Consider the following 72,089-nt stretch of genomic DNA (forward strand, 5'->3'; position numbering starts at 1 on the left):
TTTTTTAAATTTTTTTTTCCTAAAAAGGCAAGAAAAAAAATTAAACAAAACCTCCCCCTTCATTTATTAAAACTTAATTTCCTCTAAAAGATTATTTCCTCTGCTTCAGGAAGTTGGCAGGCAGCAAACCATTTCTAAATCAGGCTACAAGCTGGTACTGCAAAAAGCAGAGTTTATTGGTACCAGACATTTGTAAATAAGTAATTGACACTCATGCTATAACAATAAGCAATTCCAAAAAAAACCAGGGAGCTGCCAGAACAAACAAATTTGCAGCCAGCCCTATCCCATGCTATATATCCATCTGGGTCAGTCCCATCAGTGGTGGTCAAAATAACAGCTCCAGGACCAGCTGGAGCTCTGTAAAGAGCAGTTGTCTCCTGCTTTTGCCTCTTCCTTCTGCATGACTTTCAGTGGGATCCCTAGGCAGGGGCAGGCTCTGAGCTATAGCAATGTTATCCAAATAATGTGCCTGAATCCAAAGCCTCTGGAATTACCAGGATTTGGATACACAGAGGACCAAGGTGAAAGGCACACTACTTCCAGGGAAGTAGGCTCAGCACTTCAGCTTTTGAGGGACCTGAGTCACTAAAACACACCTCCCCTCTTTGGCTCAGTACTGGGGGGTCGTGGCTCAGGAACAAAGGGAGGGCATCTGCCCTTCCCCTGCTCTTAATTATTGTGTGGGATACCAGGAATGTTCACAGTGTCTGCAATAGCATCTAGCTACATTTTGAGGTAGCTTGCCCCCTGTACCCACCGTTTCAAGCCTTGGGCTGGCTCTCACCCTTGCCACCTCCAGCTTTTTCAGTGCTTCCCCTTACCTCCTGCAACAGCAGTGGCAGAGCAGTGAGAGGGACCTGGAGCAACATCTGGGGCTTCTCAGTAACTCAGAGAAGCCACGTAAAGTTGAACCTAAACAAATGGTAAGAATGGATACAGGGTCTGTCTTGTATTGTAAGCATTCTTTGGTAGTGGTATGTTTTTTTTTTAAAAAGAACATTGTGAAAAACTGTATTAGCTGATAAGGCACTTGAGCTGAAAGCCTGTTTATCTCAGCAAAACACTATGATTTAAATGAGGGAGCACAGATCTTGAAACTGAGTCTGCTTCTTTGCTCCTGTGTAATGCAGCAAAAGAGAAATATACCTCAGACCAGGGAGCTAGGTAAGAAACCATAACTTTATTATTAGAGTGATTTAAAAACAAAATAATTATTCCTTTGTGTACACTGTGCCCAGAGCAAAAGAAATTGAAAACAACTGCTTTCCCTTTTTCAGGGACTACAGGTATGGTTGCCTGGGTGAGGAGGAAGTGGTTTTTTTTCTCCCCCACTGTAGACAGTTATTTTCAGAACATGTGACAGACAATCCAAAGAACAAGGTTTCTTTATTTTTTATAAACGTTGTCTTAGCGTTATATTATTCTCCTAGCAATTAAGTTTTTGAAAGTTAGAGTATAGATCTCAAAACTCCTAAAAGCCTGAGCTTAGAGCCTGTGTTAAATGAGTTTCTGCTGGTTTACACCTTCAGGATCTCTTTCTTAAATGGCTTTCCTAGAACGAAAGCAAACTGTAAGGGATGAAAAATACAAATTTTCTTTGACAGCACTTACTTTTGCTAGTGGGGGTGATGATGCAGAGCTCTAAAATGAAAGCAGAGAGGGCTGGTGACAAGGAATAGTTTAGGAATGTTTCTTCTCAGCCTCTGCCCATGATCTTTTATGGTGCTTGGTGAGGGCTTTTTTGCTGTTGCTGAAACAATGAGCTGGAAAGTCATAACATGCAGAAGATGGCTTGAATTTCAGTGAATTCTGGCTTAGGTGTCAGATGCTGGATGTATGCTGTTGGAAGTGTTGTTTTAGAAGCAGGTAAATCTATTGTAATTGTTTTCATTTTAAAAGTGTTTAAAATCATAAATACTATAGGTTACAAACAACATGAGACAAAGCAAATAGTACAGTAATAGATACACACCCACATTTATACTGTAAATCAAATATATGTAGTTACAGAGTAGAAATCCATTATTTTTAGGAAAGTTAATAAGTATTTCGAAAGAGATGTTGCATTGCTGAGGCTATTCTAGGCTAATAGGAAAATTATTTGAATTGTTCAGCAATAACATCTTGTGTACTTGTGTCATGACAGCAGATTTCTGAAATGTTACTGAACCAAACTCATTCTTAATTCCCGTGATGAGTGACACAGTGAGTGAGAGCAATTATCCCCAAATTTAGCTGTTCTTTTAGTCTCAGACTGATGTATATTTCCACAAAACATTGACTGACTGTCTTCTAAGCAACCAAAGTTCACTCTTACGAAACTGCTTGCATGCTACTCTGTGGCTCAGCATTTTTGGTGTGCTAGGAACTGCCTGTGCCTATTGTTTTTGTTCCCAGATTAAATCTCTGAAGGCTTTGGCAGTCTCTGTTGAAGTCATTGGGCTCTGAAAATGCTCACAGCTTCATTATGTTGATGTTAAAAATGTTGGAATTTTCAAAGGCCTACCAACCCAATATTGCAAATGACAGTAGCTAAATCTTTTCATTTTACACAATCACTCATGTGACTTGGAGACCATTCCATCCCCCAAATGTACATCTGTTGGAGCAAAGGGTTACCAGAAACAACTAACAGGGATATCAAGACCATTGCTCAATAACCACAGCCATTATTTTGCAATATTTATTGTGCTCTTCAGGAGTTTTCTGGGATCAAAACTTGGCTGGTTTTACTAACAGTATTCTCAGTTGTGCCACATGAATTGTTTCATGTTATTAGAGCTGAATGCTGGAAGTTGCCATTTCAGAATTGCTAGTTATAGATTTTGCAGGAGTTCATTTGCATGCTGTAGCCTCTAACAAAATGCTGTGTAATTTGAATTCCACCTTTATCCATCATTAGTCCCTCTGGTATGTATCACTATCCAGGAAATAGTCTGGATACCTTTCCTACTTACCCTGGTTGATTTTACATTACACAACCAGGTGCACTACTTTCAAAATGTATTCTTGAGTGTTTAGGTGTAAACCAACCTAAGAGAAGCACACAGGTAGTTGTCACCTAAACCAGTTTTGTAGAAATGTTGTAAAGAGATCTTAAGATTACTTTCATGTTTTTTACCAAAACTCAGCCTACACATAGACACAAGTACAATTAGATGTTTTTACTTGCATAGCTAAGATATATGATTTTTTTCTGATTGATTTGCATGTAAAAAATTAATCTTCTTAAGCAGCAGGTAAGAAAAAGAATATGGGTAAAATATTTGGGGAGGAATGTGAAAGGAAATTTAATATATTTAATCTTATTATACATTTTTCTACATTAATGTCAACAGGCTGCAAATATATTTTGCTACAAAGCTTTGTGTAAGAAATATCTCTATAAGAAAATACATCTCATTAAAAATTTCCTGTAAATAAATTATCCCAAATAACTGTGTTTTGCAAGAGCAAAATGGCAGGTAGGCCAATAAGAAGAGCTAAAAAAAGCTGGGACCCTGTTTCTGTAACCCCTCTGCTCATGCTGGGTATCATTTTCTTTTATATGTAGTGACAATGAGAGCAATTGAGTTTTTCTTCTGAGTAAATAAAACTTGCAGAATTGGTTCCTCAACTTTTACAATACTTTGAAATTTCTGAGCCTTATTCCTGTTCTGGTGACTTTGGAAAATGCTGGAGTAAGAAGAGCTGTTTCCAGTAGGGAAAGATGTGTGTGAAATACTCTTCTGCTTTAGACTCTTAAGAAATATAAGGGCATGAAGCTGAGGTCTGTGTTCTAATTAGGGAGACTGAGTCAAGTGTGTAGCTAAGCTAAACTTTAAAGCATCCCACTGGTGGAAAAATGTGTCAGGTAATGGTTGCATGTTAAACTACTTAGTGGCCTACCCACATTATGCAGAACTGAACAAGCAGAAAAGTCACTTGTATTACAGAAAATTAAACTGGGTAATTATAAATGGGTAATTACAACTTAGCAGTAGGTCAATTATAGAATCAGACTTCTTTAAAGTAGTATCAGTCTCTTTACCAAAGTTTATACAAAGGAATATTTGCAAATAAGTAAAATTTTATAAATTTGATAAGACCTGGGAGACAAGTCAAGGGACAGAGGCTGTCCTTTTTGTTTAACCAGTACACAAACAATGTAGGCTTGGCAGCTGTTTCCACAGTCTATATTTCTGTCATTCCTGGCAGAACATTGCAGAGTGAGAGGACATCAGTTTCAGGATGAATGCATGCTGGAGGCTGGTATGCTGTGACATCACAAGATGTTTAACAAGTCATTTGTGGTCATGCCATCTTCTTACATCCTCTTCTGCAGGAGAGGAGGTGCTCACAAGACCAAACTCCTCTTTCTTTGCTGTCTGGAGAACAAATCCATTATCCTGCTGCAGAGTGCCATAAAACGTAAATATTTGAGTTTGTAGCAGTATGCTTGAAACACTTCAACAAATGTTGAGGTGTTATATATATTATATTATAACAGCAACAGAGAAACATCTTCAAAGCTCTTCATGATAAGCACTTCAACCCTCTGATATTTCTTTTGGAAATGTCTATAATGCAAGAATGCCTAGGCAAGGAAAGTATATTTAGAAATAATGAGGAACTGCCTGTATATAATTCTGGATTCAGCATGCACACATATTTGCTTCATCTGTTCAACCCAATGTATATTAGCAGTAAACTGAGGCAAATACAAGTGATTAAGTGCCTTACTATGACATTGAACTACATAAAGCATTTCAATTTACCCATGTATAGGAAACAAAACCCTATTTAAATGCCTCCTCTTAGATAAACTGCTGCTCTCTTGAAATTTTGAGATGGCCAGTTTTTACCTTCTTCACAAGGGCCTGCAAAACATAGCACTCATGTCCTGCAGGAGTGCTTCCATGCTGAAGGGTCAGCCCTGAATAACCAGCGCATGTGAACATTCACAGTAACTTTATTTCCATTTCTCACACCTGCAATGCGGCCAATAATGTGTTGACAGATGAATCTTCCTGGCATGCACTGCTTCCTATAGGAGTACAATGTATACAATTTCTGTAGAAAATCCTTGCCACGCTGGAGACCCCGCTGTAGCCCTAACACTGAACCCTGAAACATTATGGGACAACACAGCAAGGTAAGTGACATTCATTTCCACCCTATTTGTTTGCATACTAGCATTTCCCACAAACTGTAGAATTATTTACAGGAGAACTGCGCAGTAGGTGAACTCCAGCTACACTTGTGTTTGCCACCAGCTCAAAAAGAAATGCATTTGGTGTGACTTATACTCTAACTGTTACTTTAGCCATTCCACTTTCATTTGCAGTCCCCTTTTGCCACCACGCCACAATGCATTAAACACATAAAGCCACAGTCATTGAACACTATCTTCCCAATCCTCATTCAGATCTTCTGGCACACATGAAGTCTTGATTTAGAAGAGGAGGTTGCATCTTTCCATACTTTACAAGACAAACCCTTGGCACAGTCACATCGTTGGAAAATCTCCAGTCCATGGGACCCTTTCTTGCGCTGTTTGGTGCACACCTCCCCCTGATGCAACACAGGCTTGCAAATTTTGGTCCAGAAATGGCGAGCACAGCAGTGTCCCTCAATACAGTCTGAGGACCGTAGGCAGGGATCGCCTTCATGTCCTAAAAAGAGCAACCAAATTATTTTATCTCATGGGAAAATATGAAAGTGCAGATTCAGTGCATACTTAAGCAAATGAAACTGAGAAAAAGGAGAGGTGATATTTCCACCTGTGGCTATTTGAAGGATGTAAACACAAGAGAAGATATTACTTAGGAAGGTTCAAGGGGGTAATGCACGAGACCTGCCATAAGACTTAGTAAGAAGAAATTCTGCTACAGGACTGTAAGCAGAATTACAAGTGTTCAATTACATGGCTGTTACAAGAGGAGGATGTCTGCAGTCTTGCACAACTGATAAAGTGATTGTCAGTCCACATCTGATACAGAGAAGAAAGCAGATGCTGTTTCAATCACAGGAACTGTCAGTTGACATTACATCACTTTCAGAATCATGCTGTGAACTCTCACAATAGACATTCACTCCCTGTGAAATTACTGCCTATTTCTGGTTTCCACTGCTGTATCTTAACAGCAATAACATGACTCATGACATGAAGGAACAGAGCAGTCCAGTCCAAATGTGACCTTACCTTTTATGTGTGACAGTTTGGACCGGGGCCTCCCCAGGTTGTGCCAGCCCAAATCCTTACTTGCATAATGACCGTTCTTCTTGTTGCGTGGCCCTTCTAGAGCAGGGATGTGAGGAGTAAGGATGCTTTCAGTAACAGGGGTGCAAATACCTGCAAGGAAAAACAGACACTCAGAGATTGGAATAAGAGGAAAAGCAGCTGAAAGACATGCACTGACCAAGTCAGGATGAATGCACTGGCATTTGGCTCAGTGATGCTCATCTCCAATCACAGTTCACCTTTGGGTCCTGGCACTTAGCTTCACCACAGCTCTACTTCACTCACTGTCAAACAATTACAGCAAGACAGCTTGGAAAGAACAGGCTGTAAACTGCCTGGGAGTCACTGACTGTGAACAACAAATAACACTGTCTCCTGGGCATTGAGAAGCAAGATAGATAACATCCAGTCAAGCTATGGTGAGAAGTAAAGGAGAAGAAAAGGATTATGGGAAGAACTGGGAGTGGCCATGCAAATGGAGATTACACAATGGTCTGTGATTGGCTGGAAGCTTTCTAGAACATTCCATCATAGTCCATATAAGTGTGTGCTCAAGCCCCCTTTCAGGGTCTTCTAAAGGAGCTCCACAGACCTGCAGACATAGGACTTCTAGGAAGCAAGGACTTTATTTCTTAGAGGTAGGTGTGAGCAGGCATTTTGGGTTATATACACCACTTTTTATTTCTCCTTGTATTAAAGCTTTCAGTTTCTAGCTCTTTAGGCATTCCTGTCCCTTTATTACTTATTTAGCCACTTCATCCACACCACCCCGGGGTCAGGGTGGGCCAGACCCTGCCTCAGTCTCTCTGTCACTCTGGCTTTATGTCTGAGTCCCTGGAGAGCTCCTTAGAGACATCTCTCCAATCTCCATGGGAATGCAAACTGTATGGTTATAACCCTCCCCAGGGAGAGTAGATACAGGATTCATTAAGTCTGCTTCCTTAAAATATTACTTTTGTGCAGTCTACACTGAATGTAGAGCAGCATTTTTTGTTTCTTCACCACAAAACATAAGAAAAGACTGATAGTAGCTGAGCCCTAAACACAGAAATCCTATTAAAGAAAATTAGGCAGAGTGGAACAAAGTAGACAATTAAGTTGATTCTTCTTTTAAAAGAAGAGCTATCACTCAGGAAAGATGTCTGTTGCTGGGCACACTGATAGATACAGATGGTGTTGAAGGGCTGATTGGTGCAGAAGAGGCCAGAGCTGCAGCCGTACCGTTGTTGCAGCGGCTCCCGGGGCAGCACATCCCGTCCCGGTGGCAGCGCTTCTTCTTCCTGCGGCACACCATGCAGGCGGACGTGGCTTGGTGAGGGCTGTGGCAGTACCGCCCAACCTCGCACTCCTTGTCGTTACTGCAAGGGTAGGCCTGGGGGGCAGGACAAAGAGGAATGGATGCACCTCAGTAAAAAAAAATAAAAACCAAAAAACCGAAACAAGCAAACAAACAAAAGAGAACCAACTACCGCTGAAACGTCCAAAATAAAGCAATAGCTGAGGTAACAACTCACGGGGCTAGGAGATGCCACTAGGGATGCTCCACTGCAGCCACACAGCAATCTTTAAGCTCACACAACTGTGGGGCATTAAAGAATAAGAGCTAGAACCTACTTGCCCATGGTTTCACCTTTCCTTACTTCAAACATATGTGGGCACAAGAGATTTCATATTTTTGTGGATTCAGGGATCTGATTCATAGGCTAGAGGTTAAAACTCCACACTGAACAATCAACACAGCCATGAAAACCAGTAAAAATATTGAAACACACCCTCCAATAGGTAAAATTTCATTTTAAACTCTGAGAAGGCATTTTTCCTTTGACAGTTGTCAAACAAGCTCAGTGTCACAGTGAGCTCACACTCATTCAAATGTCTGTGATTGCACCACTCATCTCTGCCCTACACCAGTGGGACTTCTGGAAAGTGAACAGAAATCACTGGTCAGCATTTCAATTCCATAACCTTTTATCCACTTACAACAGTGGACTTTATGGTCTTAGTATACTCCTTAAACCTGTCACCTGCTAAACAACACTGTAGGGTAAGCAGCATGGAATATATTAGAGAGCATAAAATATCTTGCACATATAATGCCCTGCAAACAGATAAATGGGTATACAATTCTTCTATATTCATCAAAACTAGCATTACCTCACAGGAAAATAAACTTAAAAAAAAAAAAAAAAGCAAAAGCACTGCATTCTCCATAAAGATAAGGAAAACTTTGTTCCTACAAAAGGTAAAGAGAGGATTCTTGAGACATAATAACACACACTGCCACATTCCAGGATGCTTTCTGCTGACTCCCACACAGCTACAACTATGCTATCTGTTTGAATCTAGTTTTACTGCCTATTAAATTAATTACAGATTTTTTTTCATTCCTCAAAATTATTCTTGAGGAATCTGTTTATATTTAAAAAAATTATAATAAATTATATATATATATATAAATTATATATATAATAAATTTTGTGCATTGTGTTTACACTTCCTCAAATAATTTTCTCCAGTACTTCAAATAAATATAACTACTACTTTTCAAAATTATTTTGCAATTGTTCACCTCCCCAAAAGAAGCTTAACTGACTAATTTCCAGTGTAGAATGATTACTTTTTGGTAATCATATTTGAAATCAAGACTTATAGTTCTCCCAGAAAATAAAAACTTCAAGGTCTTTGAGAATTCACTTTGAAAGTTCTTTCTTTAGATGGAAACACTTGTTTATCTATCTTCATGCCATTCTGTTGAGAATCACATAAAAAACAAGAGGTCTTCTAACCAAACAAATTTCTTTCATGTCAGTAGTGGGTGGGGACACTATGCCATTTCTTATGTGACCTCATGAGTTGTTTTCTTTGTCAAAATTTACATTACAGTACCGAAGGTGCTGGCTGGATATTTCTCATGTGCTGTTGCCTCATTACTTCTGCCCTCTGAATATGTGCCTTTGAGAATTTTTCCAGGGTGCAGCTGTTTGGACTAATCCAAAGTACTGTGGGAGCATTTTAGCCTTAAGAATGAACATTTCCTCAAGAGGATGAAATCAAAGGCCAGACCTTCTAATCTAGAAGTACCAATAAGAGAATACAAACAGAAATACTTTTTTTGGTACTCTCAAGATATAAGCAGATTCTACTTATTCTAGCAAAGTGGAGCTAAAGTGCTCTTTCCTCAACCTCATCACTCCTTTCCCTCAATTTTTTCCAAAAATAATAAAGAAAACTGACTTAAATTTATTATATAGTTACCATAAAAGTAAGACTTCTCTGATTTAAATGATACCTTACTAACCTAAGGATCTTACAATACCAAAAAAAAAAAAAAAAAAGTGATTTTATAGAGACTTGTGCCTGGTTATACTGAGTTTGGAAAATACTAACTCTGCTAGCTGGAGGAAATGCAAATAAAAAACAGATGGACTGACTAAAACCTGGAGATGAAGGCATTTTAGACCCTTGTCTGTCATCAAGACCCTCATAACTGCATCTTTTTTCCAATATGGGCATGTGGCATACACCTGCAACTTGTCAGCAAGAAGCCTACTTGCAGTTTTATTTTGAGTCCTCAAATAGCTTCTTAAAAAAAAGAGTTTCCTGATCCTGAATGGTGCTAATGGGTGCTCTCACATACCATATCTAGTGATTGTTTTACTTCTGGATTTTAAGCTGAGTGACATGGAAAAGATATTTTAAGATACGTATCTAATTGTCAGCTCTAAGCTCTGTCCTTGTGAATGGTAGAAGTAACAAAAGACAACTTCAAAAATTGCTAGGGAAATCAACAGAACCCAGCCTTTCTTCCCAGTCTAGAGTCCACTTCCTAAATAAAAATTATGCTTTTGAATTACAATAAGCCAAAACTTACCTGCCTAAGGCAAATGACTGCAGCACATCAAAAAATAAGTGTATTACATGTAGCTTAGACAACTAACAGGTCCACTCAAAAGACCAGCTACCAGCCAGCCATGCAAGTGACGCTCTTGCAAATGCCTGCTGCCATCAACTGTTTTGATCTGCCAAAATCACTACCCATTTATAGCTCGGCTGTCTATCTCAGGGACCTTGAAACAAAAATGCCTATATAGCCTTGTGTCTGTTTTCCAGTCACTAGACATTCATTAGAATAGGCATAACTCCTGCTCTCAGCAGATAAATTTCTATTGCTGTGTAGCATTCATTATAGAAACATAAAAATAAAACAAAGTAATATATTGTGTACTTAGCCTTGGCTAGCAGGAGAGAAATGGATCCTTTGTTGTCAGATGAGTCAATCTAGGTATACTTCTTCTTTAAAATACAGGGTAAAGAAAACATCTAAAAATGTGCATGTTAACTATAATCTATGCATAAGTCAAGGTTTTCGGAATCTCCTACACCACAGTGCCTGGAACAGTCTTTACATTCAGAGAATTGTAGAGAACATTTCCTATATGCAACACAAAGACACAGATCAGTCCCAGATGGAGAGGGAAGAAGCAAGTTGTAAACCAGCTCTACTTCCCAAGAAATGATAACTAATTCTACAAGGCACATCATCCATTCACATTCTTCAGCTATATGTATCATTTTCTGGTTGTAAATCTCCATCCATACTAAACACAGCTTTGATATCATGAGAAACCAGATGAAACTGAGATAAAATATGTAGCACTCCCTGAAGCTGCATTTAAACAATCTTATTTTTTATCCCACTTACAGGCAATCAAGCCACTCGTAGCATGACACAAACTAGATTTGCCTGTGATAATGAGTCACATTTTCAGAATGCATTGTCTGATTAAGAGCATTGTTTACTGACATGGTTTTTCCTCAGCCATTCCAATTAGTTTTGTACCCTTGTATAAAATATACTATTGATTATTTGTCAAAAAATGTATAGCAATGGGATTTTTGCAATGTTTGAAATGGGTGTTGCTTGTGCTGTGCCAGAATGTCACCTGTATCAGTCCACCAAGGGTAACCTTTACCAGTCAGGTCACAGAACACAGAAATGTTAAACATTTCACTTGGAGAGAGAGAATATTTCTTTCCTTCCTAACTTTTAATTCAAAATTCCATGAATGCATGATAGAAATACTCAAGGAAATTTGTACAGATGATAGATGATAAAAGTTGGGGATTTTTATAGTTGAACAAGTCCTTCCAAGTCCTGAAGATGTTCCTTCTTTTTGCTGACTTCCCAAGAAGGTTGAGTAAGGAACTGTCTATCTACAGTCCAAGTGGGTAATGTCATTCCCCTGATTTGAGAATCAAGCAGCAGTGAGGTTTATGTTTACTTTAGTCTTCTCCTTTTGACAGAGGAGCACTTAGCCTCTTTTCTCAGTGCAATGGCATTTTCTTGATATTTTTGCTGGAGTCATTTGCTACCATACATATTTTATAGGCACCACAGAGTTTCACTGCAGGCTGTAGCAATATTAAGTGGTGAGACTGTTGTGCTAAGAAGTCACACAGTTTGAGTCTCTGTGTCTGAAGCTATAAAATGTAATGGATAAGCACTCCAGGGGGAGAGTAAGACAGACACCATAATGTGCTGAAGGGTGAGGAGACTGATGGCAAGCATACTTTATTGAGCTTGGGAGATAAGGTCTTGAATTTCAGCAGGGCCTCCAGCAAATATTTGAAGAAAATATTCCCAGCCAGTGTCTCAGTCACCAGGCTCTCATCAGTTCTTATTATGATGTCTCATTTGTTTTTATGCTGAAGTACTGCACGCTGTACTAGTGAACCAAGTCAGTGAAAGGCAGGAAGAGCCACTGGCATTTGTACCTAGACTGTGTCATCACTTCTCCAGTACAAGCAATCGAGACACTGCTGGCTTCAGACCCACCTTCAATGCTGAGAAGAGCCGTGCCTAAATAGGTATTCTGATGGAACAGATATCAGCAGGGATTCCCCCAGAAACAATTAACCTTTTTTTAAACACATCATAAAGTCCAAGTGCAGAGTCAGTCCTGGCAGAAAATCATGGCTACTACCACTCCCAGCAGAAGAAACAGCATGGAGGTTGTCCATTTGCCTTTCACTGCAGATGCCAAGCAGCACTCAGTAAGACAGATGAAGTTTCATGTACCACAGAAATGACAGTACCACTGCACTTATTGTTCTGCACACTCTGCCAGATCTGGTCTGTACAATCATCCCCTGATGACAGTGAGGACTGAAGAAGAGGAGAAAAGACACAACCAGAAAGTGAGAGCTCTCCAGAGCTACCAGGTCAGTCCTTCATCATCCTCTCTCACTTGGCAAAGAGGCAGTAGCTATACTGCAAAGGTGAGACAAGGGACTCAAGGAAATGGACATACACAGTATCCCAGGAATAGCCTTGCTTCCTAGGTACCCAAATGTTAGAAAAGAAATTTAGGCTCTTACTCAGTCTTGTACATACTATCGCTGTTTATTAATATCCTGTGCAAATACCTGTGCCACTAGGCTGTGCTACCACATGCTACAGACAACTTCTGCTGTCAGAGTCTTTTCTGTATCACATCTACACAGCCTTTTATATTCATACAATGTCTGTGAGACTGGTTGCCACAAATAAATTGGTACTGCAACTCAGTTTATTACTCACTAATTAAGCAAAAAAGTTTTTCTTCTCTGTTTCAATTAATCATACTTCAGTAAATTTTAAAATAATGACTGTGAATGAGGTGGAAGCTGACTTCTCTATAGCCAATATGCTGGCTAGAGGATCAAAAGTGTCCTGAACCATAGGCAAGAGGACAGTTTCCAACCTCCACTTGAGAGATGAACAAAAGAGTTTGTTTGCCTTTAGTCTTGGGCATATTGCTTAATATTCCAAAGCCATCAGGCACAATGAAGCAACCAACTGGCTCAATCATGGTGAGAGTCTCTCCTTTCTATCCTGCTTTGGACAGGACAGAACTATCTTTCAGAGCAAGAACTTGATCCCCATGGAGCAAACATATGAAATAGCCACAGGGGTGCCATGTTTTCTTTTTCTTTTCTCTTTCTCTGAAGAATTAGTAATCTAAATTAAAAGCATGCCAATAAATTAGGAAATGCAAACATATGCTTTAACCAAATAGCCTGCTGTCAAGACTAACTACAAAGAATGCAAGTCATTGTTTGGCTCCCCAGTTGGGCCTGATTCTGAGCTGGGATCTCAGATTTGTTTTGGCTTTTAACAGATCAACATTGGTGGGACAGTTGCATGCAACATGTGGCCTGTAGAGCTAAATGAATACATCACACGTGGGATTCGTCCCACTCGCCGCTTTGGAGACAGAGCGGAGATCCTCTCTGTGAAGTCTGAGAGAAATACTAACATGATCTCACAGGATGCAAACCTTAGCAACAATGGAAATACCAACTCTTTATTCAGCACCACATGAATGTGATAAAGCAGAATGGAGGGCGTAGAGAAGGGAATTCAAAGCTTTTTAATAACCAGCTAACAAAGCAAACTCTCAGCTCTTTGTGGGTTGTCTTTTTTCCTGCAAGGCAACTAAACTGCTTTCTGGGTGTATCCAGAAAAATCCACCTTTGACAGACTTCAGCCTAACTTTCTCCTAGCTGCTAATCAGACATATAGGTTAAGATGTGGATGAGAAATTACCATTATTTTCTATTTTATTATTAATCCCAAACAAGAAAAGAGTTTGTCAGCAGCCATCTGGCTTGATGTAGTTTTCCCACAGCACTGCTGATGTTGCTTTTTTCTATTCTTAGCTCAACACAGGCATAGATGATAGTGAGGGATCTCACTGTGTGCAAGCACAAAGCCATGGTTAATTTATCCCACAGAGGAAATCATGCTGTGCTCTCAGACAGCTCCAGACATGGATCCTGTCTCAGACTGAGAAACCAGAAACTCTCAACTCTCAGTGACTGCTGTGGCACAGATCCTTCCTAAAAGAAAAACTTTCAGTAGTTGTAATGAAACAGATTTACTTCTTTCAGTTGCCATAGCAAGTTTAATGATTCAATTTTTCTCACCAAACCTCCTTGTTAAAATAATACAACTCTGACCCATTTCTCTGCCAGACCTAAAGAGGAAAGATCCATCTTCAGCTTCTAGATTAAGTACAAGCACTTTCTTCTAAGATAATTTATTTTTAACTCTTCAATTTAACACAGCGTTGCTGTTAACATGAGGTCTGATTCACAGAGTGCTACATCATGGATACATATACTGCAGCTTCCAAAGATCATTCCTTCAAACTGTGTGGATAATGGTCCCAGAAGCCTGCATTATTAAACAATAAATATTCATGTTTCAAAGGAATTCTCAATCCACTGCTAGACCACCAGGAAAAGAACATTTCTACGACCTGCAGTAGTCCAACTCTCATGATTTGCTAGAGCCAAAGAAAACTCGGATCTTAACAACCAGAAAACAAACCTCACTGAGGTCCCTCTGAACCAAGTGAGGCAAGACTCACAGGGGTCCTCTCGTAAGTTTTCCTTGTCCAAACAATAATGCCATGGAAAACAACATCCTGTTCTGCAAGCACTAGGCAGTTATGCAGGGGGCTGTGCTCAGGGGGAGTGTGCAGCTGCACCTGGTGGAAATAGAGTCAAACACCTCCAAATAAACAGGGAGCTGTGTTGCCCTGTTTCACAAAGCACTAGTCAGTGTGAGCAGTGACTCTCCCAGTGCAGACAGAAAAAAACTCCAAAGACTTTTCCTGAATAAGATCTCACTCACACTGTCACCCTATGGGTCTCTCAGCCCACATAATGAATTTCAACAAGCATTTTAGGTCTAGATCATTCCAACCTGTTATTCTACACCTTATAAATCTACACATTCTCTACAGAACTACCTACATTTTGTGTCCTACTGGGAGAAGGTAGCATCTGTTTAAAGATGGCCTTGGCTTCAGAAGGACATATGGAAGAAGGTAACCTGAAAGACTGCAAGTGGATCAGCAAAATTTCTGGGAGGATACTATTATCTCTGTTAATTTAGTGCATTTTGCATGTATCATGAAAGTATAAACCCAAATGTTTAACACAGAATAATCCACCTTAAAATTTTATTCAACTTAATTCACCTTCTATTCCTCATGTAGGTCAAACTAGAAATGAGTTACATTTCTAAGTAACTTAAAAGGCAGCACAGTATGCCCAAAATATGCAGGGCTGTACATTGCTTTCCACAGAACAGCATCAAACGTGCTCCAGAATACATCATATACATTGCTGTCCCTGAGGTAGCACAGCTACAAGTCTTCCTATTCTATCCCATCTTTAAGACAAATTATCACCCTTAGGTCCATATTGGCATCACTCTGCTGAATCCTGTCTTCTCAAAGGAAGTGATCTGTGTTTCCTGCCCCATGCACAGTGTACATACAGAGCTGCTGGGGTTTTCCTTGTCTGCCTCTCACTGTGACTGTGATATTTCACAGCATTGTTTTCTCCTCAACATTTGGAGAGATCATGAGCTACCTACTCTGCTTGATTTTGAAGGCAGCTTCCTGCTCTGTAGAACTGGGACCTTACAGAAGACATGATTAAAGAAGGCACAAAAATCTGAGGAACATTCAGTTTGACCCCAAATCTTACAGGCTCTGTCTCAATGTGTCTGATTCATACTGTCTGGTGGGCTACCAGCAGCAGCATCACAACAGAGCATCAAAACAATGTTAGGTAATCTTTGAAGTCAACAGTGCAGTTCTAAATCAACACGACAGGAAAACTCCAGGTCTTGGTTTTACATCATGTACAACTGTATCATAAAGGCTGCTCAAAGAATGAAGGTTTGTTAACATGTCCTTTGTTCTATGTCCAGTCTTTTCAGCAGACTCTTCTTGGCCTTTTATCTCTGCCTTTTCCCCACCTCTTTTCTGATGGTTTTGCTTTCTAGTTTTGTCTCTAATTGCTTATTTATCATCTGTTTCAGCATGAGACTCTTCTGGCTTTTTGATCAACATGTTTACTGTAATGGATGAGCAGTTGGAATACTAAGAATATTATCCAGATGAAAACAGCTAGCAGACCTAAAGTACCAGGCATTAAAACAGAGGGAAATACTCAGATGATGTGGTTGGGTGTAGAATAACACTGCTGGGAACTGGCAGCAAGTTGCTGTTTAACACCTGGGCTTGAACACCCACAAATCATGGCACACTGTCAAGGTGGAGCTTTTATTGGGAGCCATCTCTGCAAGCATGTATACAGAGCAAGAAAAATGAGATGACAGCTTTACCTTCTGTAGTACTTCTGCTAAGTAAGTAAACTGCTTTTCCGTTTAAACATTCTCAAATTCTAGAAAAATGAGGGGGAAAACCTGTGTTACTGAAGTCAGTGCAAAAACTCTCCTTTGTCTGCAACACTGCCTGGAGAGAGAATGTTTTCAGGTTATAAGCATTTGTGCAGCATCTGCAGTCCTTACCCTGGAAATGACTCTGGTATTCCTTACAGAATACACTTTGCATTGCAGAATACAAAGGGTTTAAGACACCATTTTTCAAAATCTGCTTTCTCTGCTTCTCATATTTAAAAGAACATCCCTGAAAACAAGTTTGTGGCAGCTGGAGAGACAGACAGATGTCATATGTCTGAGACTGATGAACTGCAGTCTCCACCTCACCAGACTGCTGACCACAGTCTAACATCATTGCTGAATGTCAGCATTATTGCCTCCTTCCCTGATGGTCATCTCTGTGAGAACACCTGACTCATATGCCTCTTTCAGTCCCCCATTCTTTCTCTATGCATCAGAAACCACCATTGTCATCTGATATTCCAAACATCTTCCCTCTTTTCCTGCTCTACATGAGCTCCTCTGCAACATGATGGCTGTGAGAGCTCCATTGTGGGGGAACTGAGAATGCCAAAGCACCCACAGAGAATTGAAATCAGATATCAAAAATCTCTAAATCCAGCTTTGATGTCAGAACAACCAACCAACTTTGGGGCACCTGCACCAGCTCCCACTTCCCAGTCTCTTGTACCACAGATGATTCAGAGGCATTGCCACAGAAGTCCATGAGTTTTAAGAAAAAAGAAAGAAACAAAAAAAGTATTTGCTCAGTTTTTACAATTTGTCTGCATGAATGAGACTGAGAAATGGGACAAGTCAATAATGCAGCTTGGGGCTTTCCTTTCCATAGCAACAGGAAGAATTACAGTATGAGAGTGCAGCTCCTCATCCTGACTCATTCTAGGAGAAGTGGTGTGTGGATGAGGAGCCAGCAGTGTTTACGCAGTGGCAGACCTGGAAAAAAACACCTGTTCTGGGAAAACACTTGGTCACAGCCCCCTGGGGGCACAGGCAACCTCTGTGATGTGCTTAGACTCATACTGCTGCTCAGCTAACTCCTTAGTAAGAGTAAAATGAAAAATTATAATACTGGGCTATTAAGGCAAATTATCACAGTTTACTCAAAGAAGGCCAAAGATGACAAAGGGAAAGGATCCCTAAAAGCTTCATTAAAAATGCCATTGTACTCTTATTATATGATTAAGTTGGAACTGCCTACCAAACTTCAGCCTGTGGCAAATAACGTAGCAATCAAGGTTTCAACACTATTCACCCTTTCCCCCCCCTTTTCTTTTAAAATGCTCCTGGTTAATTTTGCACAAACAAGAAAACAGGAACAGCACAGCAAGGCAAGAATAGCTTGTGAGTAAAACCAGATGAAGACTAACATATTTACATAGTGTAATGACTTCACTATTAATTCAAACAAACCCAGACCCCAATTCTCAGAAGAGAGAGTATGCACATGCAGTCCAGGAGGAAAGAACAGGGTGGCTTCAGACTACATTTGTGTCTGCAGCCCCTGAGTTAGTAGAGACTGCTCTTAGCTTCAGTCTTCAATAGTCACTGGGGGACCATCTTTCATTCCAGACACTGTGCTCTGACTACACCCTCTTCTCAATCTTATGAGCCCCTTTCCATCCTCAAGCAAGACTTCCCTCAGTGCTAGGGACCATAACACAAAAGAGACAGAATGGTAGGATCTCAGAAAATATCTAATTTGTTGGGAAAAAACCCACACCTAATCTGAGAGAAAAGAAGGAAGAAAAGGAAGGAAAGGAAAGGAAGGAAGAAAGAAGAATAATCCTACCCAATTTCTGAATCAAGCCAAAATGGACACTGTCCTATTCTAGTCATTGTCAGCAAGCAATTACCTAGAATTCTGGCATTTAACATGGAATTAGCTCTAAATCTGTTCTCCACCCTCAAAATAAACTGTTCTGCTGCTGAGACATGCATTTATCCTCTTCCCTGCTACCTTTTATCCTATCTTCTGAACTTATGTTTTCAAGCACTGTTCTCTTGTCTGAAAATAATATTCTTTATGTGGAGTTTTTTTCCTAGATGTCTTGGATGTTAGTCAACAAAAAGTCATTAAAAAGTTTAATCCCTATGTTTGGCACTACATCAGACTAAGAGTAATTTCTTTGTAACAGCCTTTGGAATAAATAAGCATTAAAAGGGTGGGGGGGTACTTTTTCCTTATACTGGTCACCCACACTTTATAGTGGGTGGCCCTTCCATTTATCCCATTACTATATTTCCACTTCTAAAGCTAAGCCAGATGCAGCAACCTGATACTTCTTTTTAGCTCTCACAACTTTATTGTAGTGAAAACTTCCGTGTATATCTGATTCTTGTTAGGAAAGGCAAAGAAGCAGGAACCATGGTAATATTGCACCACCTTCTTGACAACTTCTATTCTGCATGAGCTGCATCCCCCAGGGTACTGCACGCTTCATTAGCAGGATTTTTTCACATTTATATGCCCTGGATTGCAGAGAGTCATCCTGTATCTGAACTTCTCTTGTTGGCATTGCAACCTTGCCCAGAGGCAGTGTCTAGGAGCTATGCTTTCTCAAAATTGTCCATGATCAGTTCTTCACCTGCTAGATAGCCTACACAGCAAAACCAACAGGGGTAGAAAAAATTTCAAGTGTTTTACTTCATTGGTTTTGTTTGCCTTTTCTTTTTTCTTCTTTCTTTTAAGCAGATGGACCCAAGGTAGTGGAGTATAAATGGCTTGCTGTGCCAAGGGCACGTAAGAAGTACACATTACAGAAATCATTCATTTAACTGCAAGATTATTTCTTTTTTTCTGAATTTGTACCCTTCTTTTCAGATATGCTAAATATAAGCGATAGTGACTGTAACAATTATCTCCTTTACAGAGACAGAAACACAAATCAAGGTGGCCACATTTACCAGCCAAGGAGGAAAAAATACATCCTACTTTTGAGTGATCCCCATGGAAGCGTATTTTAGAGAAATAACTTTATTTTTTTAAGCATGTTTTACAGACAAACTTAGTCTATTTAACAACTGGCAAAAAACTTTTAGAGCATGGTTATGTGTAGAGTTTTCCTTAAACTTCATGCTGAAGCCAAACATTGAGCATGGTTATGTGATTATGAGTAAAGAAGATTTCCTTCCTTACTTTTTGCTAGAGTGTTTGCTGGAAGATATGGGAGATATGGAGATAAGACTTGTTTCCCTATACTTCACATGACACTCCAGAGGGGAAAAAAAGAATTCGAATTAGACAGATAAAAATATTTATAACTAAGTCTTGGATAGTTCAACTAGCAGTGGTGAAGTTACTCAAACACTTAATGTTATTTACATGCTTATGCTTCTGATAACATAAGCACATTTGTAATAGTTTACTGTACACAAAGTGTGATTCACCTATTGGGCAACAGATTATTTTCCTGCATGACAAGGAGGCAGAAAAAGACTAGCTTGACATGAATGAAAAGTACTTCATGACAGAAAAGTAATGAACACTAGGTGGTTTTCCTTAGTCATGAGAAGAGTATTTCCCAAGTCAAGCAATTCCCATTCCTTAAATCTCCAGGAGACAGGACTGCTCAGAATACATTGGAATTAAAACAACAAGACAGCACATTTCCCTTTGGGCCATGTCTTTAGCTCTGATGAGCTAAAGGATCTGAGGATCTCTCTCCACCTGCACTGAACCAACTCATAGATCAGTGGTGGTTACACACCTGCTCTGCTGAAAGAGCTGCAAAACCCACTGGGCAGCTCTCTGCATACCCAAGTGACTAAATTCACCTGAGTCTTTGCATGTTTTGTGAAAAAACATGGGGGAAAAAAACCCAAAACACCTTTTCCACAGACCACTCATTCTCAATTCCCATTGTCCTAAGAAGTTTCTCCCAAGTAGAAAAATCAGCCCATAAAGTAACCAAGTACCACTGTTTGAAAGTTAGAGTGTTTTCTAAATCTGGTGGATTTTCCTTGAAACCAGCTCAAAGGTTCATATGAGATAGGAGCAACCAGCACTTTGTCTACTCAGAGGGTCTCTCTAAACTGAGGCACTGGGGCACAGCCTTGCTGCTGATTTCTCCCTGAAAACTCATGACTGGTCATTTTGGTGCACTGTTCTCATTTTAACCAAAGGACTTTACTTAAGCATGTCACTTAAGGTCTTAGCCCAAAGGCAAGTCAGTGCTTATCTTAAAGGGTTAACAGCCAGGAGATACTGTATTTTAGAGAGGTAAACTTTGTCAGTATAAATAAATGATCAGTCAAAATACTTGGTTTAAGGGAGTCAGGCTATTTTCAGCTGCAAGAATAGGGTGCATTAATTACTCAATACTTAGCTCAAGCTTTAAATAGCACATAGTGTGCTTACAAAGATTTAATCTAAGTATATTTATCCAGGTTTATTCAATAAAAAATTATTTTTCCTCAGTTAAACCAATGCAATCAGGCTGAAGCCTAGAGGCAGACTGTGTGAAAGAGTATGAGCATGGATAGTGAGAAGTCCCTCAGAAAAACATGTCATAAGTCCATCAGTTAGGGCCTGATGAAGTATGCATACTTCAAAATATTTCTTGAACAAAAAATACAACTACATTGCTACTTTGATATTTTTCTAATGCATTCTGAGAGAACATAAGCATTCTGCTCCAAACCATCCCTTTCCAAATATTTTCTTATTTTTCCTTATCTTGTATTAACAAACTTACCATGCTTAATCATGAGACCTGGGGAAAAAAAAAAAAAAAACAACAAAAAAACCATCCTAGTGCAATTAGTTTTTCTTTAAACAGAGGATAAAGCTGGTCTACACACACACCCTTGAAATTATTGACCTGTTCCTCTGCTGTAGTTTTAAGTCTTCATCATAAAACTCCATTAAGGGAGATGGAAGGCACTGACAAATATCAGCATTAGCAGGAGGGAAATGATTTGTCACAGCACTAAGACCCAGCCATTTGAAGAGTGATGGCCAGTGGGGAGTGCATGCTAAGAGCAAAATACAAATGCCTGGATCCTCCCCAGCACCTCTTTCAGCTATTTATACAAACATTTGCTGAATTTCTTTCCTCATTTCTTTTCAGTGTCAGCTGCTTTTTACTCATGGCTAAGGCACAGTTGTTTACAATACACCAAAAATCAAAGTTTATGATCTTGGAGTCGCCAAGTCAAAGTACATCTGGTCTGGAAACAAGACTGCCATAGGCCCAGCTTCCATGTAAATACATATCTAAGTGAAAAAACACCCTGTGTGTTACAGATTTGCTGAGGAATGTACAGTAGTACCCTTATCATTCCTATCAAGTATAACTCAAGGAAGACTTTTGAGAGGTTCAAACGAGAAGCAGCAAGCTGTGGTTTAAATGAGACTCCATTAGGCAGAGCCCTGCTCATGACTCTCCCAGATCACTGTTTTTGCTAGCAAGCTCCATGAATAACAGTACAGCTATTTGCACAGCACTCACCAGGCTGGGTGCAGGCACCCATCCTGCCAGAGAGCTTTTACATGTTGAATGCAGCACTGCTATCATCTCCTCTGTGAGAAAAAACCTGATGTAAACAAATGGAAACTTCGTGTCTGGCCAACAAAGGGGGTTTCCCAGCCAAAATCACAATGAAGTTTTAAAGTTATTTGGTAAATCAAAAGGCTAAAAAGCCATCATCTTGTAATTACTCCATAGTGTAAGTGGTCCTCACAGTGATCCCATGGTTTCTCTGACCTTCACAATAGATTTAGTCATTACAGACTTAGCTCATGAGAAAAGATTTGAAGCCCCTGTCATCAATAGGTGACAGAAGAAAAACTATGAAATGTAAATCTTCTGCTGGTTGGAAGCAATCACTTTCAGTTATTTTAAAGCGACCTGGACACACTTGAAAAGAGACCTAGAAATGCTTTGTTTTGATCACAGAAAAGCTAAGACCATGTCTGTCAATTTTTCTGAAACACCACATCCACTCACCTACGTACTGAGTAATGTCATGGTCTGACAATGTCCATCAAAATCCATTTGGAACATCTGAAATGAAACTCTTAAAAGCTTAAATAATCTGATTTTAGACAAACCTAGTCCCTGAACATATGTCATTAGAGCAGTACTTCATTCAGAAAAAACAGCTATAGTGCACTCCATAAATCTACTTTTGCTTCCTCTGTGCAAAAGTTCCAGTTTCAGAGTTAAGAATCCAGTCCAATACTACAGAACAAACATATCTGAGAGAATATACCAGATTAAAGGCTTGATCCTAAGTCTTTCTCCATTGATAATTATGGCTGAGACAGTACTTCCATTTAGGCTGCCTCATACAGTCACCAAACCTACTCCAGAAAATGACTTTAAGTAGCTACAGTGTCCTATACATGTGACCCCATTCATTCAGATGGGATTACTGATTGAAGGGTTTGTCTCCCAAGCAGGAACACAGCAAAGAAACACTGCTAATAACACCTCATCCCCCCAAAGGTGCAAGAAGTGGGTAAAGTCACCTCTAATTTGCTGCCATTCAATTAGCTGCTGAACCTTGCTTGCAAAAATCAGGAAATGTGCTTCAAAAAGTATTATCTCAAAAAACCCACAACTTTTTACTGAAGAGTTTGCAAGAAGCAGGCCTATTGAAAGGCTACCAGCAGTCTGATGTGATTCTCAGAGAAGAATCACCAAGCAACAGAAGCAGGAAAAAACTGTAAAAAAAAATAAAAAGTTGCTTTTTTAGAATGGTCTTGGAATAATATACCAGCAAAAGGAAAAACAGCAACAAGAAGTGCTAAGAAGCAGATATATAGATACAATTTAGAGGATGAAAAATGTACTGCCATTGCACATGCTAATACCTATAAGAAAAGCTGTGATGAGTTCATTGTATACATTTTTTTACTTATCTAGATATATGTCACATGACTATATAGCAGAGATATAACATGGGACCCTGCTGGAGTATGGCAAATGAAAAGAGAATATAAAAAACAACTACTTAATTTGCAAGTATCATTATAACCGTGCTGTATCTGCTTATAATTTTTTCCTACGGAGGGGCAGTAGAGAAACCTTGGTTAGAGATGAGACCTGCATTGTTTTAAGCAAAGCAGAAATAGGAATTCAGTGCAAATGCCAAAAAGGTTCAAATATAGCTCTATTGTGGATTTACAAAGAGATGAATGAAGTCCAAAGCCTTTTAGGATATGACAACAAATCAAATTGAAAACACAGGTATTCCAACAAGCAACCTGTATGTACTTACATATTGGTATACCTGCCATGGAAGAATTTGGTTTAGCTATCCTAGTTAGGAAATGCTTAATTTAAGTTTTATTTGCTTCTCCCTTTTGAAAACTGCATACTATTTTCCTCTTTTTCTTTTATGGACCACCAAATAACATGTGACCAAATGTACCTATTTAGTGAAAATGGGTTCCATTAGTATGTAATCTTATACTTGCATTGTTTTCTTCTGAAGGAAAATAATGGGGAACAGGTGGGGATGCTTAGCATCAGGCTCCTGTTTCTAGAATTACAATCTACTGGGAGCCACCAGCAATCTCTGAAAGCTGTCATAAGTGCTCGGAGCTAGTAAGATCCAGAGCACACTCAATACATTAAAGCTTCTTTTTGAAAATTTAAGTAGGTGTGACAGGAGAAAACTGGCTGAATGGTGCAGGGATTCTAACATGTCCCTGCAAAGGGTCGTGATTTCCTTCTGCATCCCACAATAAATAACTCAAGCTGGCCTCCATTTCCACAGCAGAAATTAGACATTTAAAAAATTCAAATAGGTACCATATGCACCATAAACCTTTCTGGTTTAGCATTCAAATGCAGACTCATTCACATTGTTGGAAAATATGGGATTTAAATTCTCCTAGAACTTCAAACAGCTGCTCCTTTACACTTACTTATTCTTTTCTCAGTGCCACGAAAACAGCAGTGCCAATAAATATTTCCTTGATGTTGTTTGAAAACCTACTGGAGTCACACAGCATAAATAGTTTTACGCAGTGAGTCACAAAACCACACATCAAATGAACGCTTCTTTGTTTTATCAATCCCATCCTTACCTTACCAAATAGGAAGTGGTTTAGAAATAATTCGGTATAACCGAGTTTTTCCAAAGAATTTTCATGACAAGCACAGGACAGAAACACCAGCTTACAGATCCATTCATATAAGCAAACAAGCATTATAGCCATGTTTGAAAGCTGAGGGGTAGGACAAAGACAACACATATTTGTAGGGCCCTTTCAACTGACATACAACTTTATATAAAATTGAAGGCTGGCTGGCATTGCTAACTACTGCTAGATGTCTGATATGCCAAGATGCACACTTACAAGAGGAGAGAATTAATGCAGGTTTGTTTTGTGCCATTGTTGTTCAAAATTATAAAAAAAATTAAAAGAATACAAAGTTATTTGCAGGGCCAGATTTGCTGTTGGTGGAAATTTGTAATTTCCCACTAATTTCCACAGGAATTTGACAAGTAGTACCAAGGAATCAGTAGTATTTAACAATTCAAATTTTTTGCACAGCTCTATGAGATCAGTGTTACATTTATTATTACTGTGGTTATTTTTGGAGAGGAGACCTTAGTCAAAGCAGTCCCTTCAAGGTTGAATTAGTTTATGCTTCTTTAACCCAAGAAATACTAGCCTTGTGCTACAAATGCCTTAATTAGTCTTTCTACCTGAAATCAGGTTGCTGAAGTAAGGGATAACATTAAATTGTGCCATCAGATCAAACTAAAATCAGCTGTTTTCTGAATTTCTGTAACACAGTAAATATTTCCTCTCATTTATCATACCTATTAACCTGAATCAGACAATAATCTTTTCTAAAATGTGCATAAACAGCAAAGTTCTTGACCAAAAGGCAATCACAAAAACATTACTATTGGTAATGAGTGAACCAGAAAAAGTGCACAGCCTGATCTCAGGAAAGGTTTAATCTCCAAGAGATAGAATAATTCTCATCTCGTTTGTGAACTGACTAAATTTAAACTTTGGAAAAAAATACACATGAAACACATTATGCCATTTTTAAAGCAACCTGTGTTATATTAATTTTACTTTACTTCCAAACTCCAACCTTACCTTCAAAACTATTTAGAAAAAATTTGCTATGCTTTGAGCATTGAATAGGACTGAATAATTAATTTTAAAATAGTGAATAATTTAGTTTTCAAAAGACCTAATTTCTTTAATGATTTTTTTCCCCTAACAAGATCTGAATACTTCTTGAATTTCTTTTATGGTGTTTTCCCTTTTCCTGATACTAGAGATTGCAAAAGCAGTTCTAATACAGTACAGTATCAGCAAAAAAAAACAAGAAAATAAATTATAAACTTTCTGCTTAATCCACATATGATAAATGGTCTTAGTATGAATTCACATATGTACAGACATATAAGTAATATATAATAAAAAAAATCAAATTAGCATATGCTATTACTGTAGGAAAATTATAGATATTGTCTTTACTATACCACCCCTAAAATGATATCCTTGGCTAAAATTTTTTAAGTATTTAAAGGTAGAAATCTCTTAAAATCTTTTTCTGACTGGTCACTTGCTAAATCAATTTAAGCACAAATTCAGCTAGCCTGAAGCACAAAGACACTGGATTTAGCTCTTATAAATATCACAAACTTACAATTATTGCATTGTTGAAATTTCCTTTCAATTGAGATGACTCTCAGAGATGGAAAAAAAATCAGTGCAACTCAGGAAAAATGAGGTTTTCCAAGTTATAATAGCTTACAGTGATTTTTCTTTTTAGAAAAGAACTCTTGGATTTCAAATTCACATGGCTGCTTGAAGAGGCAAGTGAGTTATAACACTTCATTTTGACAGGATTACTGGCCCTTAAGTCTTACACTGCTTTCCCTCCTTTCCTCCCTCCATCCTCAATAAGATACCACTACTACTAAAGGTAGCTCCATGGAAGAAGTGAATTATTTTCCTTGCAAAAAGACAAGGCAGCAATGATTAACTTACCAAGAAACTGCAATATTAGAGCAAAAGACAAACATGGAACTATGTGTCTGACCTTCCTAAAAGACTAATTTTTGTTTGCCTTTCAGACATAATGATTTTACCATCTTTCTTCAAAGAACAGAAATCTACATTTTCAAAACAAAGTGCTGAAAGATGAATCTGTCCTGAATTGCATCGTTCTGAACCAGCTGGTGGATGGTCCATAGGCATTAAGTATTTATAATTCCTGAGGGATAACGTTCATGGTACCATGATTTCAACAGTTTGCTGACAAACAAACTGTTTTAATTTTTGCCCAGATTGCATTTCCCCGTAAGCAGAACATCAGTACCTTGTGGCAGCCTACTTTGCAGACAAACTGCATTGCACCACATATGACACAGTTGCTCACCCTTCTCAGTTTGTAGAGTCTGGATCCAATTTTCAAATGAAAGATCACTTTGCTGAACATTTATTTTTCCTGTGGAATTACTGTTTGGTGAATAGGCTGCTTTCAGCCTTGGGGGTTATTTATTTAGATTTTCATTCTCTTCAAAATGTTGGTGGAAAATGTTTGTCTGCTGGAGGGGTACCATATGCTTCTGATCTGAAGATTGACTGACTCCTACTGCGTAAAAAGTGAGTGAGCGAGTAGAAACACAGACAGAAGACTGAATGATCATTAAGTATCTAAATGAACTGGGAATTACAGTCCCAGTTTGAAAAGTCTGTCAGATGAATTGAGTTCCAGTCTAATTCAGAGTCCTGGGAACCTAACTTTCTATACACTCAAGAGTTTAATGTAATATTAGAAAAAGATGGATGAGAGAGCATGAAAGCTGAGAAGGATACAAAATAAATGCAGCATAAGCTGATTCAAGAGCAAATGCAGGTTCTCAAAACAAATATTCTTCCTTTCTGCAATAAATTATGATATTGTTCTGCTCAGAACTGTATCAATTGTGAAAATGCCACCCTTTTTTTCCACATTGAACAATTCAAAAGAAAAAAGCAGATTCTTTTTATTCCAATAATTTTTATGTTAGGTATGCATCTTTAAAAATAAAAATATTCCAAGGCAAGTTTAGAAAAACCGCTGTTTAAAGGCATATTGACTTAGGCAGGATCATATTCAGCCTGTGCACTTCCTATTAAACTTCATGACATTTAATTTCTTCTGTGTTTCACTTCTCTAAAAATACTTCCCATTGTGTAAATGTTTGGATAGGTCATCTATGTTATCACCTTCCCAAAGTTTTTAGTTCCTTAAAATATCATATATTTGTCTCAAAGAGGAGCATTTTACATGATAGGGAAATTCAGATGACACTGACAGGTTTGTTGAATCAATGCCATAAAAATTTAGCATAACTGATGACTGAGCCAACCAAATATTATGCTTAAAGTCCAACCAACAAAGCATTTTTGGCCCTTGTAAATACTATTTCACACAGCCATTGAAAATGCTGTTCTCAGGTAGCTAATATCCCATAGGCACAAAAACAGCAGAACTAACAAATACATACATTACCTGGGATTTTTTTCACCAGCAAAAAAGATTTTAGCAAGCACAATGCTTCAGGATAACAAGTTCCTTTCCATGTCTGCTTTAGAGAAGGAAGCAGACTGGACATGGTCACATCTATCAAAATTCATGTACTGCATTAGCCATAAATGCATCAAGTGTCTTCACATCAACCAACTGGTCACAAGATGTCACACCTTGCTCTCAAGCACAGGGGAGAGGCAGCAGCTCTGCCAAGTTTTTGCTGAACCTGGATGGTTGGAATCCAAGTTTGAATGCCAAAGTATTTAAATGTGTGTTAACCATGGCTTTTAACTCTTCTGGGAGTTTGCAGATGGAAGATCAAAGGAGGGTTTAACAAATTTTTCTTAATACTATCAATACTCATTAAGTGAGAGATGGTGACCAGAGACTCTCACAAGGGGAAAACAACAGAAGGAACAAAATATTTTGTGAACTCCAACTTTTGCCTGATGGAGAGAAGGATCTGGTGAAAGCAGGGAAACAGATGCACACAAACACACATATATACCAGCACTTGCAACACTGTGAATTCCATTTAGTCTCCTAAAATCTCTAGTCAAATTGACTTCAGAGATAAAACAGAAGATTATTAGAGTTTGACTTCATCCTCAGCTTTTTGTATCTATTTGTAGACAGAGTCAACCAACCCTGTACTTTCCCAGCAACAGAGTAGTTTCCATCAAAACTGTAACAATTTTGGAAACACTGGACTTTTCAAAAATTTGAAGATGCTCAGCCCTCTGTATAATGCTAATTTGCAAGGGAAGGACTTACTCATTAGCAAAATTGAGAAAATTAGAAAGAAAAGCAAAAAGACCACCAACCCCAAAAAACCTTCATTCTGAGTAATGAATGACTTGAAAATCTTACCTTTTTTGGGTAGTATTTGCTTCTGTAAATTAAGATTACATTTTAGCAAAAATCTTTGAAAAGTCTCCACTGACTTGTGTATCCTTCATACTTCATAAATCTGTTCTAAGCCTCCTTGCCTCTTTCTTCTTTTTTCCATTTCCTTTTCATTGTAGTCATGTAGTCATGTTTTCCATTTGCTGCAGCAATCTCCTTGGATTATTTAACATTTTGACTAGAAAGTGTGGATAACAAAGCCACACTGGCATTCATGGGAGTGTTAACACTGACATCCATGGACTTTGGTGAGGATATGAAAATCAGTGCTCGCTGTCATAGATCCAAGGATTAGCTTCAGCTCAGTAGTCCAGTTTTTGCATAATATTTGTCTATGCATATTCTAACAGAAGTACACAAAACTCAAATGCTTACATTGAACCAGAAATGCTTAAGTTTCCTGATAAATTGAGGCAACAAGCTGGGCTACTTATGACACTGATAAAAAATGATGGTTTTAGTATTTAATTTTTGTCTCTTTGCTCCTGCTTCACCATGGAAGACAGCTAAATTGACTCTAAATTAGAGGTAATCACTATATGTGTCAAATTGCCACATGTTACCATATATATTGCTTTACACTACTAGAAATGGAATTTTATCCATGGGACTTATCTCTCAGGTGGTCAGTATACTGGCATTTACTGCAACTCTTTGTGGTCAACTTAAGTTCTTACTGTACTGAATAAATTTTTGTAAAAATTTCTGTGTCCATTTTCCAGAACATTTGCCAATATATTGAACAGCATCAGTTCTGAAAGGTTTACATGAAGCTTTGCTCACAGCCTCCCTATATAGTGAAATGTGCAGTTTAGTCCTGCTTCTTTTGGAACAATTACCAGTTATGCTCATCAGTTACAAAATGGGCTATACCTTGGCAATTCCTTTTCTTTAAAGTTTTTGTACTTGAGCTATAGCTTCACTGGCACAAGCATTTGAAGAGCAAAAATGGGGTAATTTGATTTTGATCTGTCACTAGTCTGGTAAAAAATGCAGTTTTGAAATATTAACTTTGATATTATACTCTGAAATATGATTAAGGCTGTGTATTGAGAGAGTGCTTTGTGAGGTAGGCTGGGAGGAAGAAGGAAGCCTTAGCCTCACTCATATTGTCAGGAAAGAAGAGCATTAGAGATTTCTTTGTTCTGAAAATTATACATGTGAAACTTACCGTTAAAATTAACTTTAGAAGAAGAAAATGTTCACAAAATGTCCTCTAGAAGCTACTGAATTCCACTTCAGCTTTTGCTCCTACAGCCCTATAGCCACAGTATCTGGGAAATGATTTAAACACGACTCTGGAGAACAGCATGGGACCAGGGCTTCCAAAATGCCACAGTCAATAGTTCACATATCAGAGAGATGTGCCAGGGTAGCCATCCCAGCTGCACAACACATGATGTGTCAACTGCTTTACATAGGGTGGGTCAGGAAGAGGCTCATTAAAGAGAAGCACTACAGCTCTCCTTGCAACATCTCTGCAACCTTGGCCAGTTTTACAGGAAAAAAAAGAAAAAAACAAAAAGATGATAATTTAAGAAAGAAGTTACTCTGGATGAAGACTGTAACCCAGAGAGAAAAGCCAGTGTAACCATATCTGCTACAGTAGATCCGATCTATAACTGATGTTTTATATAATTATTTTGTCATTGAGGGAGCAGCATAAACTATTTTGATTTAACTTTTCTGTAATAATTTTAACAAATTATTCTGATGACCAAATTCAGGCTACCTTACATAGGTGATGAAAGAGAAGAGAGGCCCTTGTCCCTGAGCATGCCTTGCACTGAGTCTCAGACAGATGACTGCCTCTGAATTTCTCTTGTGCATGGAAAAGACCCTGATCCCACTCCCTAAATGCATGCAAAACCTAATTCCCACTGAAAACATTCAGGGAGTCAGGTACATAAATACATTTCAGACTCATCCTATTGGTAAATAGGGCCAAACCTTTGAGATGGCTTTCTGTGCAGAAATGTGTGGCACTTCTTCTGGATAAGAAGAGCAATAAAGCAGCACATTTTGCAGAGCAAAGAGCTGAAGTGTAGCATTTCTGAGTAGCATGAACTCGTGTCTATGGCCAAATATTTTTGGTGCATCTGCTGGAGGGGACTGAGTCACATCACTTTTGTTTGGGTACTGCATTGTCACCACCATTATGGATGCTACCCTCAGTGTACCTGAAAACTGTTCCAAACAAATTAAGATATCCTCACATGACTGTTAAAAAAGTAATATGTTTTATCTCATTTTAGCCATCCTTGACCCTTCTGACCCAGACTTCAATATCACTAAATTTAAAAGTGCACCCCAGACCTGGAACTCACACCCCTTATCACAGCTATTTGTACCATGTCTCCATTGACTTCTAGTCATCTAAAACCTTTAAAACAGATTTAAGGCAGTGCTATCATACTCACCTGTGTGTGCCTATTGGAAGAGGATTTTGTAGGTAACTCTCCAAGACAAGAGCCTGATATCCCCTCCATTGTCAAATGGCATCTTGGCTAACTGGGACTGTCTGTGGCACAAGCCTGTACAGGAAAATGAGCGATTTTCAGGGTGCTAATCCCTCTTACACAGACAATCTGCAGCCCATTTGCTGTTCTCTTTTGGCTTTATTTTTTAACAGGGCCTTAAAACATATTTTCCTTAAAATGACAACGTTTTTTCCTGCCCTCTTTGTTCATGGGGCTTTGTGCGCTCATAAACAATTTAAGAGCTCTCTTCACACCTGCAGTGCACATGTGTGCCTGAAATAAAGATTCTCTTATCTGTTCTTCACTGATAACTTGAGAGGATAGTGCTTAAGTAAAGGCATCATCCTGGTAACTGTAATGGACAAAACCAAACCCAAGTCCCAAACTTACAGCAGTGACAGTGAGGCCAGCATGTCTGGGGAAGGAGAGATCCTCAAAGGTAGAGCAGAGAGGCTGAGAGGAGGACAAGCAGATCTTCACCTCCTTTCCAGATCCTGCTCAAAGGCACAAGCATGCCTCCTGTACTATCTCAAGGTTTTGATCCATCCTTTATTGACCTTCCTGGGCTCTGTGTTGCTTATGTGAAAAATCGTGCCAAAATTACTTCCCAGTTAGCATAATCTGAGCTATGCTGAAGCTGTGCTGCTACTCAAAACCCTCTTGCTCAGGAAGTGCCCCCCATGGACTTGTTTTCCCAGCAGGAGGAGTTCCAACATGCAATGGTTTGCAGTGCTGTGACTTCTCAGCTCCTCATGCTGTTATAGCTCTGCTTGTGCTGACATCACTGACCAGCCCCAGCACAGGAAAACCCTAAGCCAGCCTAACCACAGAACAGTTGGGACTGGCAGGACTTTCCCATCCTCTTGCAGGACTTTCCCATCCTCTTGCAGCTGATGCATAGGTACAAAGTCTGAGAGAAATCTTTCTCCACAGAGAAAACCTTAATCTTCTGGTTAGACAACATCACATACTACAATTTGATACTTAATAAACTGTTGTGAAGCTATAATACAAGTATTCACTTGGTCACTTATCCTTTTAGCAATAAAAAACAATTGGGATTGAAGTTCAGTGGCAATTTGTTGCAGCTGCTGTGGCCAGGACCCCCTCAGAAAGTAATTTCCAGAGGATTCTTCTTGTTAAAAAGCCATTTTCCTGGCGAAGAGTGGGATGTCTGGAAGATAGCAGTGGGGACAAATCCAAGCACAGAAGTTTACAAGCATTCCTAAAGAGCGTTTAAAAACTCCATATTTATTTAAACAATTACAAAAACATTGTATGCAGCTAAGTAGTTTAGTACAACCACCAAACTATAAAGTAGATTTTAAACCTAGGCAGTTTTCCTCTTTGCCTAGAAGATGACATGAGACACCATCAACATTTGGCTCCACATGGAGAAAGTGTGGAAGAGAGGATAGCAACCTGCTGTTTTCATGGTTCTTCTTTAGTTCCCAAAATTTTCATTCTCCAATTCTGACTTACACCCACTGTCTCACCCTACCACAGGAACTGATTGTGAATAACATACAAATGGAAATTCAGTTTTGTTGGGAGCAACAGCAACTGAACAGGTCTGAAAGAACAACTTTCAGTCCCCATAGTGTTCAGCTCACACAGACTGGTTGGTTATGTGAGCCAGATGGTGTCATTATTGCTACCTGAGTGGATGATAAACTGAAATTTTAAAATGACAGGCCTGGTAAATATGTCCTTCGATATGTCCTGTCCTCCCTCCCTCCTGAAGAATGACAGGGAGATGATGTTTGAAAGAAAGAAAGGAAGTACCCACCCAGTACTCCTACCAAGGGAGAGTAAAAGACTCACAGCTCAGTCTCTGTGTGGGAAACCTAAAACCCCAGAACACAGAGAGAAACATAAATTTTTATTCTTTGAGGTAGAAAGTAACATCTTGAGTCCACAACGAATTGGGTGGGAGGGCTCTACACTCTCATTTTCAAGCCAAAAGAAAAGAAACAAATAAATATGGTAAGTGCACTGCAGTATGTACTAATCCTGATAGGTCAGGCCACAGCAGAATGTTAATCTTTTCAGACTGTCAAGAAGAGGTGCACCATTTTCTGTAGGAACATATAGCAAGAAAAAATCCGGAAAATGAACCAAATTGAGGAATCTACCTTGATCTGTGCAAAAGGAAAAGTAAAGGAGATCTTCCCCCACCCGATGCACTATTTTCCCTGATGCTGTTCCCGCTAAGAATGAGATTCCAAGAATAAAAGATTCCTGCTGCAACATTGATGTATTGTGTTCACAGTTCCTTTAAGAGATCTCCACTGTAGTCATTTCAGATTGCAGAGAAGAGATCATGCTGACAGCAAGTCACTGCTTTACTCAAGGCAAGCTGCCAAAACACGTAGAACTGAACCCTGTCCTCTCATCCACTGGACCGATAAATATGCTTTTAAAAGCATGCACAGCCTGGTTCACACTTACATGATGCACAGAGAATGAGGCAGAGGGCTTGCAGAGTGAAGCAACACCTCATTCCCAAGCATGTGCAGAGCAGTCTGCCTTTGCTTACTGCTAAAAATGCTAAACCAGTGCCATTTGCACTACACATGTGCAACATGCATGTCTCAAAGATTCATTACTATGCATATGAAAATTCAATCATATCAAAGCTTAGCTTTAAGGAAGTCCCAAGGGGCTGAACCCTGTGCTTATGTGCTTTGAGGGAGGAAAAAACCCAACAACTTTTAAGCTTTTTTTTTTTTCCTAGCATTGCTCTGCTCTTTCCGTTAGTAAGAACAAAATAGATTCTGAATGAGTGAACTCCATGTTCCCACTGTGTGTTTATATCCATTTATTTTCCTAACTCAAGTTCTGTTTGTGTGAACACAAATGTATAAATCACAGACGGATTTAAGGCCGATCCGAAAAAAACTGTAACCAAGATGAACAAGTCATTATTTTATTTGAAGATTGCTGTGATTTAGTATTATGCTGTCCTTTAGTATGAACATATGTATCCTTTTAAGCCATCTTGCTCTCTCTCTAACACTACTTTCTGTAGCCCATTCTAGAGCAAAGGATTCTGCAATTAGCTTGGAGGTACCATAAATCATCTATTTCCACATTTCATTACAATTTGAAAATTGCTTGATGTTCATTACAATTTCCATTAGAATACATTTGACCTTCAACCAAAAAGGAAAAAAGTTACACTGAAGAAAAGTGATGTTTTGGGGGCAGACATTGCCAATGCTCATCCTATACTTGGTGAAAAAAAGGTGAGATGAAGTTCATGGTCTCTAATGAAAATGAAAACTTTTGCAGGCAAAATTCAATTTAAAAGAGTAGCAAAGCAAACCTTCTGATCTTCTTGGCTTTTCACATCCATGCATACAAAGCTCATACAAGCTTCCTACAGGTTTCAACCTAGAAGTACCAGAAACACCCCTAGAACACAGCAGTAAAAGACAGAGATTTCAAGAAAATTATCTTCACCAAAAAAGAGAAAAACTATAAAATTCTTAATACAATTAGAATTTTACCAGTGCAGGAAAAGCAGAATGATGGCTTCTAGCTTTCTCCACCATGTCTGTGGTGTCATACAAACTTCAGCTCCTCAAATCAATCATAAAGATTTCATGACTGCAGTGCCAAAACCAACACAAAGCTCCACAGCAGCAGCACAGGACATTGTGACAAGTCCCATGGCAATGATGGGCCAGGCAGGGGCTGCTGGCTCCAGGTGTGTCCCACCCCACCCTGATTCCTGCCAGCCACAACCAGTGTGTGCACACAGGCAGTAGCATGAACTTGGCAGGGACCTTGGCCAGCACACACAGGAGGGGAAGCTCTCTGCTCTGAAGGTGTTCCCCAAATTAACATTTTTACATATATAAAGAACTTGTTTGGATATACTTAAAAAAAAATTAGCAGATATACAAAACCTGGAGATGAAAGCCGTGATGGAAAACCAAACAGAAGCAGAAGCTTCATGGGGCTCCTCCTTTGCAGAGCTAAATTCCTCCTGAATGACATTTCCAGGGTGAGGCATTTGTAAGTACAAGTGTAAAGGGACCAAAGGCTCTACTGACAAGCCATGAGATACAAAGTGCTTGCGAGATACATCCGGCGTTGAGATAATTAAGATCAAAATTAAACTTGTGCTGCATTTGCATCTGCAAAGCATCAGTTAATCAAACATAATGAGTTAATCAGACTCACTTTTCTGAGGGGAAAATGTAATCATGCTTCATCATCTTCTGTGTTGTCATTAAGCTCTGACAGACTTTCCATATAGAAACTGACTCTCCCTAAGTACTTGCACATCCAGCAGCACATCAGAGTTCTAGAGATCTTCTAGGCATTGTTGCAAAGCTAATAGGAAATACTTGTAGTAAAGCTACTTTATAGGAGCTTTTGCTCTATATTATTATGTCAGTTCATAATAACAATTTGAAGGGGACACTGAGCATGACCCAGGGAGGAGATAATACTCTGCACCCCATTTTTTGCAATTAAGAGAGAAACCAGTAGGTTATTTAGCAAGACTGCTGCCAGTAAACCAGTATGTCACCTAGATTTCTAACATCAAGCAGCAAGAGCAAAGAATTAATTCTCTGGTGGCCTCTGCAGATTTGGCAATTCTGTATTTTTTTAAATTAAAAAAAAAAAAAAAAGCAGATATTGCTGGGTGTAATTTCTAGTTATTTTAATTAATTTATTTTTAATCCCATGAAGAAATATTTTTTATTGCCTTGCTTGCTAGCTATTTAAGATATTGTGGTTACATTTTTGGTGTCTTTGGTACATTTTATTGTAGTATTGTCAGGGCACTGCATTCAATTACTACATCTCATGCTGTTTTACTCACTACAAAGCATCTTCCAAACATCTTCTAGCAAGTCCTTGTGGGTGACTGTGTCCTGTCCAAGAAACACATGTATGTCCATGCGTTAATAGGTATGGGATCAGTATCAAATTAGTCATTTGAATAAATGCCTCTTTGGTTTGGCTTCTGTGGTCTCAAATCTCTTAGCTCAAGCTGCAATAGAATTTAGAAAAAAAAATAAACACATCTTTAACATTAAACCGAGTGCATTTGGAATACTAAGGCTTATCTGACAGCTGTCTATTGTGCCTCTGCAGCGTTAAAACTTGTCCCAGCTTTTCACTCCTCTCTCCCTTTTCCAGACCTCATTATCTCTTAGTCAGCCCCACAAATATGCCCGTTCCCTCTACTGGATGTCCCAGTTCTTTTCTTCATTGCTACTGCTCCCATCATGTTGGTGGGGAAGGGACAGTCTTGATGGGAAGCACAAACCCAAACAGCTATGCAGCCGCAAAGGGACAAAGGGAACGAGAGACACATCTTGCTGAAACAACAGCTTGTGGCCAGGAGGTGGGAAGGGGAGAAGATAATAGTACCCACAGCTGGAAATAAAGCTTGGTAGGTCACAGCCTACCAGATCATTAAAGGTGGTTGAGTGGTTTGAAGGGGTGCAAACCCCAGCACTGACACATCTCAGAGGAGAGAAGGGACTAAAACCCAGAGGCAAGAAGTCTAAAGGATGGTGAAATGAATTAAAGAGGCTACAAAATCATCAACCAGGAATCTGTGGAATGGCTATGCTTTTTAAACACCATACAATATGTTCTATTTCTCCTTTCAGGTAGTATTCTTTATAGTGGAGCAGAGCACTCACATGGGAGACCTTGCCCAAACACAGAACTAACAAACACATAGAAAAATTAATCTATCTTCACTGCCAATTACTGAACACTTCCTTGTTCACTGTATCATTTACCTAGAGAGGGAATATATCCAGAATACTTTCACACACAGGTCATGGAACTGAGGTGTTGGATGTCCCTAGAAGCATTTCTCTAAATCAAGTTTTGAAAGGAAATAAATAGCTGACAGTATATAATCCTGACTTCACCCCCGCCAGAACCACCCCCCCCCCCCAAGTAACCTAGATTAGCATGCACTGTAATGTTGAGCATATTTTCCCTTGTGCAAATGCTGTAGATGTTTTCTGATTCTCTGTGAAATTGGGGAAACATTAACAGTTCACAGAAAAGGAAAAGCAGCAGTGACAGTAAAGAACAGTGAAGAGAATGAAATCTCACTGATTTAGCACATCAGTGCTTCTCATTCTCTGCTGATCCAAGGCAGTAAAGGGAATAAGAACAGAAAATAAATAATATTCCTCAGAAAGACATAAAAATGTTAAGTCTTACTAAAATCCACATTTGCCCCGCCAGTCTCTCTGCAAGCTGGATCAGCTTGCTTTGCTCATGTGAGTATTTTCATTAATTTAAACTGGAACTTTGCCTGAAAAAAGAGTGCTGGATCTTCCCTTTCTGGGCAGAAGCACTGTAACTACCAGCTGAAAAACATCAACACTCCCGATAAGCCATGAACTATTGTATTGGTTGATTTATTGCTGATTAAACACTCCCAAGTTGCTCCTAGTCCTGAGAATTACCATAATTGAAAAGCAAATAGGTTGTAGGCTGATGGTCCTTTCATCAGTTTTGGTGATTTCTACCACGTGTATGCACAGACCTGAAAGCACAGCTCAGAGCCCTCACAGCAGCAAAATTATACTAATTCTTCTTTAACTTGCATATCCTTGGTCCTTGCTAAAACTATTTCCTAGTTGTAAACAAGACACTCAACTCACCATCTAATGTTGCCAAAATATAAAAGACACTCTTACTTTTGAGACATTACAAATTCCACTAATTCAACAGATTGTTTTAGAAAGAAATTCATAGGCCTGCCCTTTTGCAAGTGGCATGATAAACTTCAGTGCAAAGTCCCATAATCTAAACAAATTATGCACTAACCTAATAAGAGAGTACTTTAAAAAAGATTATGAAAATGTCATGTCTTAAATTTGTTGATATGCGTGACACCGCTGCTAAAAAACGCAGCGGCTTACCAGCCCTACAGCTGGGTGTATCACCAAAGAGAAAACATTTTCTCTTTTCTTTTCTTTCTTTTCTTTCCTCTCCTCTCTTTTCTTTTACCCTCTTTCATTTTCTTTTCCTCATCTTTTCCCTTCTTTTCTTCTTTCTATTGCAACTCTGCATTAACTGTGTTGCTTCAGGCGGATGGCCAAAAGTAGCATCTAGAATTATTGGGAGCAAATCTGTGTCATTTTCACAAACATCTGTGTGAGGCCATGCAGGATCTGGGGACAAAATCTCAGGGAGAGAAGGTAAATTCAGCGCTGACAGCCCTTGATGGGAGGTCAGGCTTCACTCCCTGGGAGTCACAGCCACCAATTATCTGGGGGTCTTTCCTTATATTACAAACATAAAATCTTAACATGCATGACGTCTCTTCTACCACTACAGATATTTACAGAGCTGTCTCTCACTCAAAGTGTGCCTCGTGAGCTCATGCCAGTTACTAGAAGTGCCCAGAAAAAGCAGTCCAGGCTGGCAAAATAGGGGCAAATCTTGCAAATACAACCAAGTTGTTTTTCAGGAACTGGGTGAATTATAATCAATTATTCCCAATATTATGCTGAATACACAGCGAAGCGCTGAGGGTGTTTTACACAGGGAAGGTGACAAGACTTACCCAAAAGGCAAAGGCTGGGCAGCACAGACTCACAAACTCATGAGACTGATAACACTCAGTGGGAAAATAAAACCTGTATTTTGACATTTTGTGAACATGTTGAAAAGAAAAGAAAATCCAAGGAGAACATAAAAGGTGCATTGGGCACCTCTATCCCCTCAAGGCGATTCAACATAGTAATGAAATAGTAATTAGTAAAATGTGAATTAGAAAAGAGCACAGTACTTTAGTAATATGAAACTTCATCACAGCATCTCTTGCTAAACTTTGCTTAGAGGTAAGGAGAGGCAACCAAATTCTGGGTAAATTATAAAGCAGTTGGGTGGCTAGGGAAAGAAAGCTTGGAGGAGTTTAAAAACAAATGTCTCACACACAAAAAACAAAACTATCACTACCGTTACTATGCCTGACCCAAAATCAAATTATAACATTTAATTATTAGGAAGCTGATGTGAAACACTTTAGCAGTGGATTACTGGAATTTTCAGCTTCTCTGCTGCTGTAAGGAAAATTTAAGCAAGTACAGACCCTTCAGGCATTGAGTATTTTGCCTTTTTGGTGCTGAATGTTGTCAGATCTCTTGCTGCTACACTGTTGCTTATGAAAAGCAGCTGTATTTAGAGATACTAATAATACCCAATAAAATCTGTATTTTCTGAAGAAGTCTACCTCTTTCAACATCACAACACGCAACATTCATACCGTCCACATTAAGACTTGAAAGGGAAGAACAGGACTGATGGCTTAAAATGCTGCTTTATGGTTTAGCACAAAGATAGTTGAATGAAGATTATTTTCTATCAGACTTCCAAGTTTTCAGGCAGGGTAGAGAGGAAAGAAGACTGCACAAGCAAATCAGAGTCTTTTTTTCCCCCTTAAACTTCTTTTTTTTTTTTTTTTTTTTTTTTTTTTCTATAACCTTTTCTATCTTCTTTACATTCAAACTCTCATAATCTAACAAAACTTCCACAACCACTAGAGCATATTCTGGACAAGGAACTTAGAATTTGTTGTCTGTTTTATTAAACAAATGACTGTACCTTAAACCATGCCACAGGGATAGCATGCTTTTTTATTCTCACCAAGGATCAAGATACCAGAGATCAACTTGCCAGGTGTGATTTCTAAAACCAAGTTTGTTACACTGCTGTGAATTTTTACTTCAAATTCAAGTTTTCCTCGCCTATTCAAATTCAACTCATTTAATATTTTGAGAATTAACAAGAAATTTCTTCATTTGCTTCTGGCAAAAGCCTTTTGAAGGAGTCAAATGAAGAAATGCTGAAGATGATGGGTTTTTAGATTGCTTTTTCTTCCATCAGTTATTAACCCTACAGAGAAAAACGAATGGTTTAAACCTCCCACTTGCACAGTTCTTAACAGCTATTATGAGATCATATTGTCCCAGGCAAGCCCAATGAAGTAAATTAATAAATTAAGCACATTAAAGCTCTGAAAACAACGTGTTTGCTAGTGGAAGACTAGCAATTATTTACACACAGCACACAGATGGACAGACACTGGAGCAATGAAGCAATGTCCTACCTCTCCTTGCCGGTGATAGTGCTTGGGAGGTTTTCCCATCTGCTCTAGCATTTTGCCCTTCTTACTGCTAGCAAGCATCAGTCCCTGGTGGATGCCTGCAGATCTGTTGGTTGCCTGAGTTGGAGCCTCCCCCATCAGGGTGGACTTGATGGAGTTCACCTTGGAGCTGGAGCTGTCTAGCTGGGAGCTCTCCACGATCAGGACCGCGGCTAGTAAGAGGAGACAGCAGGAGCACTTATTCCACATCAGCACGACCATCTCCCCTCCCCCAAAAGGATTGACTTTTTTTCCTTTTCTTTTTTTGTTTCCTTTTTTTTTTTTTTTTTTTTTTTCTCTTTTTTTTGATAATGAAAACAGAAGAGAGGGGGGAGAAGTTTTTAAAATATCTCCCGAAGTTGTTAAGGAAGCAATGGATTTCAAAGCCACTCAAGGAACTGCTGTTCTGAGACACGGGAGAAAAATATTTTTAAAAAAAAATCCCCTAGGAAAAAAAAAAACCAAAAAATGTGTCAAGTCTATAGGCAGTGAGCAACTGTCAGGTCTGTGATGTCTTTTTCCTCCGGGTCCTCGAGAAGTCCAGGCAGCTCTCTAGAAACTGAGAGCAGTAAGCTGCGATGAAATGCAGCCGGGCAGCTCCCGCCAGCGCAGGCACCAGCACGTTTGCTAAAGCTTCAGAGGAAGAGTGAGAGAGTTACTTCCCCCACTCCTCCTTCTCTTGCTGCTCAAGCCAGCAGAGAGGAAACTCAAACCAGATCCAATCCAAGCAGCACCGGCAAAAGCTGGGCTTAGTTTTCTTTCACTCTCTCTCCCCCCGTCTTTACTTTTTATTCCCCTCCTCCTTTTGCTGTCTTTTGCCTCAGCCTCTGCAGTCAGCAGGAGTGAAAGCGCCCGGTCTCCTCCTACTCTTCCTCCTCCTCCTCCTCCTCCTCCTCCTCGTCCTCTCCTCCTCCTGCAGCCCGGCCGGTGCGGGGCGAGGGGCTCGGGCATCCGGGGGGGAGCGCCGGGACCCGGGAGGGGAAGCACAGCCCCGCCTGCCTTTCTGCGCTGCTGCCCCTCGCACTCGGTGGTCTCCAAGTCTCTCGCTGCCCCTCCGCAGCCCGTAATCCCCATCCCCGGCGGGGACCCTTCCGTCCCCTCCATCCTCCCTTCCCCCGAGCCGGGCGGGTTCCTCCTCTCTCCGGCGGGGTCAGCCCGGGCCGGCCGTGCCCGCTCCCGGCTGCGGCTCCTGCCGTGCCCAGCCCCGCTGGGGGTCCAGCCCCACTGCCCCATCCCGGCTGCGGCTCCTGCCGTGCCCAGCCCCGCTGGGGGTCCAGCCCCGCCGTGCCCCTCCCGACACCGGGCTGCCGCTCTGGGACGCGGGGGAGGCGCTCCAGCTCCCCGAAACGCTCGGACGTGCAGAGCCCGTCATTCCCGCAGAGCTGGGAGGGCGCGGGACAGCAATCCAACCCTGCCGGACCTGCTGCCCGAGCCAGCGATGTCCGCCTTCCAAGCCCAGGGCACGTCCAGCCGGGAAGGCTGCGCTGCACTTTCCCACACCTGACCCTTCTCAATACCACAGTGCCACCATCAACCCAAGACACTTTCTTCGTATCCACCTTCTCCACTTGAGCGCACATCCGATCGCAATCAAACCTCCAGCGCTACGAACTACACCCACACCAGCCAACGCATCACCTCGCTGCAGCACCAAACGCTGCTTTTCAGAAACAGGAAGGTATACAGGGACGCAGAGCATAAAATTAGCAGACGGTCAGCTCTTAACTTGTCCCCGCAAAAGATCTAAAATAAAGCAGAGAGCATCGCCATGAGGCACTCTGTTACTGCCATGGAGCAGCTACAAGCCCCTGTCCTTCCCAGGACATGTGGAAGTGGGGTGGAGGGAGCAAATGATGGTGAGGTCAAGAGCGTGTCCCACATGTTCTTGTATGAACATTACCTTTTCTGGGAACAATGGAAAGAATGTTCATGCTTTTCACCTCTTCTGGAGGGTCCCTCCTCTAATCTATCAATCATTTCCTCTTAGTCCAGCCCTTCACAGAAGGGGGGAGACAAGAAATGTGCACTTTGAAATTTCATTTATTCTGTATTAACTGCTGTGCAAACAGCAGTTGCCAAGGCAAGAAAAACCAGCACGGAGGCAGGCACTGTTTTGGCCTCCAGTGCTGCTGCTCCCTCACAGTGAGCAGAAGCCCTCCTGGGGACTTGGGAGCTCTCTGCAGGAAAACCCCAGGAACCTCACCACCTTGGATAAGGTTTTTTCAAATATTGTCTAGCCAGCATCATATAATTGCTAGCAACATGTCCTAACCTTATGGGTGTTATTATATTAAACAGAGCATCTTGTGAAGAATGGAGTCATTTGTGTCTTTATCCACAGCTCAAAACTTAGAATTGTTTGAGAGGATTTAAATCCATCTCCTGGGGAAGTTTTTGGGGTTTTCTATCTTCCTTATCAAATGATGTCTTACTTTAGGGGATTACTATATTTTTTTCTTTTCTTTTTTTTTTTTTTTTTTTTTTTTTAAGTAACAACTGAAATGACATGTCAGTGCCAAAACTGAGTTTTAAAATCTTCTACAGAGTACAGCACTTTCTCTGACTCAGGCTTCAGACGAGTTCGTGTTTACTGGGTTTGAAACTGGAAGAAATTTTATTGGACTTGATTTTAAAAACTTAGGTTCAGAATTAAATTTTTTTTTTTTTCCACAGCTTGGCAAAGAGCAAAGAATGAAAAACATCCCCAAGCTTGTCTTCTTCACTTCTTCATTTCCCTTTTTTTCCTGTCTTTGTGCAGCTTCAAATAAACTAAAATTACCTTTCTGACCTCATCTTCAGTAATGCTCAAACATTTTTAAGGAAATGTTTCTGAAAAATCAGAAAGCAATTTGCTGTTTCACAGGAAAGGGACATAAGCCAGGCTTTTTTGATTGTTTTTGACTTGGCTTTTGACACCCAGTCCTCATGGTGCTTCAGCCCTCCCAAATCCAAAAGTAAACAGCTATCTGTGCCCACAGGAAAAACTTTAATAGGTAATGTCATGGAAAACTCTCATCTTACCTGTGTTTCTCTTATCCAGGAAGAAACACAAATTTTTTAAGTCAGTGAAGAGTATTATCCACCAGAGTTTCCTGGAATAAGGGAAGATTACAAAGAAAGCAAAATAATTTGATGAGACATGCAAAGAGAATTCACGACAATAAGAACACAATGCAATGACCTCATGCAAATATCATACAGCTCTTCTTGAAATAAATGGACATGGGTGGTATTAAAAGAGACACACAGCACCCAATGGATCAGATAGTAAGTAGACTCTGTCTAAATTAATTAAATATGTCTATTAATACCTTATTAAAATTTTTACTTATGTTAATAAATGGAAAATGCAAGCCACATTACAAGCCTTTATATGTAAATAATAAAGTCCTTGTATATCCATATTAGAATTTTGAAGAAAACTGTGAAGAAATGACCAAAGCTTTTCAGCTATCTCAGAACAGGTGCTCCAAAGTCATTTTGTCAATTGGTCTAGATTCAGTGAAGTATGAAGTTCATCAGTCAGTTGTATTCAACTAGGTTTCCAGGCATTAATTTAAATTTAGTAGGAATAGAAATGGGTAACTTTCCAACAGGGCAAGACCTATCTTGTGACTCACTGCTCTGAAAGGAAGATATTTTGCAGCATCTCTGAGGAAATGGGAACAGGTTTTGCTTTATTACAGCAGATATATTACAGACATTTCCTCCAGAGGAAGCAACAACCCACCTCACTGCAGGACAGCCACTGCCAGACCAACAGGATGCTCAAGACCACAGAAAGCAAAAGTAGATGGGCAGGATGCCAAATCCATATTGGGGAGGAGCTTTTATTTTCCTCCCCTTAACAAAACTGGGATAAATGGGTATACTTGCAGAGAAACAAGCTATTTGGTAATTTGATGGGGAGTTTTTTTGGTTTCTCCTGTCACCTCCACCTTTAAATAGCATTCAATCCACACATTTTCTACCTCAAACCAGTCAAATACAGACTTCCAAACCAACATGTAAATGTCCTGTGCTCCTCGTTGCAGCAGCCCTGATGTACCTCAGAGTCTGTACACAGACTTATTTCACAATATCCACTTAAATAAGACAGTATGGAGGCAAAAATATCAAGAAGTATTCTGCTTTTCAGATTTATGACTGTGCTACTGCAACTTAGGTTTTGAGAAACATCAAGAACTTCTAAAACATTAAAATGCTATGGGACATGTTTCTCCATGGGGCTCCTCTACCAGAGAACCAGCCAGAGAAACTGTGGCCAAGTGCACAGAGTGCACTAAGCAGAGGTTGTCACACTACAGATCACGCAGAAACTTAAAGTTTACCTCTAAGTTCTCCACTAAGTTTGCATGCCTATTCTGGAGAAGCTAAGGCCCACATATTTTGTGTGTGGTTAGTCAAACCACCCAGAGCAATTCAGTATTTTGTGCCCAAAAGGACACTTTGCATAACCATACAGAATAATGGAAGCAGCACTACCCCCAAAAAAACAGTCAATGGCAAATCCCACATCACATGTGGGAAGGTCACAGGAAATCTCTCACCATCCTGCAGGGACTGAACTGCTGCATCTTCCTGAAGAATTCCAGCAGGCAGGAGAGAGAGGCTGAGCTGGTAACAACCCAGGCACAGAAGCCTGACAGCCAAGAGGGCCACACTCATTGAATGCCAGTGAGACCTCCAGTGCAAACACCAAGAACTACATCAGCAGGCCACCAGTGGTTAGTTCTCCTTTCATGATAAAAAACATATTTATTTCAATACAAAATCTCTTTGGGGCTAAACTAGCATGCTTCCTGTAAGAAACATAGAGTTTTTCTTTTGTCTCGCTGGCACCCATGGAGAGGAGACACATCACAGAGATTCTCTTAATTTCTAAAGCAGGTATTCATACCCTGAACAAATGTTCGAGGTTTAAATGGTTCACACATATACTTCTATTTCACAAATGCTTTGGTGTTTCTTTTAATTAAAATTGTTTATAAATTTAATGAGAGAACTCAGTGGCCTTAAGCAAACAAAGGTTTTGTAGATTTTTTCCAGTCATACAACTTATTCTTGACAAAAAAAGGCATAAAATTTATTTAAATTTGGGGTATTTTCATTCAAAAATATCAAAATTTTAATTCCTTTTCTACTGTCTCTTTGTTTTTCTTTGCCAGGGAGTTCCATTAAGTTAATTGTAGGCCTTTTTTCATTTTTCTTGGGAGGAGAATACGATTTGGTGGAGGGAGACTGTCAGGAGAGACATGGAAAAGAAAAGCAACCTTTTGTCCTCTTGCTTCACCCTCCTTTGACTCTGAAAGTTTTAAAAGGCAAAATATTTGGAAAGGGCAAAATCTAGCAGAAGTCATGACAAAAGCAAGAAATGAAGGAACACAAGAAATTAATAAACTCAATTTAAAGACAAAAGGGAAATAGGATGTAATGAGGAGATCCTTTAACTGACCTCCTCCAAAGGGGAAAAATTACACACTGTAAATGTAAAATATTATGGGCCTGATTACAATCCTGTGTATTTTACAGCATCTATATTTCAAGCCACGTGATTTTAGTTGAACCCTTTTTGATTTACACCAGCTTTAGTTAAGTCTCATGTCCTATGTTTTTCTTTCCTTTAAACAAACAAAATTACCTGTTCTTCAAATTAAATCTGTTTTTAATTCTATATAAAGCATTTAGGAATACTTGTCATACGAAAGACATTCTATTACACAGAGGTGTATTGTTTTTTGTTATTATTTTTTACGTTTACCAGCTGCACTGAATTTCCATTGCCCCTCACATAAACTCTAACAATTTGGATGTCCAAATCTCTCCTAGCATTGCTCCTGGGGCCTATGCTGTCTTTTATTTAATTTCTGACTAAAAAATCCCATCAAGACCATCAAACAATAACTAGTTTTTGTTAAGGCTATAGCTCAACAATTTTATTTTTTTTTAATTACATTTAAGGATCTCCTTCTTTCCCCTCTGTCCTCTGTCTCTCCTTGGAGATGAATTTAGGGTTCATTGATTTCCTTTTTTCACCATTTGTACATTAACTCAGAGAAAAGGCTCTGCATAGCAGTAGAAGGGCAGGAGTGTGCAGACACCGGGGGTGGAATGGGGACCAAGAGCAACAAGACTTGCACCAAATGTCTCATGGCCTGGGACTGTGGCCCCAGCAGAGCACTCGGAGGACAAGCTGGGGGCTGAAGCCATGACATGGGTGTCCAGAAATCCACAGTACTGCAGCCCATGGCAGCCACCAACCCTTTCTCCACAGATAACATTTCTGTATTTCCATCAGGGAACCCCTCATTAGAGCTTATGGCGCGCTGCATTGAAGTCCATAGGTGGGACTCTTCCTCCAGGGAACTGTCTCCCTGCTCCTCCTCCTCTTTCCCTCTTAGATGGTGTGTGAGAGCCGCAGCCCTGTGAGCCAAGAGTGCCGGCGGAGCAGCTCCTGGCGGTGCTGTGCCCCCATCCCGAGGATGGGCGCTGGGACAGCCGCGGGTGCCGGCAGGGCGGCGCAGGAGGTGCCGGTGCCATTCCCGGCCAGGTGAGCAGCTCCTGACGGTGCTGTGCCCCCATCCCGAGGATGGGCGCTGGGACAGCCGCGGGTGCCGGCAGGGCGGCGCAGGAGGCGCCGGTGCCATTCCCGGCCAGGGGAGCAGCTCCTGGCGGTGCTGTGCCCCCATCCCGAGGATGGGCGCTGGGACAGCCGCGGGTGCCGGCAGGGCGGCGCAGGAGGCGCCGGTGCCATTCCCGGCCGGCGGCGCTCGCTGCGCTGGCACCGCGGCTCCCCCGGCAGGAGCATCCCCGCTGACGTGTGCCCGGCCACATCAAGCAGCCCCAGCTCACCTCTTCCTCTCCAAAGGTTCTCCTCGCCCCAGAGCTGTCAGCAAGCGCAGCCGCTGGTGTAATTGCCGAGCCCAGACGGGTGGCTCCAGCTGCAGCCCGAGCAGGAGGCACGACCGCAGCCTGGGGAGAGGCAGGCGCACAGCGTGCAACCCGGGCACGGAAACAGGAGGAGAAATATCACATCCTTTCATTTCTGTATTTTTGTGTCTAATTCCTAACACCATGCTCCTCGTGAGCAGGAAGGCAAATGATGCAACAAAACTGTTTTGAAATCCTTATTTAGATTTTTTCCCCTGCTGATATTTTTTGAAAAAGATGAGTACTGAATGTTACAGTTATTCTTCACAAATAACTCCTTTTCCTGATTAAAACAGTCCAGGATGGTGTCAGAGTCAGTTCACAACACGGTGTACTGTGACTAGTTTTGTTGCTCACAGTCCAGGATTTCAATCAACCTCTCTAGCAATTAACCCTTTGGAGCAGGAATAACCAACTTCTTGGAAGGATGACAAAGTAAAGTGAAGCACTGCCAGTCCATCAGAATTAAGAACCACTGATAAACATTGCTTCAAAAGCCAATGCAATAATAGGTCATCTTGAATTATATCAAGCCATTTCATAATTTTCTCCAAAACACCTTCACCATGTCAGCAAACTCAACACCACCTGACCACACTCCTAAAGCTGCATGTATTTTAGCACTGATCAGACAGAGAAGTTCTTTCCAAAAGGAAAGTTTCAGTGAAAGGCAGTGAAGGTGCAGGTCCCAGCCCTGAGAGGCTACAAGCTAAATCCTCCAATCTCCCTGGCAGGAGCTGACGGGGGCCAGCCACACGTGCAGGGCAAGAGGAGCAGCAATGGCCAGGCAGCGTTTCCCGGAGCTCCTGCCGTGTGTGTGAGCAGGAATGCTGCTGGTCCCACCAGAGCTTTCCCCAGCACCAGCAGCCATGGGGAGGATGTATGTGAGCTACAATGGGAATGCTCAGCACGTGGCTTTCCAGAGGATCACAACTCACAAACCAAAACACGAGTCTGCGGTAGCTCACAAAGACGGCTGGCTTGATATGGAAATAGCTGAAATTTCAGCCTCTCTCCCTCCCCCAGCTGCATATGTCAAAGAGTTGTTAAAACAAGAAAAATATCTATAATTAGCAAGCCTACATACACCCATTTTCTTTGCAATATTTTTAGCAATATTAAGCCAAGTTACTCAAACTTTCCAAAGAAAAATAACCGTAAGGAAAATTCCCTTTTCTGGAATGAAAGCAGTAGAAATTATGAGGTTGAAAAAGGTTAGAATGGAAAGCATTGTGCAACCTTAGCTATAATAGGGGCTGTTGTTTATTACATTTATTTCATGTTGTCTGATACACAGATTTCATGTTGTCTTCAGCAGTCACAGCTGAAGATTGTATAAAAGACCAAATGTAAAAATATCTTTGTTCATATGCTTTGGCTTTCAAACCTCCCATAAATAAATGGTTTTGGAGCTAGGATAAATATCCCACTCTCAGGGAAACAGCAGACCCTCTGCTTTGTAATTAAGTGAGGTTGCTTCCTTTTCTGTATGACTGTTCAACTTACGCCCTGTCTTTATTTTTAAAAATAACTAAAAGATAAAGAGATAACTATTTTAAAATAAGCTTCTTTACACACACCCCACATACACCCATGCCCACCCCCCCCCCCCCCCAATTTTTTTAGCATAATTATATTCATTAGAATCAGGAGATAATATGACAGGGCAAAAGTCCAACACAAGAATTTATGCTGAATGGTTAGTTCACTAAATAGACTCAAAGTCTGTCCTACTAACAGGTTAATACAACTGTGTTTGATTTTTCTGCTTGCACAGCAGAGAAAAAAGAACCTCATGGTAGCACTAAAGATGCCACATCTCTATCATCTACCTGCCACTGAAAGTGGGCAGCAATAAAATGAGTTTAATCCATATTGTTTTAAAGACATTGTCTATACAGCTGCTAAATAAAGCAGGAGCAAAATGCAGGATTATGGTACATTTTTCTCCCTAAAATCTTAGAAGAAGGTAAAATTAGGATAGCCATTTAGTGAACCATGCAGGCTTCATTCCTGGCTCAATGCACAGGTGATGGAGAGCAACTGTGAAGCTCAGTGGTTACAGGTCAGAACAACATGCTGCAGTTTTCCTCTTGCCAGTGTATATTTATATTCAGCTCCCTGGCTGCACTTAATCCCCCATTTTTCTCTTGGTATAAGAAAATGACAAATAAAGGTGAGAAAGGGAGGTAAAGGGAGGCTGTCCTCTTTGGTGTGCAGTCCAGTTTGCTAGCAAGAAAGGAACTTGCTTCACTGCTCAAAGCACAAATAATCCTGAGAGCATCTAAATTTACTCCCATTCTGGCTTTTGGTAACCCAGCCTCACTCTGGCCTCTGGTAATTCAAAGACAATGACTATGTAAACCTCAGCCTTAGCTTCCTTCCCAAGGCTTGGCTCCTATCACTGTGCTCCAGATCCTACTCTGTCCCTGAGTTTTCCAGCTGAAAGAGTTAATTGAACCTTTTCACCAGCCTTAGTGTAACTTTTCTGGGTCTTAGAAGAAGCTAGCACTTAAGCCTCAGTGGTAACTCAGAGACTCATGCTAATTGAATTCCTGGCTTAAGTGCATTGACACTGATGGAGTTACAAGAGGAACAAAACTGGTCCTTTGCCTTATTTGCTGTTATCCGCAATAGGCAGATCTATTTTTCTACATAACAAGTACCAGAATACTGAAAATATTAGCTGCCAAGAAATGCAGAACAAACAGACTTACAATGCTTTTCCCTTTATTTCCATCATCTGACCTTTGCTTTTTATGTCTTAGGAGCAAGATGCAACATTATTTACATGTATAATTTGGACGAAATGCTAGTTTGTGTGTAGAAAGCTATGTGGACTTTGGTCTTTGAATTTTACTTTCCTTTTTTTGAATAACATAATGAATTAATGGAAACATGGAAATGTTAGGTTTTAGAATGATTCTCATTTCAATTTTCTGATTCTTTCAGCCCAGACTTGATCCTTTATTCTTCCCTAGAGGTTTGAAGCATTAGTTCATAGTCTAAAATATAAACTTGTGTCTTGACACAGAAGGTACTAAAATCACTGATATTGCTCAGTTCGATAATAATAGTTTTGCAATCCTCAGTGAAAAGACTGAATGTAACAAAAAGTGCTGCTAGCCATCTCAATTTTGTATAAAGTATCAGTAGAGAGAAAATTAATAATTAAAACAGTGGAATTCAAATTATTAGGAAGAGAGCAATTTCTAATAGGGAAACAGAGTAAATACTAGGAGAGTCAACATTAAAAGTAAACCAGATAATAATCTAAGTATGGCTTATGAGAAGAGTTTAAATAGAATCACAGAATCACAGACTAGTTTGGGCTGAACAATCCTAAATTCTCTCATCCTTTCCTCATAGGAGAGGGGTTCCATTCCTCCAATCAACTTGGTGGCCTCTCCTTTGGACTCACTCCAACAGGTCCATGTCCTTCCTGTGGTGGGGACCCCAGAGATGGACACAGCACTGCAGGTGGTGTCCCCAAGGTTTCAAACCTGCAGCTGAATACATTGATTCTGGTTTTCTTCACCAGTCTGATCAACTTTGGACATTTAACTTATATTTTCCAATTTTTTACTTCTCTGTATCTGCCTAGACTTGGCTCTGATTGCTAGTGAGAAAGAAAATCTCACTTCTACCCTATACTTTATGTCTAGCCTATGCAATCTTCCCAATTTTACATACCAAGTGAAAAACAATATGGTACTGATATATGCTAAATCTTAGTCTTCCTTGGTTTAAGAATTTTTCACAAAACAAGAGCAATATTGAAACAAGAGAAATGATGAATAAAAAAATAAAGTGCTAACTTCTACTTATAGTTCTCATTAAAGCAAAGTATCGATTCTGACATAAATATTTAAATTCTGTATAGGCTTACTGAAAAATCTTTTTTATCCATGCCTCTATATATCACAAGAACACTATTGTGATAAAACCACAATACTTTATCCAAAACTGAACAAGAGAAGACTCTTCACAGGGATTCTGTGCATGATCAAATAAAAAATAATTTGGGTTTACTGATGTATCTGCTTTATTATTTTAACATTCACATGGTTTTATTATGTGAATTTTTTTGTTATCTCTGTCCCCACTAGTTGACAGATGATCATCAACTCATTATCTCTGGGGCAGGAGCAGGGAGCTTCTCTGTGGAAATAACACCCTTCCAAATTGCACAGTCCAGTTTATTAGTTAGTGGCTAAGAGATTGTTCTTTTCATTTGCTACCACACAACCCACATGGTCAGCAACAAACCATCAAAGCAGTCCAGATGGTTACTCCCAGAGTTAGGTATTTTTCAGAAAGGGATGTAAAAAATCTAACAAACCAAAGGAGCAAGAATCTAAGGCACTTTTGAGGGGACACCATTTACAACTCAAGAGCATCAGTGACATTAACTGTAAGGCAAGAGCTCCACTCTGGGTGGTGAAGCTCTGCTGCTTCAAAGAAAGCTTCAATGTTACCATGCATTCACTATCAAAGAGAGAAAAATCCTTTCCAAAAAATAATAATAAAAAACAATCAAGATGATTAAATACTTACATGCAATATCTCTCTGACTTTAACATTATTACCTCTCAGCTCCTAAAAACTGAATTTACTGGTGACCAGCTAATCACAGCAGCTTTTGATAGCTTTTTCATTCTCCAGCAACAATGCCACCCCAGTTTTGACTCTGAGGCTGGTTTTTTTTTTATTGCACTGATTAAAATGAGAAGATACTTAATCTACTCTAGTTCTAATTCTTCATATGATCCTAGGAAATAAGACCACATTTTCAATACTACATATAAAAATATCTCTAGAAAACATACATTCCTATAGGCCCAGTGCTTTTCTCAAGGTGGAAAAGGTAATGCTTCCAGAAGATAGGTACAGTAGCTAGGGATGTGGTACAGCAAACTAGGTTAAAGTCAGTTAAACTCAGAAAATTTCGTTTCAAAACAAAAGGAGGAATGCAATCTCAAAAGGCATCAAAACTGGTGTGTATGTCCCTACATCTTTAAAGCCTCCAGGAACTGTTGAGAGACCTCCCATCAGCCTGTCAGATACTGAACTTCCCAAGACAAATGAAACTATCTGAGTTTCACAGGACTTGTAAAGCAGGAACGTATGTAAGCTGCTTTTTCAAAACACACATGCTGCAAATACAGATACTGACTGTACTGACATTTCTCCATTACAGCTTAAAATAACATCCTGTGTGATGCCTATATGCTGAGCTGTTAGCTCAGTTTTGGATTTTCTAAACACTGGGTTTGCTTTCAAAGAATAACACTCCAGTTTCTCTACGATACATGAGAGCACGCTGGCTCTTCAGCTGGGAAACAAAGTTAAGAATGTGTGGGCTTTGGCATCAAAATTAACCATGCTTTAGTAATCTAGTATACTAAACTGTTTCTTATTAATGTATCATGCAAGTACTCTCCAGTCCTCCCACAAGTCTGACACTTTCCCAACATATCAATAGCAAATGTTCTGTGAAATGCAACTTTTCTGATGTAGGCCACCCTGACTTTCAGTGTGATCTCAACCCACCATCCAAATCCTCATGGCAGATGCAGAATGGGGTTCTTTAGTAAGGGAAACAATATAGGAAAAAAAAAGTTTTGTTGCTACACTTTGATATGTCAAATTTATTTTCTTCAGCAAAGAGACTTTTTTTTAAAACTCTTTTTTCTTAATTATGGCTGAGCAGCATCAGATTTGTTGTGTTCTCAGAGTCAGAATGTAAGGTAATGTCAGGAGTTGATTGGTATCAGCCCTTCATTAGCCTATCTAGCTGATTTTACATACAAATTTGAAGTGCCTCAGCTTAACCCCCAGCTGTTTTCTGTCTTAATGACAGAGATGGAGAATATACCCGAAAGGGGCTTTTGTTACATGACAAATACACCCTGCAGAGGCTCTGCCACCACTGCCCCATCTCCCAGAGCAGATTTTTATTTGACATTGCTGTTGCCAAGCCACCTGCCACCCCTTCTCTGGGTGGCAGATGTGACAAGGTGAGCACAGAGCAGTGTCTCATTAACCAGCAAGAGCTATTTGTGAGCAGGCTGGCTGGTGATGGCTGCAGCAGAAAGGTGAATCTGCCCTGCTAGCCAAAAGGCTTTGCAGTTTGCCACAACAGCTGCCCCACCTTGGCTTCTACCAGCAGCAGTGTGACCCTTACTCTAGCTGTTTCAAAGCCACCAGCCTGCAGTCCAGAGGTCACCACATGTTGTGGTACAAACAGGAGGCCATTCAAAATGGCATAAGAAGGGTATGAGAGGACTATATAGCCACTGATACTTGGTTTTCATATATTTGTGCTTTACATCTTTCTATGCTACAATTAAAGCCAGTGATCTGCTCTCCTCTGACTTGGCCATGGCATCTTTCAGGAGCTTTCTGTAGGCACTGCTGAAATAGAGAACCTTGAGAAATTGTAAAGGAGAGTAATGTATTCTAATTTTTTAGCTTTTTATCTCCCTTCTGCTTTTAACATTCTCTGCTCAGATGCATTATGGTTTCCCCCCATAAAACTCAGAGCTATCACTTCACAAAGGCTGCACTAACAGTGCAGGAGACAAAAGCCATGTGAGCTGTGTGAAGGCAGATCTGGGCTGATGCAGTGGCTGGGCAGAGGAGTGAGCTCAGACAAGTAACAGTGCATACATCTGGGGTGGAAGGCAGATTAAAGTGCTTTGGAGCTTAGGTGGGGCTGGATGCTGACCAGATACTGGTACCCAGAGCACACAGAAAAACAGCAAGCAGTGCCATGATAGTGACATGGGTCAGGGAGAAAAAATTAGCAGCTGTGTTTCAACTGAACTGCATTTCAGAGGGGAGCTGACAGGTTCCAGTGGCCACTCCTGGACCACACAAACATTTCACCACTTGCCTCTTTAGACATGGAAGGGAGATGCAACAAAAAACCTCAGCAAACAACAGAGTCCCTCTGCAATGCTCCTCACTGTCTAGTCCTATAGAACTCCTGGACTTTTTTTTTTCTTTGTTTGCTCTTTTTTAGATCTAGGTCTTAAGAGTTAGGAGATGATGAGGAACAACATTTTGGAAAAACACAGGCCACTGCTCAATGAAGTTCTGTCTGTACTAGTAAGAGTTTGAGCTAAAACAAAAGCTAAGTGAGTAGTCCAGAATTCAGCCCAGGGGTCCCAAAGCAATGTCCTCTGTCATATTTCATTCTGCATCCATATATAACTGATAGGTGCTATACCTGTGTCCTCTTACTTCAGCAAATGCAAACTGGCTCCACTTGTAAAGGACAAAGAGCTTTGCACTCGAGCTTAATGCAAGACACAACAGAAAAATGAGGGGGAAACTGGTTTTGCTAGACTTATTTGGATTATGCCTTTTTCTACCCCCAAAATTGAAAACAACTGGAAATACTTAGGAAATTCAGGAGATTTAGAGGTTGTTTATACAGCAAATGAAAACAACTGACCCAAATGTCTCTATATTTTAAAGCTCCAAGGTAGGGGCATATTAAAAATAACCAGGTCCTCTAGTTTCTATTACCTTAAGAAAACTTAAATCTAAAATAATTGTTTTTAAAAATCGATTTCCTTTAACATGTGTACAAGATTAAGTGGTTGCAAATAGAAATGCTAGATATTCTGAAATATTTATGGCAAATATCTGAGTTGCTTATTCTGGCAGGGTCCATAAGAAGGGATCATTATGGTATCTACATTTTTTTCTCCCAGAGAAACAGCAGTAAAAACAGTAAGAAAAAAGAATAGGATAAATTGAATTCAAAGTAAATTGCAGCACATACCTCTGCTTCCGTTCCCTGGTAAAGAAAAGCCATTATATGCATACTGCAAGACTAACCTAAACTTCTTTTCCAAACAATGTACTCAAATGAGCAATTGAAATAAGGGGTGCAATTCTTAACATTTTCCATTTGCAATGGAGCAATAGCTGGTTCATACTTTTTTTTCTTCCCCCTTATCCCTTATTTAATAAGAATTTCTTTATCTTCAGGATTATAAAGCACGGCCACATGCCCTCTAGCGAGCTACACAACAACTGCATCTCGGTAGGCAGAGAGTGGTCACCGCATTTAAGAGATGCTTCTTTACACTTCCATGTGCTGTTTTCCTCACAAAGATACGTAGTGTTTTATGCCCAAGCCTTCTACACCTTCCAGTTTTCTGAGAGCTCCTTTTCTGAGTCCAGGAAACAAACTGTTCTGACTCAGGGAACAGAAATACTTAGTCCAGTGAGCAGCATTTAAAGCAAAGCTAGACTTGGAAACTACTGAAGCTCCGTTGCTTCAGCTAAGTATCAAAGGAACAGTCTATCAAGAACATTTTCCTAAGACTTTTGATATTTTTTTGGGAAAAAAAAATATCTCTAACCTAATTAATAAATAAATGCCCAGAAGCTGTAAGAAATATACTAGCATGCACAGTACCATCATGGCTTGGACTTGCCCTGTTTTGGAAAGAATCAATCCCTCCTTACACATCACTAAGTGAAGTGGACTGAGGAATGTCTCTGAATGTCTTCCAGCATGAGGACCTGGGCAAGGATCTTCTGTATCATGTCCTTTTAGGAGGGCTATCTGTCCCCTTTTAGGCAGCAGCTATCTGGAAATGGAGCCCTGCTGGTGTTGAGGAAATTGTGCTTGCAGCAAGCAGGTTTGTCCCTGGCTAAAACTTGACTGGAGGATACTCAGTCACATTCAGGGGGCTCTCAGATATAATGGAGATATCTCAAGGGTCACATGTGCCTCCTGTGCCACAGACTGGCAGCTCCCCTTTAAAGCCATGCTCTTGTTCCAGATAGATAATTTAGCTCTTAGCCAGCAGCTCCACCATTCACACGAGCAAAGTTTAACATGTGCTTGAAACTTTACAGGATTGGATTAAAACACAAAGTAAACCCAAAGTTTACTGCAGTTTCTTTTCTTCTCATTCATGCTCCTGCAATGCATCATTACCCACATGCTTAAAGAGCCTTACCCTGTCATAATCCATAATATTTGGCCTGATGCTAATAAAGCCTGAATCATATGAAAAGAGTAAGAATTGCTGTTGCTACTGCCAATGGTAATAATGAAGTATCCTGTTCCCATGATACAAATTAGAGATGCATGGAACATAGGATTCCTGTTTATGATTATCATTCCCCATAATTAATAAAAATTGCAGTACAGTTATATCAAAAGCAGCAACAAATAAAAAGATACAGGGAAATTTCAAAATAATCCTGTTTATCGAAATAGCTCAAAAATGACATAATACATCAGAAAAATGAATTTCTGATTTACAGATTATATATTTCATTCAGAATCCCAGTCTCATCTGAAAAGTATAAAATGCCTTTTTGAAATGGTAATTTAACTTTTCTTGTGACAAATTAGGAACTGTTGTATCCAGTTATGCAACACAAGTAACTGTCACTCCCTCCTTTGCCATTTTACCAGCTTCATACCAAAAAGGAGCATAGCAAATGTCTTTTCCAATTGTTAAGACTTTGGCATATTTTCCAGCTATTAACTTGTGACCCATACACTTACCCCAAGTCCTCTTTCAGCTGTGTTAGGTTCAGCTGTGCACTTACAGGTGGCTTGGATGTATTTCAGCCTGGCATTATGGGTTCACCAACCCAGTCCTAAAATCCCCTTTCCACAGGGAATATCTTCAGATTATAAGTATGATTTTAATATGGGCCTATATCCTTTATGTAAGTGTTTACTCGAAGTTACTACTGCTGTCTGAAAATCTCGTCATCCCAACTGGAGTAGGAGCTATAATTTCTCCATGTTGGGCAACAATAAATGTTCTTCATATGAAGATGTTTATCTGGGTGCAGCAAGGCAGTTATTCCAGGGGAAATTATGGCTGACAGCATAAAAAAGTCTGGTTAGTAATCCAAGTGACATCTTGGGATATGTAAAGGATTAAGTAACAATGTCTGGAATGGACTAGATCAAGAAAAATCCAAGTTCAATGGGAACTTAAGCAACTAAAAGAGCACTAAATAATCTCAGGAATCCATCTAAAGTTTCAAGATGAAAACAATCCAATTCTTTTGCTTATATTCCCTTGGTCTGGTTCACAGTTTTGTTGTTGATGGATGCCTATCTCTTTAGTCAATGTCTAGCCTGTCTCTTTAGCCAATACTTTATAGGAATAAGACACATTATTTATATGAATAAAATTTGCTAGCAACGAAGTCAGATCCTTACCAAATATGGTCTCCTTTCTTTGTGTAGCCCATCATGGTTCATAACCAAAGGGATAAAAACCCACAAAGTTTTACTCTTCATATTAGAAGCCTTGGTAAGTGATGAATGTTTATTTCTAAAGATTTCACCCAAAGCAGAGATCAGAACGTGTTCAGAGGAAAGCACAACTATGCTTATATCTGATAGGAAAGAAAGCTTCTCTCCTGTATTAAAAATGGTCTATTAAATTTTCCTATCTACCATATAACCCTACTAAACTAGAAAGTTTGTGATCCTGAGATAACCCAGGGACTTAGAAATCTTCACAAGAGAGCCTTGACCTGGTGTTTTCACACATAATTTTCACAAATTCCTATTTATTTTTAGTATCAGTTTTGTTGTCTCATCTTCCTATCTAAGCAAGAAGCAGGATTTTGGGATTTGACACTGTCTGCCTAATAAATTTGTGTGAAAATGTTATTTTCACGCTTAAAATTTCACCTAGACCTGCAGACAAGCAACATATTAAGGCAAAATAATTCATTTATAAACTGCTAAATAATACAGCCCAACAACAACCATTCATCCCTCCCCACCTGAAACCTTGTATCCCAGCCCTTCTCATCCTTCTGGAATCACCTCCCCACAGTTGTAAAGCACTTACAGGGATGATAATTAAAAAACCTGAACCTATTAAGCATAATCAGCATGGTAATTGGGATAACTCAGTCTCAACTTCTAAAATAAACAAGCCAGGAAGCTGTATTTGGAATCCCAGTAGAAGACATGACTTACAGCTCGTCCTCTCCTCCCAAGAGGACTAAATTATGTTACTCCCTGTGTTCAAGTCTGTAAATAATTTAACTGCTTGAAGGTAAATAGGAGCTTGAGGGTCTTATGGACATTTGTCCCCTCTATCAACTGTTTCAGGAACTGTTGAGCTGATTAGAGATGATGCTGGAACAGGCTTACATGGTGCCCTCTAGATATGAGAGATCATAAGAGCAGATCCTGTGCATTTCCATGTTATGTCCCAATAGCATTCCTGCCTAAGTCTAGGGGGTAGGGCAGGAAAATCTCTGAAAACACCCTCCCAGGCAATAAAGGTTAATGAAACGTGCTTCAAAAGAAGTTAAGCAGAGCTCTGAAGACAGAACAAGAAAGCAGTCTGCATACACAAAACTTGCACTGTGTCATAAATCTAATGCATGTCTCTCATTCTGACTGAACTGCCACACTTGCTCTAATGAAGTACAAGGCCAACGTATTGTACCCACCTTCACTAAAGGCAGCAATAAAGCTCTGTGTGTGTCTCTGTGCAGCATCAAAACAGATTTCACATTATTGTTTTAAATAGCAAGAGGACTGCATGGAAAGATGTCTGTATTTTCTTAATAGCTATAACCACAGTACATAGCACATGTCAAAATTTTGAAAAGAGAACAGATTCCCAATGCTTTGTACAATGTATATGGTTTCTTTGCTTTGATGTCATTGCTTCTTTATTGTATTAAATTATCTGGATTTTAAAAAAGAAGGTTGTCTTTTGTCTTGTTACTGAACTGTCAAACATTATTTGAGCTAAGAGAACAGCCAGGGCCTCCATAACAGTTTTGGGAAGGGGAGGAAGGAAGAAGAAAAACTATTTAGTATCCTGCCTATTTGCATAGGCCATGCAGTGGGACAGCATTGTTCTAAGAGTTACTTTAGGTGGCTTTTAAAATCCACAGGATAAGGGATGTACCCTATCACTCCTCAGAGAAGTCCTGCATCCCTTCACACCACCATTTTCTGCAGTTCTCCTACCTGTCCTACATTTCCCAGAGGGACAGGATGGAGGATGATGGCAAGTGTCTCTGGTCACTGCTATGGGGGTGAAAGTGATATTTCTTGCATGCTTTTTCTTCTAACACACAAGCATGACAGAGAGAAAAGATCCATTTCTCTTTTTTCAATATCTAGGGGAAAATGCCTGCCAACAGGAATTATATTGCTCTGTTGATGTCTTTTCTTTACCTGGAGCATCCTCGAAATCAGTACCAGCTGCTGCAGAGAAGGATTTTGGTGCCCTAAGCAGAGATTTATAACTTCAGGAGAAGGAATAAGTGAGAGGAGCACAGAAACCTCACAGAGAAAGGATTTCTGCAGAGGAGCTAAAAAAGAACTCCTACAAGTCACTCAGTAACTGTAGAACTGGATAAAAAGTGTGGCCCTTTGAAGTCAAAGGCAAAACTCCAGGTGACTTTAGTCTGGCCTAAAGTTTCAGCTTTGAACTCAAATCTGAATGCAAATTTAACAAATCACCAGGCATAATATGATTGAGGTTCTTATAAAATAATCACAGCACTGGAGCAGAGGTCTCCCTGGTCCTTTGCTCTGGCTTATTCAGTGGGAGTTTCCAAATGTTCTGCTTGTTACACAGCTCAGTACAGGCACACATTTCAGCCTGTAACCCTGATAATAGAGTCAGCTTTCATTGAAATGAGTGTTTCTTTTAGTAAAAAAAAAAAACCCTAAAGTTTACATTAACAGATCTAGGATCTGCCGGCCCAGGTTGAGGTCCTCTCAGCCCTGGACACCCACAAATCTCTGTCTACATCAGAAATGTTCAAATGCTAGCAGATTGTGATAAATTCCCATTTTGAGGTCACAAGAGGGAGAATTAAGAGTTTAAATGGAAAAATGTTAGTGGAAGTGATGTGAGCTTACTTGTCTGCAATTGATCATGTTTAATAAATGTTGATCACAGGTTTCTTGATCTAGACCCAATGGCTAATACAAGCAGGAAAAAATGCATGCTTCTCCACCCTCCATGTGCTGCTTCTGAGCCATAAACAAAGTCTGACAAGGAGAGGAAATGAAGAAGGTCAATATTTAGTCCTGTAGTACAACCAAAGCACAGGCTGCAGGCAAAAGAGTACAAATTTGCATTACAGGGTAAATGAATTCCCAGAGGGCTCCATGCAGCAATGGTTGGACCACTTATAGCTGAGGTCCAGTCTGCTGCTCTCCTTAGTGCACACAAAGCATGCATTTGTTTTGTAGTTTCTTTCATAAAATCATTGATATGTAAAATAAACTGAGGTAGAAGGATGATGACTAGACACAGAACATCCAAAAAGCCCTAGTACTTCTCCCCTTCAATACCAACACTTCGAAAATTCTCATTTAAGGAAAAGAATTCACACATAAAGACTCATAGGAATGCAGACCAATTTAATGTTTTACATGGTCTGTATTAAAGTCCACAAGCACATTAGCAAGGTCTAACCCTGGGAAAATAGCTTAGTTGGCACATGAGATAGGGCAAGTCTCTGAATGCTGGTGGGACAGAGCAGGAACAAAGCAATTGGCTTTGCCAGCTAAGCCACCATGCTATAGACCTATACACTGAAGCTCCAGTCCCAGCTTTTCCATTTTTAGCATCAGGGCCAACTCCTTCCTCATATTCCTTTCTTCCCATGCCATCTTTCAGCTGAGCTGGTTCAGCTTTCCATAGGACCATGTGAAAAACCAGGAAAAGAAAATAATTTTACTCAAATATGAAAAGTTAGGAATGTTTACAAAAATAATCTTACACAGATGAAAGCAGAAAAAGGGTTATTTTAGGCCAGGGCTGGCTAACTACTTCATTTGCCTTGCCACATGACAGCAGATCAGCAGTACTGGGGGCCAGCATGGGACTAGAAGAAACTGCTGGAGTCAGAAGCCAAGAAATGGGTGGGGTACAGGGAAGGCTGTCTGTGATCAGAAGCTCTCAGCCAGATTAATGCTTGTTACCACTGATAAAACAAATCCTATGGATACCACTGGAAGCAGAGCTGGGAAGATATTTAGCACTGCTTAGGAAAAACTCATTATGAAAATTTGTAGCTCTAGATTTAAGAGAGGATGGCTCCTCACCCTGGTGAGCAATTTTGCAGTTTTGACTACACCTGATAACATGCTTTGCTATGTCAGCTGCCACCCATAGCCGCATGTACAGAAAAAAAAAAGTGGTAAAAATAAAGGTTTAAATGCATTTATGCATTTCTTAAGGTTAGACTAGAACTGCCAGAACTGATCAAAGCTGAGTGCTATAACTTACCAAAAGAAAGCACACTTTTTTTCACATGGCTGCTAAATTAAAATTGCTTGACATGACTTCTAATGAGGCCAAGAATTACATAACCTCTTTTAGTAAGAAGCACACTTAAACAAAGGCTTGAAAAATGGTACAGGTTTCTTCTAATATTGTTTAAAAATGCTTTTCCATCTGAATTGCAATAATTTAACTCTGACACCTCTGCAACCTCATGTAAAGAGTCTGGCTTTCTGCTAATGGCTAACACTTGAGAGGTCTTGACTTTATTTATTATTGGAATAAAGTTAGCAATACATTCATTCACATGAAGAAGTCATGTAAATACTGCCTTGTAACTTCACTTGTAACTTCATCCTAACAGAGGCACTTGAGGTTTAACAAGCATTGTATGAGATGAAAAATTGAAAAATAGTGTACAGCAGCTCACACAGAGTATTTTAGTTTCCTGAAGATATATGTGACACAAAAAACCTCTCAGCAAAAACTGACAAAGTGAGCAGTTATCACAGAATCACAAAATTTCCTGAGTTGAAGGGGACCCACAAGGATCATAGAGTACAACACTGCACAGCACAGCACCAAAAATCACTACATGTTTCTAAAAGTCTTGTCCAAATGCTTTGTGAGGTCAGATGGGCTTGGTGCTCCACCAAATGATGGTACATCATTGCAATGACACAAAGTTGAGTTCACAACAGCACTGTTCAGCATTTAAAATCAGCTCTTAACAAAAGCAATTGCTGAATTGAATGTTTTTCTGCTGCTATATTTAGAAGATGGACACAACAGCCATGGGGAAATTCCAAGCTGCAAAATCACCCTTGGTGGTTTTGGCCTCAGCCACATCCTGCTCCAAGGTATAGGATGGAAGCTGAGTGCTCTTGTAGTGAGGGAACAGGAGACAGCTGGAAAACAAACCCTCTTTTCTCACAGCAAGGAAGAATACCAGCAGGGCCACCACATGGTATGTCCCAGCCTGCATGTAGGTAAACTGGTGGGGTTTTAACATACAAACAGAAAAACAGGACAGCAGCTGCCTCTGTAATTTCAAATATCAGAAAAGCAACCCAAACAGTATTTGTCTCATGATTTGAGAAATTGCAACACTTGCAATACCAGCAATTTTGCCCAGAGCTTATGTAGGGATGTACACAACTGCGGGAGTTCATCCTTGAGAAACTGGAGGTAAAATGCCTGAGCCATCATTTTAGCCAAACAAAGCAACACATGGCATGTTCCCTTCCTACAATCACTCCCCAAAACTCAGTAACCTCAAAGTCTCACACTCCAGCATCATGGGGAGGAAAACAAGAATGACTGGTTTTTACTCTGAAAATCTTTGGTTTCAAGTGATGCCTCATGTTCAATACCTGAGACAAGGAAAACCATCACTGAAGTAGCATCTTTTAAAGAAACCTCTCACTTTTACCTCTCACTTGAAATGAACCAGCAGTGCCCTTCTGGCCAGGAGGGCTGATGGTATCCTGGGATGCATCAAGAAGACTGTGGCCAGCAGGTTGAGGGATGTGATCCTGCCCCTCTACTCAGCCCTGGTGAGGCACATCTGGAGTGCTGAGACCAGTTCTGGGCTCCTCAGCACAAGAGAGGCAAGGAGATCCTGGAGCAGGTCCAGCAGAGGGACACAAAGAGATTTGGGGTCTGAAACACCTCTCTTATGAGACTCTGGGAGCTGGGCCTTTTTTGGGGCCCAGATTCGGGGTCTGGAAAAGAGAAGACTGGGGGGGGGATCTCATCAATGCTTATAAATATCTCAAAGGCAGGTGCCAAGAGGATGGTGCCAGACTCCTTTCTGTGGCTCACAGCAAAAAGACAAAGAGAAATGGCCATGAACAAAAATGCAAGGAATTTCACCTCAAGGTGAGGACAAACTCTTTTACATTGAGGATGGCAAAGCACTGGAATAGGCTGCCCAGGGAGGTCATGGAGTCCCTCACCAGAGATATTCAAAATCCACCTGGTCACGTTCCTGTGTCACCTGCTCTAGGTGGCCTTGCCTTGGCAGGGGTTAGACTAGATGATATCCAGAGGTCCCTTCCCTAATAATTCTGTGATTGTGTGATTTTTTTTTTTTCAGAAAACATACAACCCATTTGGAAGTAAGATCTCTGTATGGTAAACGTTTATCCTGTTACTGCTCGATCATTTCCACTCCCACTGCTCATGCTCTGCTACCCTCTTAAATAAATAGTTCCATCACATATGGATAAAATGTCTACATTCTTTTTTAAAGGGAAGTCAGAACAGAGATCACAGTATGAAGAGTGCATATTGAAGTTTTTCTACTTATTAAGCCATTCCCAACTTTGCTTTGTCTTTTCTTATCTATTCCCTCAGTTGTACTCTTTGAAACAGAGTTAATGTCCTGACTTGTTTGTGTTCCTTCTATTCCATCACATTTCTACTACAAATCACATCTCTCTGGGATTGCTTAACTCTTATTTAGGGTTAGAGCTACCTTATCTCCACCATTTTCCTCTGTCTTGCTCTGAACTTCCATGTCTTAATGTGACTGTGCTTACATGCAGCATGATAGAGAAATTTACATGAAACATGAATGTCAATGTGACAAACTTTTCTTCAGAAAGAAAAGACAGCCTTTAAACCATATAAATTAAAATCTAATGCTTGGGATTGTGTATGCATTTATCAATAACACACATGGGAGCTATATAGGAGCTCTGTCACAAAAAGAGGGCATCAAATCCTAGACTGTATGGATTTTTCAGATTTGCTTAGCAGATTTCATTTGATCAAAAAATTCAAATGTGCACCTCAGGCTTAGTTCAGCATAACCTTTCAGACCTGTCAATGTCACAATCTGAAACCAAGGTATTTCTATAAAGTTAGGACTCAACAGCTGACTGTTTGTAGAGATGTTTTCAATTATAACATTGAGTCCAGCAGTTTAAAGCCAAGACTCCTAATTTACAACAGTACTTGTTAATTTACAACACTGAGCTTGTATAACGTTTAAGTAAACACTGCACTTCTGGATGACAGAAAGCTAAACAATGAAATAAAACTTCAGAAACATATCTACTCCTGCAGTTTTCAAAGGGCTTCCAGTTCTCCAAAAACAAACAGCTCCCAGCTGCCTGACATTTATACTCATGCATCCTGTACTGTTACATGTGTAGAGAAAGGGAGCAGCAACCTAAATGCTTTTCATTCAGAAGATCCATCAAATCAATTTTTAAGGTAAATGCTGCTTTCATCCAGTGTATTTAATTTTGTTTTGTGAAGGGAGGGAAATGTCAAGAAGAAAATAAACACTAAGTATAAACATGAAACGTACTTTAATTTTACTACTGAAGAGCTAACTCAGTCCTCAACTCTTTGTTCCAATTAAGCTAAATCCTTGTCTTTCTAACAAGCATTCCAGCTGAAGACAGGCCCCTCATATTTCAGACTTCAGTCTTCTTCAATCTTTCTGTCTTTCTGTTTTCAAGCTCTTCTTCCTAACCATCCATTGCCTCAACTCCTTTCCCACTAAAATTATTTTAAAAAGTCTAAGCCACCCAACTTTTTTCTTCTCTAAAATGCCACTCTTCCCTTCTGACTCTTGCAAACACCTCAACACTAGGGCTAATCAAGTAAGCAGAAGCTGTTCAGAATGTCAGTTTTCCAGAAAAAAATATCTTCAATATACTTTTCTAAAAACCCACAGTAAGATGACAGTGGAAGCAGACTATTTTTCACTGAGTTATTGCAACTGTTGCAAGAGGCCTACTCTTCATTTAAAACAAATATTGAACTGAAAACCTTATTTTTAAAAAAACATTCCAAAAGCCTGCTGTTCAAAACACTCTAGAGATTATCCCCTTTAAGGTCCTGCTTGGTTTTTCCCTCAAGTCTATAAAATCAGAGCTTTCAGAACTTTAGAGCTTTATCCTCAAATAAAGCGGTTTGGAGAACATTTCAATATGGAAGCCCTCGAAGGGGTAAGAATGCAGAAAATGTGTTTCACAACAGTCTTCCATGGTACAGAGTATGAAGAAAGGACTCAGAGACTGGAAAAGCTGAGGCATGTTCAAAGAAGCTGAGAGCCTGAGGGCAGGTTTTGCAAAGCCTAAATAATGACTTGAATAGCACTGGTGAGCCACGGAATAGGACCGAGAGCATCAAAGGCCTCTTAGGGAGAAATGGGACAGGACAGTGGCTTCACAGCAGTTTTGGGAATATGCACTGTTCAGGATCTATAATACCACAACTAATTAAAAAGGGTTTAATAGACATTATTCTCTGGGGTGGTGGGAGGGTGTGTCATGTTACCAACAACATTTTGTCCTTTGGGAATATTCTGCATATTTGCAAGCAGAATTTGAGTAACTGCCTAGGAAAATGCCCTCCAGACTCACTGCCAGATCTCTGGACCAATCTAGCTAGAAACATATACAGCCTCATCCAGAGAAAGGGCAAGATCAACAGTTCCCTCTCAAATTAATGGGATTTCTGAGTGTTCAGCATCCCACAGCTGGCTAAGCGCTTTATGGAGCAGTAATTGCAGACAGTTCTCTGACTTGGGTGGGGAGAGAAACTTGGGATTGGCAACCATAATAGTACTCTGTCCAAATGTCCATTCAGCTACTGTCTAAAGGCAGAAATCCTGACAGAAATTGAATGTTCATTTTTGAAGAGAAAATTCCCAAGGACCCCAGTGGGATTATGCCTTTGTTAGCAAGGACTTCAGGCTCTGAATTATTACTGATTATTACTGATAAAAATATTTTTAAACTAACAGGAATGCTCTCCAGCAAGATCAAGTATCACAAGTGCAGCTTTAAATTTAACATGACAAATTCAACTCCTACCAACACAAACAAACAAACAAATAAACAAACATCACAATCCAGAAACATGAAAGGTAGACTATTACCTCATCATAATACTTGAACAGGAATAAAAAACAAGGACTGAGAAGTAAAAGTGCTGCCATGAGATGAAGTTTGAAGCAGAAGCTTAAGCTTGAAAAAGGAAGGGTGCAATGCTACTAAATGTAAATGCTAATATTTTATAGATTAATCAGATATGAATCCATGTCACATAAACCAGTCTTCTCTACTGTAACAGGATACATGCCTAGTGGAGATGCAGTAGATGTCATACAGGTTTTAGCAGAGCAAGTCTTTTAATACTGTCTTCCTTGACATTTTCATAAGCCACCAGAGACAGACTAGAGGAAGCACTGTATTCAAGGAATTCTTATTAGTGGCTCACTAACTGGAAATATGCACACATATATATGAGAGTGTGTATATATATATGCAGCCAAGGAACCTGTCCTTAGTTAGGTATTTCCCATATTTTTACTAATGGCCTGATTTGTAACTTTATTCCATGAATTAAATACATGCTCTGAGTGGAAAAGGGCTACAAGGACAATGAAGACAACAACTAGTTTTCATAACAATGCTGATAATGTTGACAAATGCTCCTGTTTAAAAAAAAAACACAACATCCACCCAGGGTTGTGACTAAAGGGTGGAAAAGGCATATTAGTATGCTTTTTTATTTAGCAGAAATAGAAAGCACATGAAAGAGCATACAGCTGATAAAGTCTACCCTCAGTTAGACACACTAAGAAAGGAATCCAAAAAAAATTCCCAGGAAAATACAAAATCTTCTTTATTAGTGAGAACTTGTAACAATCCATGGGGCTTCAAGCAATACCAGAGCAACACAAACGTGAATGCATAAAAGACAGCTAAAATTAAAGAAAGAAAGAGGCATGAAACATATCTGTGTTGCCCTTGCCTCCTTGTTTTCATGCTTGTTATTATGTCCTCTAAGCTCAGGAAGAAACTGCATCATCCAGTTCCTTGCATTTTGCTCAGGGTTGACCTAAGGCCACATGAAAGAGGGTGGTGTTGGTGAGGGGCTGGGAACAGCTGATATAACATTGGGTAGGGATGCCACAGTAAAACAGAGAAGAGGCTCAGTATGAAAGCGTGGCACAGCAAATTCCACCACTCCTACCTCCCGCAGGGAACAGCATTTCCATCAGCCCAGCCTCTCTCCTCCACTTGCCCTCCCTTAGGCTCCAAACACACTGCCAGTACACATATTCCACATTCCTCTGGCATATAAAAGATATATTAATACATTCCTAGCATGGCATTCAGGGGAAATAGTATGCCCAAGAGATGAAACTATACTCCCAACTCTCTGAAAGTGAATTACAGTTCCTCACTATCAGGAGATACAGGCAACACGTAGGAAGAAGCACTCACAGGGAATAAAGACGACGTGTGGTTCATGAAACTAGAATAGAGAATATCTTGTTTGAATGGCTGGTTTCAATTTACACCTCCTGAAAGCACCAATAGACTTCAGAGATATGCACCAGTGCTGAATCCCAGACTGCGTGCCCAGAAATAAAAGAACCCCTAAGTGTCTGCTAGGATCAAGAACCTGTGAACCTTTAACTTCTACTAACTGTCAGAAGAATGTCCTCTTGCATTAAACCAAAAGGGGCTTTGTATCACCTTGTGGGATAACTTGGTTATCAAGTATTGGACACAGGCCCAGCTGCTGGAACAAGAGTGGAGCAGTGCACGGGTTTGTCATCACAGTTCTCAGGGAAGCCATGAATCTGCTGAATTGCTGTGTGACTCTTGTAACACCAAACTGAACTGCATAGCCTAGCAAAATAAAACATTTCAGGTAGATTACTTTTACAGTTGCCTTACATTAGCCTTTGCCCAATAAATATCTCTTTGCTGTTTCATAGTTATATGAGAAGGTTTGAGGTCATACAGAAATGCACGAAAACTGGTTAAAGGAAGAGGATTCATTGCCACAGGCTATGAAATAAGGCTCTGATAAGGTCCCTTCCAAATCTGTTGTTATGTTGGAATTTTGCTATTGAACACAATGCAAATAGGGTTTGGATTCAAATGACATTTTCTATGACACCCAAGACTGCATCTGGCAGTGGTCAGGATTCTTCCTTTCCTGCCTCTCTAGTTTCTTTGGTAGTAACTGCTCCATCTCATTGACTTTCCGTTCTTACTTCAGATAACACAGTATGACAGAGGTTCCCACATCGAACACCTCAGGAATCTTTCCCTTCTCATCTAAAAGTGGCTTCTTCTAGACTGCAGTAACAGCCTTTTCTTAACAAAATATAATCTGCCTCTTAGAAAACACAGGAAATAGAAAATTGCTTGAAAAGTACGGTATAAAAAATTATAATAGTAATAAAACTGATGTAACTACAGTTTATCTTTCATGTTTCAATTTTCCATTCAAAACTGATTGGAAAAGCCTGCTCATTAACAGCAGTTGTTCTAAAAACAACAGCATTTGCAACTTATAAGCACTTGAGTTAAGGAACTAGAGATTTTTACAAGCAAGCTTTTGACTTTGTGGATTCCCAAGTGATTTCCCAATATTAAAAAAAAACAAAAAAAAAAAACCAAAAAAAAAACAACTATCAAGGACTTCTTAACTCTTTAAAGAAAAGTAATAGTATTCAATGAAAATAAATGCAATTTTCATCTCATCTATCAAAACACACAGACAGCAGTGGACAGAGCAGGCATGTATGATTTGACACTAGTTTACTCATTTCCCTAATGCATCCCAGCCTGTGTGAGAAAAGCCTTCTGAGGCCCCACAACAAAAACTCTGTGTGATTTCTCACTCAGAAAACCCTAGCACAACAAAATGAGTCTTCCAATGTGACCCAAAGGACACCAACGAAAGTTCTTGGCAAAACAATAAAAGATTGAATTTCCAAAGCTATGGCCCTCTCAACAGCATAGATTAGATTTTTGATTAAACCAACTATGAGATCATCTCCAGCACAGAGCTAACAACTGCTATATTGTCATGCCAGGAGTATGTTGTTATTCACACTAGGGCAGGAAGACTTTCTACTTAACACTTAATTTATTTTTATTTAAACATTACATAGCTGTAACATAAAACAAGAAGAACCTGGTGCTGATGGGTGTGATGTTCTCTGCACTCCTGCTCTCCACATCCAAAATGGCTTTTGGTCTTTTCAGGCATACCTAAAAAACACAGTCACTCCACCAGTGAGGTGATTTCTGAAGCAACATATTCCCAAAGCATTCAAAAGTAGTTGCAGATAAAATTTGCACTTAGTTCAAAAATCTCCTCCTTTTCTCATGCTCTTTGCTATCTTTATTAAAATCATCCTTGGGACAGATTTTTTTTTAATAAAATTCTCTTATTTATCTTAACAAAAGCGTTTAAATAGCTTATTTTTATTGAAGTTCTCTTTCTACTAAGAAACTGCCATAGGAGTTAGTGTAACAGTCCTTAGAGAAATCACCAACCAATGTCAGTTTTATAGATGTAAAGAAAAATATTCTTCACAATCAAAAGTACGGCTGAGTAGGAAAAAGCTACACAAAACCTTGAAGTCCTAAACTGAATAAAAGGTACAATGTGAATGAACCTGGCCTGAACTTATTCTCCTACAGTCTTCCAGTGATGTGCACAGAGCAGTAAATCAGATGTGGTATGATGTTAAGAAATATAATAATATATATATATAATATATATAAAATAATATAATAATAATTTCCAAGAAATAGTGCTACTGTTCCAGAAAACTAGGCAGGATAATCTAAAGACAAAAATTTATATTTAAACCCCATAATTTCTTAACTTGATAGCTGATACCTGATAAAAAATTGACAAAAGGGCTAGAGAATCTGTTTCATGCTAACATGTTTTCATCCATTTTCATCTCAGATCTTGAAAAAAAAGGGCTGTGCAGCTCAAAGTATGTTTCAAGTGAAGGCAGATGCATCTGTGAGAGGCAGGATGATAAATGTTTTTTGAGCAGATATTCTGAGAGTTGCTGCACAGTAACTCTGTTGCAAACTCGAGCAGGTAGCACAAGATCAGGAAATTGAATGGATTTAGTCAACAGCGTGCAGTAACAGACATCTGCACTCTTACTATGGATAAAGAGTCATTAATGGTATTTGTCTCCTTTCTCAGTGTTTTTCTAAATTTGCTGTAATTTCAGCTATTTCTCTCCTGTGCAAGAAATGCAACTTTGATTAAGAACAAACTACATGTGAGAACCTGAAAGAGGATCCAAATAACTTAACCTCTATTACCTTAGCTTCCATGAGATTTAGATTTAGAATCTTAAAGCCATGACACCTTTCACATTGAAGAAGAAAACACCAACAATTAAGATTCTTTTCAGATGCACAAAGTCTCCTAAAGTTCTAAAAACTCACTTAACGATCCAATTATGGGCAATACTTATTGTCCAACCAGAGCAGGAATGCAGCAGCATTGAAACAGCTTCCTGGATGTGATCAGACAGCATACCACATGCAATTAATGTCAGCTACCTGTACCCCAAAAAAGGTTTGATTATCTAAGAATGACTCACAGGACTTTGGAAACTTGAAATATATACTGCCTCATCAGCATTTAATACCATTTCCAAATAGTAAAGCAATAGAGATTCAAAGCTGACAGAGGGATTGAAAGGGGACTAGTGATGATGTCAGCATTGCTAACTGCAGTATCTAAATCGGTTTTATTTGATCCCTTTCCCACAAGTAATCTGGACTGGCAGAGAAAAGCTCTGTGGTGTTTCAAGTTGTGATACTTCAAAGCTCTGTGCAGTAGCAACCAAAGAGCATAAAAACATAAACTTTGATCAGCAACTTCAGCTCAGGATGACAAAGGTGGTCATCAGCCACCACAGATCAAGGATCAGAGACTGACCCTTGAAACTGCCTCCACCCTTCCCAGTGGCCAGACTGCCTGCAGAAGATATCTCTAACAAACTTCTCCACCAGGATCAAAATTCATCCTAATTCTTGTTCTCGTGGTGCTGCTTCCTGCAGAGAACCTGGTCTCTGGAAAACACACTAAGTATTTTATTTAATACCCTCCTGTGGAGTGACCACCGAATTAATCAACTACAAATGTGAACTTTTGCTAAAGCAAAAAGCAAGAGATGGAAGTCTTCAATCAAAGCCTCACAAATCAGTAAAAGAAATAAGCAAACAAAAAAGGTCAGTCACAAATATTCCTCTTCCAAGTAGGAGCTGCAACTAATTTAAAGTACATGTTCAAAAGAAATACACTGTCTTGTTTACTAAAATCAGTGCAAACAAACGGCTTCTGAGAGGGTGATATTCATGGATAGCCAGTAATTCTCGTTTTTAATCCATTACAATCAATGACAAAAAATGTATCAGAATAGTCAGGTCTCCCATTTTTCTAATTATTTTTCATGACCATGGATTAAGCAGCTAAAAAAAGTTTTGTTTGTTCATATTAGAAAATACAAAGCATATCTAAGGATGTTCTTTGCATAAAATTCTATGGCT

General features: G+C 39.8%; 1 protein-coding gene across 2 annotated transcripts; it reads right to left on the minus strand.

Moving 5' to 3' along the window:
• Window positions 1-1,164: 1,164 nt before the first annotated feature.
• DKK2 (dickkopf WNT signaling pathway inhibitor 2) lies at window positions 1,165-42,503 on the minus strand. Of its 2 annotated transcripts, XM_056490580.1 has the most exons (5): window positions 42,423-42,503; window positions 40,487-40,695; window positions 7,448-7,598; window positions 6,188-6,337; window positions 1,165-5,657 (listed from the first exon to the last, which is right to left on the minus strand). In XM_056490580.1, the coding sequence occupies exons 1-5, from the start codon at window positions 42,451-42,453 to the stop codon at window positions 5,407-5,409; spliced, it is 792 nt and encodes a 263-aa protein (XP_056346555.1). In that variant the 5' UTR covers window positions 42,454-42,503; the 3' UTR covers window positions 1,165-5,406. The 2 variants fall into 2 exon arrangements, with proteins under 2 accessions (XP_056346555.1, XP_056346554.1); XM_056490579.1 differs by lacking the exon at window positions 42,423-42,503 and having other exon boundaries at window positions 40,487-41,360.
• Window positions 42,504-72,089: the final 29,586 nt, after the last annotated feature.

Source organism: Oenanthe melanoleuca, chromosome 4, assembly GCF_029582105.1.
Source record: "Oenanthe melanoleuca isolate GR-GAL-2019-014 chromosome 4, OMel1.0, whole genome shotgun sequence".
Taxonomy (NCBI): domain Eukaryota; kingdom Metazoa; phylum Chordata; class Aves; order Passeriformes; family Muscicapidae; genus Oenanthe; species Oenanthe melanoleuca.

Excerpts from the sequence above, each read along its gene's own strand:
- DKK2 (XM_056490579.1), bottom strand. The coding sequence starts at position 40,744 with ATGGTCGTGCTGATGTGGAATAAGTGCTCCTGCTGTCTCCTCTTACTA. Across the intron at positions 7,599-40,486 it reads ACTATCACCGGCAAGGAGAG|GCCTACCCTTGCAGTAACGA; the intron begins GTAGGACATTGC and ends CCTGCCCCCCAG. Across the intron at positions 6,338-7,447 it reads CGGGAGCCGCTGCAACAACG|GTATTTGCACCCCTGTTACT; the intron begins GTACGGCTGCAG and ends TTTTCCTTGCAG.